The sequence below is a fragment of the Podarcis filfolensis genome (assembly GCF_964270895.1).
Source record: "Podarcis filfolensis genome assembly, chromosome: 12".
Taxonomy (NCBI): Eukaryota; Metazoa; Chordata; class Lepidosauria; order Squamata; family Lacertidae; genus Podarcis; species Podarcis filfolensis.
In genome coordinates this window covers 11,591,623-11,663,711 of record NC_139614.1, presented here as the reverse complement: position 1 = coordinate 11,663,711, position 72,089 = coordinate 11,591,623, and the positions used below count along the sequence as shown (strand labels likewise).

The 72,089-nt window shown below is 43.5% G+C and overlaps 1 protein-coding gene across 2 annotated transcripts; it reads left to right on the top strand.

The window, feature by feature from the left end:
• The first annotated feature begins 22,056 nt into the window (after positions 1-22,056).
• Positions 22,057-67,126, top strand: CDCP1 (CUB domain containing protein 1). Of its 2 annotated transcripts, none has more exons than XM_083577897.1 (9): positions 22,057-22,367; positions 42,637-42,837; positions 45,772-46,125; positions 47,928-48,290; positions 49,508-49,720; positions 53,581-53,967; positions 57,149-57,514; positions 60,190-60,277; positions 64,029-67,126. In XM_083577897.1, exons 1-9 carry the CDS (start codon positions 22,289-22,291, stop codon positions 64,462-64,464), a joined length of 2,487 nt encoding a protein of 828 aa, XP_083434023.1. In that variant the 5' UTR covers positions 22,057-22,288; the 3' UTR covers positions 64,465-67,126. The 2 variants fall into 2 exon arrangements, with proteins under 2 accessions (XP_083434023.1, XP_083434024.1); XM_083577898.1 differs by lacking the exon at positions 22,057-22,367 and adding an exon at positions 41,864-42,229.
• The last annotated feature ends 4,963 nt before the right edge of the window (positions 67,127-72,089 follow it).

Here is a 72,089-nt window from a genome sequence, read left to right as displayed (position 1 = left end):
GGGAGACAGTGGAAGACAAGAGTGCCTGGCATGCTCTGGTCCATGGGGTCACGAAGAGTCGGACATGACTAAATGACTAAACAACAACAACAACCCCAATTTGTCCCCCAAATGCTGCCTCTGTACAAAATATAAAAATACATGTTTCCACTCCCAGTGGCAACTTTTGGGGAGATGGTGTTCCTAGCAATTCATTTAATAACAAAAAAAGAATTGAAACCAATCCTTTAATTAGTGTTACTGGGGATATGGGATGAGCCAAATGAAGATGCTTCCGATAAGGAATTGATTCTATATTTGTTGTTTCCTGAGATTTATAAGTAAAACAAGTATCTAAAAAACTATGACTACCCCCTAACACCAATAATAATCTTCTCATTTTCAGGGACTGTGAAGGAGACAAGCCAAATCTGTAGTTTGTGTGGGGGTGTATGTTACCATTCTGGTCAGTGATCAAAATAAATTGATTCATTAATTCAAATTTAATTCTCATCCAACTGTATTGTTTTTTCATGTTCTTCTTCTTGTATGTCACTGATGTAGATGTTATTGGATTAAAGGAATTTAATGATAGCTGATATGGCTGTATGTACGTCTTCCAAGCTTTCCTCATGGGTTGGCAGGAGTTTTGGCACTCCTTGTAAAAGAAAGATCTATTCAGGGATAAAGATGCCTTCAAGGTATTTGTTTAAAAGAGAGAGAACATTTTGGAATTCCAACATAGTCAGTCAGCAATCAATGTTCCCACTTATGTAATCCTGGAAATGGTGTGTGTGTGTGTGTGTGTGTGTGTGTGTGTGTGTGTGTGAAGGGAACATTTCACAATCATTTCAGAGCAAGCCAATCAACTACTCAAATGTCTGTCAGGAAAGAAAAAAAAAATATTTTTGATAATAATTTTTATTAGTTTTCAGTTACAACATCCAATAAAAGCCTCATTACAACAATGCCAATTAAAATACAATTCCAAATACAAATCATTCCAATACCAAATTATATAATTTAGGTGCTGGTTTGATGATTTACTTTATTTCTGCGTTCCAAAATCTTATTAATTTCAATGACCTTCCCGTCATAATATTAATCCCTTATACACCAGCGGCAATATTTTTGACTTCTATTTGTGTTAACACCTGAAGTAATTTATAAACACTGCAAGTGAAGATCTCATACTGTATCATTATTCTTCCTGTGTGGACATTTATTCTCTTTTTGATATTTCTTCTTGTCCTTGTCAGTTTCTTTCCCCCTGGATTTTTGCTGAAAATCGTCATGCCTTGAGCAGAGCTGATATCCTGATATTGGGGGCGGGGCGGAATCTATACTAACTGCAGACACAATGTAAAGGGGATGTTATGTACTGAATTGAATAGGATCCAAAAGGCAGCAGTCTGGTTGGTCCTAGAACAATAGGATTCAGAATGCAGCAGTCTGATTGGTCCTAGAACAATAGGGTCCAGAATGCAGCAGTCTGATTGGTCCACAGGAGCCACCCAATCCAGCTCCAGGTGGAAGTGAATCCGCAACCTGATTGGCCTACAGGTGAATCCCGGAATTAGCCAATCACGTGGGGCCCATTGTGTAAATAATGTATATAAAGCAGACATTCTGGGGGAACTTCCATTCCTCCTCACCACTATAAGCTGAATAAAGAGCATGAAATCCACTCTCGACTCCAAGTACATTTCAAGGGAGGACTTGACATCCCTCATGCACATGGTGGACAGTTTTTAAAGAAGCCACATGATGTGTTTTATTCTTTTTTAAGAACTGCAGTTCTTTATGCAGGATGGATATACAATATTTGGTTGGGGAAAGAGATGGTCCTTTGGAATGATTAAAGCTTGTTTATTTAGGAATGGATGGCAGGTTGCACCACAGAACAGCTATGGTGGCCTATTTCCACCTGGCTTTTCACTTATGGGGTGCCTCAGGATTCCATCCTCTCCCCCATGCTTTTCAACATCTACATACAGCCGCTGGGAGAGATCATCAGGGGGTTTGGGCTGGGTGTTCATCAGTATGCAAATGACACCCAGCTCTACCTCTCTTTTAAGTCAGAACCAGTGAAGGTGGTAAGGTCCTGTGTGAGTGTCTGGACGCGGATGGAGGATGGATGGCGGCTAACAGATTGAGGTTGAATCCTGACAAGACTGAAGTCCTGTTTCTGGGGGACAGGGGGTGGGCGGGGGTGGAGGACTCCCTGGTTCTGAATGGGGTAACTGTGCCCCTGAAGGACCAGATGCGCAGCCTGGGAGTCCTTCTGGACTCACAGCTGTCCATGGAGGAGCAGGTTAATTCTGTGTCCAGGTCAGCTGTCTACCAGCTCCATCTGGTATGCAGGCTGAGACCCTACCTGCCCGCTGACTGTCTCACCAGAGTGGTGCATGCTCTAGTTATCTCCCACTTGGACTACTGCAATGCGCTCTATGTGGGGCTACCTTTGAGGGTGACCCAGAAACTCCAAGTAATCCAGAATGCGGCAACTAGACTGGTGACTGGGAGTGGCTGCTGGGACCACATAACACTGGTCCTGAAATTGGCTCCCAGTACGTTTCCAAGCACAATTCAAAGTGTTGGTGCTGACCTTTGAAGTCCTAAATGGCCTTGTCCCAGTATACCCGAAGGAGCATTCACCCCCATCATTCAGCCCAGACACTGAGGTCCAGCGCCGAGGGCCTTCTGGCGGTTCCCTCACTGTGAGAAGTGAGGTTACAGGGAACCAGGCAGAGGGCCTTCTCGGTAGTGGCACCCGCCCTGTGGAATGCCCTCCCATCAGATGTCAAAGAAATAAACAAATATCTTACTTTTAGAAGACAGCCTTGTTTAGGGAAGTTTTTAATGTTTGATGTTCTAGTGTGATTTTAATATTCTGTTGGAACCGCCAAGAGGGGCTGGGGAAACCCAGCCAGATGGGCAGGGTATAAATAATAAATTGTTGTTGTTGTTGTTGTCGTCGTCGTCGTCGTCATCATCATCATCATCATCATCAGATATGAGTTTCTGCTTCTTCTTTAAATGCCTTCTGGGTTGAACATTTCTGGAGAAGGTAGCAGAGATAAAACGCTCTTCCTGCGGCAACATGAAGTGGCTGTCTGGTTAGATATTAGATGACATTACTAGCAAATCCAGAGCAAATTACCACCTCCAGAGCTCTGCAACAAATAATGGAGGGAGGATTAGACTTGCATTAGGATAATCCTTGGTGGACTGTAGCTGGGTGTTTCCGTAGCTTTAAAAATGTGTCTGCACTGTTGAAATGGGAATAAACATTTTTAAAGTGTTTTAAAAGGTAAGAAGCACTTGGTGGGTAGGAAGCAACAGTCCTGATTCCAAACCTGTTCGCGTGGTTTGTGTGTTCGTAAGAAGATTGTGGTTGCTGAGGGGGTGGTGGTAGAGGAAGGAAAAGCGGGCATTTGCCCATTCACATGGTTCTTTGTTACCTACCAGTCTCATGCAGCTGGTGGCGGGCATTTGCTTCATTATTGTTGGACTTGTGGTTGCTCAATAAAGTGTCTGTGCACACAACAGACTGAGAGACGGATGTATATACAGTGGTACCTTGGGTTACATATGCTTCAGGTTACATACGCTTCAGGTTACAGACTCTTCTAACCCATAAATAGTGCTTCAGATTAAGAACTTTGCTTCAGGGTAAGAACAGAAATCGTGCTCCAGCGGCGCAGTGGCAGCAGCGGGAGGCCCCATTAGCTAAAGTGGTGCTTCAGGTTAAGAACAGTTTCATGTTAAGAACGGACCTCCAGAATGAATTAAGTACTTAACCCGAGGTACCACTGTATGTGAAAGACTGCAAAAGAGCCAGAGGGTCATATACATCCGTATTGGGGATGGGGAAGAATTTCAGTTCAGTCGGCATTTAAAGCAAAATCTCTCCAATTCTCCAACAAAAGCAGCTCTCTAGCTGAATGCCAGCAACTTCGAGGAGGAATATTTTGAGGTCGAAAACCCCCGCAGTGTTCCGTCGGACTACAACTTCTGCATTTTACATCTGGCAGCTTGCAAAATAAGCAACATGCTTTGTGCTCTGAGCAAACCCTGCATCCGTTCCGGCCTCTTTCATCACATCCTCTCTTTAAGGCTTGCCCCATAACAAGCTTCTTACGTTACAAACGCACAAGACCGCATTGTTGCATGCCATGCAATTAATCCAATATAAATTAAGATCCCATGCTTCTGAATTCACAATTATTATATTCTCAGCTTCCTGTACAAAAGGATGTCTTACAAGGATTGGGGCGGAGTAGAAAAATCAGTGCTCTCACTGTAAATTTAGACTACCAGAGAAGGGTGTGTCTCAGAATATATGCTCCTGGTTTGAAACGGTGGTTGCAGCAGGGTCAGAGATGGGCTAGAAGCCAACACAGCTGCTTAAGGACAGACAAGTTGATGTATAGGACAAGTACACATATCTGCTGGAAATGTAAAGAAAAAGAAGGTACCTTTTATCATACGTGGTGATAAAAGCTTTCTGGGAGATGATACATAACGAAATGAAAAAAATGTTTAAAATAACTTTTGTTAAAAAACCAAAAGCTTTTTTATTAGGAATTACAGGTACCGACATTCCAAAGGACCACAAAAGATGTTTTATGTATAGAACAATAGCCGCCCGGATGTTACTAGCCCAGAGATGGAAAGAAGACAAAGTTCCCTACCAGAGAAGAATGGCAAACCAAGCTGATGGACTATGTCGAGGTGGCAAAGCTGACTGGAAAACTCAGGAACCAAGAGGACAAAAACTTTACAGAAAAATGGGAAAAAATTGTAAGTTATCTAAGGTAGGGCCTTCTCGGTAGTGGTGCCTGCCCTGTGGAACGCCCTCCCATCAGATGTCAAGGAAATAAACATCTATCTGACTTTGAGAAGACATCTGAAGGCAGCCCTGTTTAGGGAAGTTTTTAAAGTTTGAAGTTTTTTTCTGTTTTTAATGTTCTGTTGAAAGCCGCCCAGAGTGGCCACGGAAACCCAGCCAGATGGGTGGGCTAGAAGTAATAAATTATTATTATTATTGTAGCTTAGAATATTCATAATGTGATTTACCTTTGGAGTAAACACAGTCTCTCTCATTGATGGAGGAAATTACAGTCATACCTTGGTTCTCAAACTTAATCCCCTGCTCAGCGCCTGAGGGCCTCAGTCCTGCCACTCACCACCTGGGCCAGGGCGGGGCCTGATGGGTACTATAAAGGGCCGCTGCCGCTGCCGGGCAGAAAGGGCTCTGTTTTGTTTTATTTTTGTTTAAATTGCTGTTATTTTTTACCTATGTCATTCTAAACTGTGATATTAATGCTGTATTCTTAGTTTTAGATTTTGATTTATGTGGAAATTGTTTCCCATTTGGTTGTTTTTTTGTTGTTGTTGTGGTTTATGACTTTTGTAAACCACAGAGCCTAGGACTTGCCGATCAGAAGGTCGGCAGTTCGAATCCCCACGACAGGGTGAGCTCCCGTTGATCGGTCCCTGCTCCTGCCAACCTAGCAGTTCGAAAGCACCTCAAAGTGCAAGTAGATAAATAGGTACCACTCCGGCGGGAAGGTAAACGGCGTTTCCGTGCACTGCTCTGTTTCGCCAGAAGCGGCTTAGTCATACTGGCCACATGACCCGGAAGCTGTACACCGGCTCCCTCAGCCAATAAAGCGAGATGAGCGCCGCAACCCCAGAGTCGGTCCCGACTGGACCTAATGGTCAGGGGTCCCTTTACCTTTTTAAATCTTGTTATGCTGTAAGACGCCTTGAGTGTTGTTTTTTAACTGTGGAAAGGCGGAATACAAAAAAAAGAGAAATGAATGATCTGTTCCAGAAGCCCGTTTGACTCCCAAACATAGCTGTCAACTTTCCCCTTTTCTTGTGAGGAATCCTATTCAGAATAAGGGAATTTCCCTTTAAAAAAGGGAAACCTTGACAGCTATGCTCCCAAAACCGTTCGAAAACCAAGGCGTGGCTTCCAGTTTGGCTGCAGGATCTTCCTGCACTCAAGCGGAAGCCGCGTTGGACGTCCAGCTTCCAAAAAACTTTCGAAAACTGGAAGACTTTTCGGCGTTCGGGAGCTGATTTGTTCGACAACTAAGCTGTTCGAGAACCAAAGTCTGACTGCAGCCACAGTCATTTTCTGTACAGCGGTTTGAAGTGCATATCTCCTTTCTCCTTTACACCTGAACTCTCCTTTTATGCACTGAGCGCAGGAATCTGCTTTATATAAGGTGAGACCTATTAGTTAATCTCCCTCAGTATTGTCTACCTGACAGCCTGGATATGCCAGGGATTAAAACTGGCACCCTTTGCATGCTAAGCATGCGCTCCACACCTGAGCTACAGTCCTTCCACCCTGTGCTGTTGGCTTAGTGTGACAAGACTCCTGTCTCTGGGGAAGAATCAACAATTACATAAGCTAGCAGTGCATGTGTAGACAAGTTGCGCACAAACCAGTTCTACTCAACCTCTGTATATAAGGCTTGAGCCATCTTCCTAAAAACAACACGTGGAATTTTAACAGCAGGTAAAGGTTGCCTCCGAAATAGAAAAGCTTCTAAGAGAAAAAGGTATAAACGATTTCAGTAAATGCGAACGATTCCTGTAATAGCCATAGCGAAGAAGCTTGGGATTTTCAGCTGCATTAGGGAACAATGGGAACAAGTGTTGTTTGTAGCAATTTGTGCAGCTCAGCAGCACTCAAGTCTTGCAGATTTGAAGGTGCCATTCCTCTTATGTAATCCTCTTTAATGATGCCTCGTTCCTTGTCTCAGACATGGGAGTTGGAAAAGAAAACGAGGGAAAAATAAATCTTCTCAGAAAGTTCCAAACCCCAAAACCCAATCTATTATTAATTTAAGACTTTTGCTACTATTGGAGTTATATTTTTAAGTAGAAGCACAGAACAAGGCCTCAATCAAATACACACTTACTTGAGGATAAAACCCCATCAAACCCCTTTAACAACAGCTTGTTGTGCAGGAATTTTGAAATGCTGACAAACATTTTAACAGCAGAGAGTTTAAAAAAAGCACCATTATTATTGTTGTGCAGTGCCAGATCTACCATTCAACAAAGTGCAGCAGGGAGGATAGGGACATGAAGTAAGAAACTGGTGTCTCGCTGTGCTAGTCTGAAGCAGGGGTCCACCATCCCTCGGACCATGTGAGGGGCCGGACTATATTCTTTTTGGGGGGGGGGGGTGGAATGAACAAATTCCTTTGCGCCACATATAACCCAGAGATGCATTTTAAATAAAAACACACATTCTACTCATGTAAAAACACGCTGATTCCTGGACCGTCTGCGGGCCGGATTGCGAAGGTGATTGGGCTGAAGGACCTACCTAGATAGAAGGACCTACCTAGAGGTTACTAGGAGCATCAAGGACGCTGCAAGAGTCAAACGACAGCAGGAAAAAATATTTTTTTATTTTGTGAAGCAATTGCTTGGACACAAAGGCACAGACCAGCTCATGCTCGGAGTCTGGCTCCGAATTCTAAGCGAGCCAGCTTTTTATACATTTGCAGTGGGGGGTGCAGGGGGGCCGGGTGCACCGGGCGCAACATCTGGGGGGGCGCACTCGCAGCTCTCTGCCCCTACCTGGCTCGCTCGCTCACTCTCTCTCACTGCAGTGCTGGCTGTGCGAATCCGATCCGAGCCGCTGGGTCGCCGCCCACTGTGGAGGGGGTGGGTGCCAGGCGTGCGGTGCGGAGAGAGAGCGAGGGACTATCTGGGGGAGGGACAGTGCAGCGGCCGCCCAGCGCAGCGCTGAGCACGGGAGAGAACCACACCAGACCAGCCCAGGCAGCAGCAAGAAGAAGCTGGCAGTGGCGGCAGGTTAGGGGTTAGGGGGCGCAAATTACTTGCCTTGCCCCGGGTTAGGGGGCGCAAATTACTTGCCTTGCCCCGGGTGCTGACAACCCACGCTACGCCGCTGTACATTTGCAGAATACAATACCACCTGAGTTTGCTTATCTCTTTACAACCTTGAATAATAAACATTTGAGCCTGTTCCATCAATGCCAGCCTTGTTCTCCTGACGGACCTCTCCTTTCTAAGAAAGGCCTTTGGGGGGGGTTGCTATGGCCCTACAGGGCCGCATCCGGGCCCCGGGCCTAAGGTTGTCTACCCCTGGTCTAAAGTGTTGGCCCTGGTTGGGAACCATTTGAGCTCCAACCCAGAGAGTAAAATGTGTCTGATCAACAGCAGCGTTGTGGCGAAAGCACAACATACAGACATCACTGCTTCAAGGGGGACTATTTAATGATACAAACACAGAATAGTGCAATACAATAATAAACAATAAAGATGTTTGGCAGATAAAGATGATGGACTTTTTGAAGCTAGCCGACCTGACCGGAAGAGTCTGCGACCAGAATGAGGAGGAGTATCAGGAAGAATGGACGAAATTTAATGACTTTTTGGCTAAATATGTTAAGTTAAATTAATTGGAAAAAGCTTGCCATTACTAGTTAGGCTTAGGATTTAGATAAGTAATGCGATGAATTATTGTTTAATGCTGAATTGGGAAGAAAGAGCGATGTTAAGTGATTAAGTTAAGATTATAAGAACCTTGATTTGGAAAACCGTTAAAATGATTTGCATTGAAATTCAACTAGGGGGATACGAGGAAGTCACTTAACAACGTTAAGAAGTTTAGTTTCCATAAGGCTATGATTTATGTTTGTCTGTTTATTTGTTAGTGTGCTTCTTAATTTTGTGAAAATCAATAATTTTTTTTGGAAAAACAACAACAATAAAGATGTTAGTCTTTGGGCTAAGTGCTGCCTGTATTCTTGAAATGAAAGCAGTGCTGGCCTGAAAGACGGTGCTGCAAAAGTGCTCTGAAGCCTTTTGAACTCTGGAAGTCTGGCATGAAGCCCTCAGACATCAAGCCGGACTTATCAGGCAGCTGCCTCAGGCGGATGATTTTCAGTGTCAGGAAACAGCAGCAAATGACTTGTCATTTAATTTATTAGCATTGTATTTTTATTGCCAGGGATAGCACTTGTGGGATTTTCTGCCTCAGGTACCAAAATAACTTGGTCGGCACAATGCGTCTTAAGGGGCGGGGAATCATTTGTCCGTTCGCCTCAGGCAGCAAAATGTCTTGGGCTTGCTCTGAAAGCCCAGATCAGTTCAACAGTTGCCACCTGTAGCAGCAAGAGCAGCCTATGGCACGGGTGAATAGCCAGGTTTAACCACAATTTGCACCATATAAATGTGTAGTTCAAGTCACCCGGAATATGTTGCAGGGGTCGGCAACTTTTTTCAGCCGTGGGCCGGTCTACCGTCCCTCAGACCTGTGGTGGACCGGACTATATTTTGCGGGGGAAATGAACGAATTCCTAAACCCCACAAATAATCCAGAGATGCATTTTAAATAAAAGGACACATGCTACTCATGTAAAAACACACTGATTCCTGGACCGTCTGTGGGCCGGATTGAGAAGGCAATTGGGCCACGTCCGGCCCCCGGGCCTTGGGTTGCCTACCCCTGCTCTAGTGCAACCAGAAACCATTTTTGCAAACACATTTTATGTTTTCACAGAATCAGAGAGGGGGAACGGCGGGGCATCTGTTCCAAAATAAACAATAAAAATTCAGAACTAGAGTACTGCATCCCTAATAGACTGTTGCTCAGCTTCTGTTGGAAGAACCTCAACAAAGACCCCACCCCACTAGAGATTGGCTTCACTTTTACTATTGAAACTTTTCTCCTAATGTCCAAGCTTCCTTTATTATACCATACCTTTAAAGCATCTCACTTTAAAGACTCACAGTTCCTTCAAAGAATCCTGAGAACTGTAGTTTGTTAAAGATGCCGAGAGTTGAAAGGAGACCCCTATTCCCCTCATACAGGCTTCCTCAACCTCGGTCCTCCAGATGTTTTGAGACTACAATTCCCATCATCCCTGACCACTGGTTCTGCTAGCTAGGGATCATGGGAGTTTTAGGCCAAAAACATCTGGTGGGCCGAGGTTGAGGAAGCCTGCCATCACAGAACTACAATTCTCAGAGTTCCCTGGGAAGAGGGATTACACCACTCTATAAACCAGGGGTCAGAAAACAAATAACTCAGAGATGCATTTTAAAGAAAAGGACACATTCTACTCATGTAAAAACACCAGGCAGGCCCCACAAATAACCCAGAGATGAATGTTAAATAAAAGGACACATTCTACTCATAAAAACATGCTGATTCCTGGACCATCCATGGGCTGGATTTAGAAGGCGATTGGGCTGGATCCGGCCCCCGGGCCTTAGGTTGCCTACCCATGCTATAAACCTTGTTTGTGCTCTTCCCTTCATGGTTTTTAGCTAAATGTAGGAGACGAAAGACACAGATGAAGTAACCCTTACAGCACAATCCTTTATGTGTCTACTCAGAAGCAAATTCCACTGTGTTCACTAAGACTTAAACCAGGTGAATTACTGTAAGATTGCAGCCTTGGACACAATTCTATTAAAACATCAATCCAATTACAAATCTATTTACTGGAAGCAGATGCCATTAATTTCCATTGGGCTTTCTTTCTCAGGAAACAAGCTTAATACTGCAACAGGAACTCAGTCATTCATTGCCGTGGCTGCCACTTCATCAGGCTCTAGTATTTTTGTACAGGAAATTATGCAGGACAATTCAATAAGGTGGTTATTTCTACATCATGGTGCTACCAGCCACACTTAGGGAGGTGGAACAAAGGTCAGACCATTGGTCTATCCAACTCCAGACTGTCAACAATGACACTGCCTACAGCGTCAGTCAAAGACTTTAGAGATGAGTCTTTTCCGGCCCAAATGCAGGACATTTGGAGAGAAAAACACCCAAAGAGATAGAAAATTGACATTTTATTTGAGCGCGAAGAATTATGCAAGCCGAATAGACTCTGTATGGACTTCTAGAGACTTGTACAGTGGTACCTCGGGTCACATACGCTTCAGGTTACATACACTTCAGGTTACAGACTCCGCTAACCCAGAAATAGTGCTTCAGGTTAAGCACTTTGCTTCAGGATGAGAACAGAAATCGTGCGTGGGAGCTAAACAGTACAAACTGAAAGCATTTGCTGATGACTTAGTATTGACTTTACAGGAGCCAGAATCTAGTACTAAAAGGGTATTGGAACTGATGCAAGAATTTGGTCAGGTAGCAGGTTTTAAGTTGAACAAGATGAAAACTAAGGTTTTAGAGAAAAACTTAACTGTGAATGAGAGAGAGAAGTTTCAGGAGGAGACAGGATTAACATTGGTTAAGAAAGTGAAATATTTAGGGGTTAACATGACTGTCAAAAATGTGAATTTATTTAAGGATAATTATGAAAAATGTTGGATTGAGGTGAAAAGGATTTAGAAATATGGACAAATCTGAAGTTATCATTGTTAGGCCGAATTGCTGTGATAAAAATGAATGTGTTGCCAAGGATGTTGTTTTTGTTTCAAACATTGCAAATTTTGGATAAGATGGATTGCTTCAAGAAGTGGCAGAAAGGTATTTCCAGATTTGTTTGGCAGGGCAAGAAGCCTCGAATAAAATTTAAGATATTAACTGACGCCAAAGAAAGAGGTAGATTTGCCCTGCCAGACCTTAAACTTTATTATGAATCAGCTGCTTTTTGCTGTCTGAGAGAATGGCTGCTTCTTGGAAATACTGACATGTTGGATCTAGAAGGCTTCAATAATGCATTTGGCTGGCATGCATATTTGTGGTACGATAAGGTAAAAGTAGATAAAGCGTTTAAAAATCATACTGTTAGAAAAGCATTGTTTAATGTTTGGATAAGATATAAGGATTTATTAGAAAAGAAAACCCCAAGATGGTTGTCACCAATGGAAGCGAAGGCACAGAAAAAACTCAATATGGAGGCCAAATGGCCGAAATATTGGGAAATTTTGGAACAAGATGGAGACAGAGTAAAATTGCAGATCTTTGAAAAATTGAAAAACAAAGTCCGAGATTGGCTCCATTATTACCAAATAATGGAGGCATACAATTTGGACAAAAAAGTTGGTTTCCAGGTGGAAAAATCAAAATTGGAAACAGAATTGTTAGATTCAAAAATCAAGAATTTGTCAAGAATGTATAACTTGCTGTTGAAATGGAACACTCAGGATGAAATGGTGAAATCAGCTATGATTAAATGGGCACAAGACGTTGGACATAACATAATGATGGCTGACTGGGAACAGTTATGGACCACAGGTATGAAATTCACGGCATGTAATGCCCTAAGAGAAAATTTAATGAAAATGATTTATAGGTGGTACATGACACCAGTCAAGCTTGCAAAAATTTACAATTTGCCCGATAATAAATGTTGGAAATGTAATGAGACTGAAGGTACATTCTTTCACCTTTGGTGGACATGCCCAAGGATTAAGACATTCTTGGAGATGATTTATAACGAAATGAAAAAGGTATTTAAATATACCTTCCTGAAGAAACCAGAGGCCTTTCTCCTGGGCATGGTCGGCCAATTGGTACCAAAGAAGGATATAACTTTTTTTATGTATGCAACAACAGCAGCAAGAATACTCATCGCGAAGTATTGGAAGACACAAGATTTACCCACCCGGGAAGAATGGCAGATGAAGTTGATGGACTATATGGAACTGGCGGAAATGACTGGCAGAATCCGAGACCAGGGAGAAGAGTGGAAAAAGTTTAAAGACTATTTACAGAAATACTGTAAAATTAATGAATGTTAGAAAAATGTTGGAATGAAGTTATATGGCTTTAGTAGAAATGTTATAAGGAATTAAGTATAAATAGATTATTAGACTATTAAAGGAAAAAATAAGGTTAGAATATGTTAAGATAATTATAGGATAGAAAACAGGAAGATGGAAAGGAATTGCTGAAACAATTAACAGAAGTGGAATACAAAAAGGGAGGTGTGAGGAGGTCGCTGAAATAAGGGAATGAAAGATAAGATATTGAAATTGTTTTATGTGTTTTAAATTGTTTTTGTTTTGTGTTGTTAGTTTATTGTGTTAGTGTTATGTAGTGTTTTGTATTGTATTGTATTGTTCATTTTTTTTTGTAGTGTTTAATTTGTTGGAAAAGTAATAAATATTATTTTCAAAAAAAAAAAAAAAGAGAGAGAGAGAGAGAACAGAAATCGTGCTCCGGCGGCGCAGCAGGAGGCCCCATTGACTAAAGTGGTGCTTCAGGTTAAGAGCAGTTTCAGGTTAAGAACGGACCTCTGGAACAAATTAAGTACTTAACCCGAGGTACCACTGTATACTAAGGTAAAGAAGGTAGAAATTATACCACAAACATTATCAGACCACAACTCTATAATAGTGGAATTAAGAACAGGAAAAAGTTTCCCGATGAGATGGAGATGAAATCAAAATGTATTAAATGATCAAGAAATTTTAGGAAAGGGAGCAAAAAAATTAAAGGATTATTTTGAAATTAATTTAAACCATGAGACAGATTTAAAGGTGGTTTGGGATGCGAGTAAAGCGGTAGGGCTTTTTTTTTTTAATGCAGCTAAGCGCGAACCATAGAAAGATAAGAGAGCAGGGGGAAAACAAGAAATTTTACAAGAAATAAAAAGAAAAGAAAAATAATTAATATATTCCCCTCGAAAAGAGACAGCGAAACAGGACATTAAGATACTGCAAACGCAACATTCAATGATAATAACCCAGTAAATAGTGTGGAAAATGAGATATATAAGAGAATAGATGAATAAAAGAATAAGTTAAGATCATTTAGAGGATGCAGCAAGGGACCAAAATAAATGTAAAGAACTGCAAAAAGAGGGGAAGGGAGTCAAAGATGTTAAAATTATGGTTGAATAATTGTTGTAATGTATATAGATGAAAATTATAAATAAAATTATAGATAGATAGATAGATAGATAGATAGATAGATAGATATAACAAATGCAGGGCATCCCTTCCCCCATTTAAAGGAAAGCAAGAGGAGAGTAACCATGTCATTAAAATGGCTTAAGTAATCTCTTTTTTTAAAATGATATTTATTAAAGTTTCAAAAAGAGTTACAAAAGTAAAAAAAAGAAATAGAAATAAAAAAAGAAACAAAAAGTACAAAATACAGAAAAAATAAAGACAGTTAAAAGTAAATCCATCTTTCCATATCTTGCCTTTCATTCACTTATTTCCCTGACCTCCTCACACCTCCCTTTTTTGTATTCCAGTTCAAATGGTTACTTCAGCAAATCCTTTCCCTCTTTGTTTTTATCTTAATTCTTTATCTTAATATGTTATAGCTTTACATTTTCACCTATTAACAATCCACTTTTACATACTCCTTTTTAACATTGCTGCTAAAACCACTTAATTTCATTGCAACATCATTTTAACATTCATTAATTTTGCAATGTTTCTGTAAATAGTCTTTGAATTTCTTCCAATCTTCTTCCACCGACTCTTCTCCCTGGTCTCGGATTCTGCCAGCTATTTCCGCCAATTCCATATAGTCTAAAATGGCTTAAGTAATCTCATGTACAAAGCAATTAGCCAAAATGGCATGGAATGGAACCATGGGAAAAGGCAAACATCCCGTCTCATAAACCTTCTAAGGCCATCTTCATATACAGTGGTACCTCAGATTACATACGCTTCAGGTTACAGACTCCGCTAACCCAGAAATAGTGCTTCAGGTTAAGAACTTTGCTTCAGGATAAGAACAGAAATCATGCTCCGGCGGCATGGCAGCAGCAGGAGGCCCCATTAGCTAAAGTGGTGCTTCAGGTTAAGAACAGTTTCAGATTAAGTACGGACCTCCGGAACGAATTAAGTACTTAACCTGAGGTACCATTGTACACATAAACTTCATGGGATCTTCTTCCATACAGTGTGATTCTGTGCCACTGGAAAGTGTGTATGAATGAAACCACTGCTTGTTTTGTGGGACCAGTCAGGCAGCTCTTTCCCACCTGGTCAACATCTTTCCAGCAGAAAGGATGCCAGCCTAGTGTGACTTCTCCAAGTGGTTTCAGCCATGTGATTTAATTCACATAAATGGTCTCAGCAACATGGGGTCATAGAAAATGATGTAGTTCCCATGCCACACATGCACCAGTAGAGGTGGCTCTCCAGACAGCTTAAATCCAAGCACTTTGCAGCTGGAGGAAACTACGACGATTGTGAAGTAAACTGTTTGGACAATATCCTTTATAAAAACCAGGTGTGGGGGACCTACTGCCCTCCAGATGTTGGTAGATTCCAGCTCTCATTGGCCAGGTTGGCTAGAGCTTATGGGTGTTAGGGTATATCAACATCTAGATGGTCAAAGGTTTCTTAGCCCTGATATAAATCTTTATATTCCAAATTGCACTGATATGCTTCTGAGCCCAATTTTAATCAAGTTGCCGCGTTTTGCTTGCTCCCTTGAGAAATCATTACCCAGTCCAATACTTCCTACAATCTGTAATTGTTCCTGCATGTAAAAAGTTACCCTTTGCTCACTGTCGTCCTGCTGCCTGCAATTACAATATATTTCAGCCTCCTGGGTCATTACTTTAGAACGATTTCCCGCATTCTGCTGCTTTAAGTCAAGTTTAATTGTCATTTTCCAGTGTTCATTAAAAGGTGAGAGATTTTATTCATCGACAATTTTCAGAAACGGTAAGCTAAATGAAGTGATATTCTGTACCTCCCTTTAACGCTTGAAGAAGAGCCGGAATTATGTCCAGAGATCAAGAAGATTTGATGTTTCCTCCTATCCAGGGATCGGCAAGGTTTACGTCACCTGGGCCGGTTCACTCCAGCAGAGACCCCTCCGTGGGCTGGATGGCACACGTGGCCGCAATTTCTGGCGCCTGTGCCTGTGCAGATGTGAATTTCAGCATCTGAGCATGTGCAGGCATGATTTCTGGCACTGCAGAAGTAAGTCCCCACGCCGTGCTGCGCCTGTTTAGCGCAGCGCGCGGGGACTCTCTGAGTGGGCGGTTTGGTTCGGGGGTGGCTCATGGGCTGGTTAAACGACCCCCATGGGCCGTTTTTGGCCCATGGGCCTTAGGTTGCCTACCCCTACTCTTATCCCTCCATTATTTGAAAATTTGCATCATCTTATCATCTAAAAACTGAGAGCCAGTGTGGTGTAGTGGTTAAGAGCGGTAGTCTCGTAATCTGGTGAACCGGGTTCGCGTCTCCGCTCCTCCACATGCAGCTGCTGGGCGACCTTGGGCTAGTCACACTTGTTTGAAGTCTCTCAGCCTCATTCACCCCACAGAGTGCTTGTTGTGGGGGAGGAAGGGAAAGGAGATTGTTAGCTGCTTTGAGACTCCTTAAAGGTAAAGGATCCCTGACAGTTACGTCCAGTCACAAACGACTCAGGGGTTGCGGCGCTCATCTCGCTTTACTGGCTGAGGGAGCCAACGTTTGTCCGCAGACAGTTTTTCTGGGTCATGTGGCCAGCATGACTAAGCCACTTCTGGCAAAACCAGAGCAGCGCACGGAAATGCCATTTACCTTCCCGCTATTTATCTACCGGTACTTGCACTTGACGTGCTTTCGAACTGCTAGGTTGGCAGGAGCAGGGACCGAGCAACGGGAGCTCACCCTGTTGCGGGGATTCAAACCACCGACCTTCCGATCGGCAAGCCCTAGGCTCAGTGGTTTAGCCCACAGCGCCACCCGCGTCCCCTAGGGTATTGATAAAGCGGGATATCAAATCCAAACTCCTCTTCTTCCAAAAATACACCTTACAGCCTAGACTTTAATTTTGCGATGCCACTAGCCTCCACTGACTGAGCAGCTCATTTAATAACACTCCGTGCAGAAACCCAAGAGCCACTGTCTCACGCAGAGCTTCATCTTTCACCCGACACCATCTCATACTCAATGCTTTTCCACGGAAACAACTCACAAGTTCAGCTAGGAGTCACCAAATGATGACTTACCCAGTGATTTACATGCAAAAGTTACTCAGTAGCTTCACATGCAGGTAAAATACTTACATTTACAGTAAAAGCAGAGCAAGCGGAAGGCATGTCTTCCTTCATGGCTGGTCAAAGACAAAGGGGGCAGGGAGGAGAGGAACAGGAAATTAGATATGCTCCTTCCCTCCCAGTAGAGGGGAAATGACATCACACAGAGTCCTCTCTACCAATTACATTTCTATGAGCTGAGTCTTTGCCTATCAGCAATATAGCTCTACGGTCATTGGTGCCTAAACTTACCAACTAGCAAGAATATGCATTGTTGGCTTTTGACTACTATCTCCCACAGTATCTTGGGCTTTTTGACTTCCATTTCTCTGTCACTTAGGGAGATGCCTTAGACAGTATCTAAGACATTAGTTCACCTAGCTCAGTATTGATGATACTGACTGGCAATGGCTCTCCAGGGTTCAAGGTTGAGGACATTTCTTTTTTCTAAATATTTTTATAGGTTTTTTCACAATTTTATACATTTTAACTGCACCATTTCAAACATTAAAAGGTTCTTTTGAACCTATTGACCTCCTTCCATGGGTTCCATATTAAAGATTAAATTTACTGCATCTTTTACCACTGTCTATCTGTTATATACCCATAATTAGCATAATTAATTCCACATTACAAGTGTCATTACATCCCTGCCAATGATTTTAACTGTTTACAGTGGTCTTTTAAACAAATTAAGAATTCACTCCAGTCTTTTAAAAATACTTGATCTTCCTGGTTTCAGCTCTTCCCTGTCAGTTTCACCATCTCTGCATACTCCATCAGTTTCGTCTGCCATTCTTTTGTTGGTACTTCTCCTTCCTCCCATCTCTGGGCCAGGAACATTCTCCTGCCATTGTTGCATATATAAGAAGTCTTCTATCTTCTCTTGATACCTCTTCATCTACTATACCTAACAAAAAGGCTTCTGGTTTTTTAACAAATGTGTTTTTAAACATTTTCTTTAATTCATTATATATCATCTCCCAGAAACCCTTTACCAGTGTACACGTCCACCTTGCTTCCAACATAAATTTGAGCTTGTTTTGTACATTTTTGCAATTTCACTCGGTGTTAAGTACCAACAACACATCATTTTCATATAGTTTTCTTTCAACGAGCAGAATGCAGTAAATTTTATTTCCTCATTCCGTAACTTTTCCCAAGATGAAAGCTGAATATTGTACCCAAAATCTCTAGCCCAATGTATCATAAGTGCTTTAGCTTCTTCATCAAGGTTGGCGACATTTTCTATCCAACCAGGAAATGCCAGGGATCGAACCCAAGACCTTACTCATGCAAAACAGATGCTCTGTGGAAGTGAGTTATGCCTTCCCCTAAGGTCGCAGCAGAAGCAGAACTTCTAGAAATAGAACATACCAATTTGCACATGTCTACTTGGGGGCACGCGGGTGGCGCTGTGGGCTAAACCACAGAGCCTATGACTTGCCGATTAGAAGGTTGCCGGTTTGAATCCCTGCGACGGGGTGAGCTCCCATTGCTCGGTCCCTGCTCCTGCCAACCTAGCAGTTCGAAAGCACATCAAAGTGCAAGTAGATAAATAGATACCGCTCTGGCGGGAAGGTAAACGGCGTTTCCGTGTGCTGCTCTGGTTCGCCAGAAGCGGCTTAGTCATGCTGGCCACATGACCCAGAAGTTGTCTGCGGACGGACGCCAGCTCCCTCAGCCAATAAAGTGAGATGAGCGCTGCAACCCCAGAGTCGGTCACGACTGGACCTAACGTTCAGAGGTCCCTTTACCTTTAGTTGGGGGCAAGAGAGGTAGGAAGAGATGGCAAATTTCTGTTTTAGGCCTGTCAGAGAAGCACAGAGGAGGCAGGGCAGCATAAGGAACTTGCATTTTCTGCCTTCCGGCATCCCCGTCACATCTAAAGTCGCCCTCTCTTTCTCACGATATTGATCAGTCAAAACTCAACAAAACCACATACTATTTGTTAGTACATCAGGTCAGGTTGGATAATGACTCACATGATATTCCACACCCCTCCCCCCGTTCCTACTGTAAATCATGGTACAGTGGTACCTTGGGTTACATACGCTTCAGGTTACATACGCTTCAGGTTACAGACTCTGCTAACCCAGAAATATTACCTCGGGTTAAGAACTTTGCTTCAGGGTGAGAACAGAAATTGTGCTCCAGTGGCGCGGCAGCAGCAGGAGGCCCCATTAGCTAAAGTGGTGCTTCAGGTTAAGAACACTTTCAGGTTAAGAACAGACCTCTGGAACAAATTAAGTACTTAACCCGAGGTACCACTGTACATTCCATTTATTTCGGCAGTTTGTGTTTATTATAATGTAAACAACACGCCCCTTATTTTAGAAGCTTATAGGCAGCGAGAGAACTTTGGACTCTCTGCCTGATAAATGAGCATTCTTTGCTCCCATCACAGCAGACCATATTCTTCCAGGATACGAAAGGCTCTGGACATGACAGATGCTGACACCAAGAAGGGCTTTTGAACCAGATGACCGTGGATGTCTTTTCCATACCTCCAAAATCCCCTTTACAACACTTCCATTAATCATGCACTCCGTCACCCAGTCGGTTACTGATGATGACTGTGCATGTTTTTTCATTAGGTCAAAATTGCCTCATGACTTTTTTTTTGTGGCAAGCGGAAGGGGTGAAAGAAGAGCTAAAAACAGCTAGGAAAATGCAGGAGCGACAGAGAGAGAAAGAGAAAAGAGTGAGAAATGAGAAAGAGAGAGAGAGAGAGAGAGAGAGAGAGAGAGAGAGAGAGGAGGAAGAAGGGGAGGGCAAGAAAAGGAGGAAGAGGGGCCAAGTGAAAAGTCGAGCAACTATACTTATAAAATTCACACAGTATCCAGGGGCTTGGGAAGGGAGTAGGGAATAATAATAAAAGAGGTAAAGGTAAAGGACCCCTGGACTAAGTCTAGTCAAAGGCGGTTATGGGGTTGCGGCGCTCATCTCGCTTTCAGGCAAAGGGAACTGGCGTTTGTCCACAGACAACTTTCTGCGTCAAGTGGCCAGCATGACTAAACTGCTTCTGGCGCAACAGAACACCAGGACGGAAACCAGAGCGCACGGAAACGCCGTTTACCTTCCCACCGCAGCGGTATCTATTTATCTACTTGCACTGGTGTGCTTTCGAAACGGCTAGGTTGGCAGGAGCTGGGACAAAGCAACGAGAGCTCACTCCATCGCGGGGATTCGAACCAGCAACCTTCTGATCGACAAGCTCAAGAGGCTCAGAATGCACACTGCAACAAAGTGGGTTGACTTTAACAGTAATGGCAGATGAATTTTTTCATGGCGTGGCAGCTTAACCTGAGTATGTTAAAGGCACAAGCACAAAGGCAGTTTTAGAAAGCTGGCAAACATTAAAAAGCTGGCAAACCTACAGGGCATCTTCCTCACCACTGATCACTGGGAAAGATTCTCTACCACTTTAGCTCAAACAGCAATGCTTCTGGTGTAGTCCTATTAATTTGTACAGGTGTGAATCCCCAACCCTCTAAGACAGATAAACTTCTGCTTAAAGTCAATTGCTGTGAAAATTATTTCAGTTTAAGATGCACACCTTGATCCTAAGGCCATGATTGGAAGAAATAAGCCCAGAACTTTTCTTACATGTTTGTGGGATAGTGGGTTGCAGTTACAGTGCAAGCAGAACCAGGATTCACAGGGACTCCGCCCTGAAAGCTTATTTTCCAAGGTCAGAGCCTGGAAGCAAGGATGTAAAAAAGAATGCCTCTGAGCACACACAAAGTGTCTTCTCACTTCTGAGGACAGCTTTGCATATTACGCAGCAGAACCACACCTTTGCCCCTCTCTCCCCTACATCCAGTGGGGAGATCTGGACAATGCTATCTCTCTAGCAAATACACAAACAACCACACATATGCATACACAACGGGCAACAAATTTGGGGCACCAGTGATGATAGTAGAGCAGAGAATAGGCCTGACCCACTTGCACAACCCCATTGAATTGAACAGGGTTCCTGTTGCATTGTGCTCTATATGAATTAATGGGAAGTTGATGCCATCAGATACTCAAATCTCTCAAGCCACAGGGATGTGGGGCAGGGAGAGTAAGAACTTGGGAATTACAGTTCACCAGGCATGCGCAGATGGAGGCCACACTTCTGAGATCCTCTTGGCTTTTTCACACACCCCATACTACTGCTTTTTTTGGGAAGTGAGTCCCACTTTCTTCAGGGGATCATATTTCCAATAATTGTGTAGCAATCTCTACACAAACAAACCGCATTCTACAAATATCAGTGCAGCCATGCAATCGCCCCACACTTTTCTCTGGCCAGTTGAGCCCACTCCTACTTACGAAGCAAATATTTGGAGTGCTGGACCTTTAACACCCAGATTCATTCATGAAAAGCTCACCAGCAGTCCCCATCTTCACGCCCCCTTCCCATTGATACAAAAGCAGGCAATTTGTTAAGAGCTAAGAAGAGTTAAACCACAGAGCCTAGGGCTTGCCGATCAGGAGGTCAGCGGTTCGAATCCCCGCGACAGGGTGAGCTCCCGTTGCTTGGTCCCTGCTCCTGCCAACCTAGCAGTTCGAAAGCATGCCAGTGCAAGTAGATAAATCAGTACCGCTCTGGCGGGAAGGTAAACGGCGTTTCCGTGCGCTGCTCTGGTTCACCAGAAGCAGCTTTTAGTCATGGTGGGCACATGACCCGGAAGCTGTACGTCCCTCGGCCAATAAAGCGAGATGTGCGCCGCAACCCCAGAGTCGGTCACGACTGGACCTAATGGTCAGGGGTCCCTTTAAGAAGAGCCTGAGATTAGCTCAGCGGGTAAGGTGGGAGTCTGTTAATCTCGGGGTCCTGGGTTCGAGTCAAGAGATTCCTGCATCGCAGGGGGTTGGAACTCGAGGCCCCTCGGGATTCCCCTTCCAACTCGACCATTCCATGATCCCTGCGTAGGATTTTGGGCAGTTAGTTAGATCTCCTGTCTTCCCCAGACAGGGCGCGCCCAGGCACATCAGCAAGAGGAGGCGCATGGGCTGAAAATCCCACGGATCCTCTCCAACTAGGGTGCGCAAAGTGGACACACGCGAGGGGCACCCGACGCGGCAGCTCGTGGGTGGGAGACGCCGTTGAATCGGGACCTTCGACTTCCTCCCCGGGGCAGCCCAGACCTTTTCCTACAAGCGCGCGCACCGGGGAAGAGGAGGAGTCCCTTTTTGCACCTGGGGATGGGCGGCAGGGAAAGGGAGGAGCCGTCGCCTCCCTCCTCCTGACCCGAGGCAGAGCAGGAAGAGGAGGGCGTCGCCACCAGATCAGCCACCCCGGAGGAGTCTCCTCCACGGTCCGGCGACCAGGGAGGAGAGAAACTACCCCCCCCCGCTCCTTGCAGGATCGCAGGGGGCGCAGATGCGCGGAGATGGCTGCGGGTCTCTGGATCGCTTTCCTGCCTCTGGCCCAACTCCTACTGCTGGCGGCTGTGACCCTGCAGCGCGCAGGTAAGCGGCGATCGGGCGCCTGCGCCCCACGCGTGTTTTGGGTGGGGTCCGAGTAAGGTGCGCCCGGCGGATCGGAAGCGGGGAGTTCCTTCCCCCCCCCGGGTGTTAAGGCTTATCCGAATCGCGGAGGGCGGGTTGGAGAGGTAACCGGAGAGTCCCGTGGGTAGCGCGTGGGACTCGGGGTCGTGGGTTCGAACCCCACGTTGGGCGAAAGAGTCCTGCGTCGCGCGGGGTTGGGCTAGATGCCCATCGGGGTCCCTTCCAACTCTGCGAGTCTCCGATTCCACGGAGAATCGACGTCGCGCCAGCCAGCGCGCCTTGGCAACTTCCTGGCGTGCGATGCGCCTTCGCCACCCGTGAGCGCGGGACCCTGGAAAGTTTGAAAGCGAGTTGGTGGGGAGCTCTTTCGTTTCGGAGTTTTCTTTCTTTCTTTCCGTCTGAGGAAAGGGGATCGGGATGGTTTGGAGATGGCATTGAAACTTGAAAGGGGTGCGGAGGAAGTGAACGGGCATCTCTACTTATTCCCTCTGCCAAGGAAAACTTTCATGTCTCCTTTTGGTAGCTGGCGCAGTGGAACTGCGGAACTCGCTGCCACAAGCTTGGGTGGTTTTAAAAGAGAAGGCAGATCCATGGAGGACAGGCTGTATAAGTGGCTATTAGCCTTGATGACTGTGCTTTTGCCTCCATGGTAGGAGACAGTTATGCTTCAGTTGCAGAGGAGAATGCTCTTGTGCTCTGGGCCCGCTTGCCAGTTTCCCATATAGGCTGGTTGGCCCCTTTTGGACATGTTGGTCACTGTGAGTACAGGATGCAGGACTAGATGGGCCCTTGGCCTGATCCTGCAGGGCTGTTCTTAAACTGCATATCCTGAAGCTGAAGTGATTGGTGGCTGCTAGTGCGTTTGTTTGCTTGTTTTAATGAAATACTGCAATATTTTCCCCTTCCACTATCGTTGCTTTTGGTATATCTATGCTGCTTTGGGTTGACTTATTAGTGGTGCAGATGCGATTATACTGTACCACAGTTCATGGCCCAATTGGGTAGAGCATGGTGCTGATAATCCCAAGGTTTGATCCCCGTATGGGACAGCTGCCTGTTTGTGCATTGGACTAGATGATCCTCAGGATCTCTTCCAACTCTACAATTCTATGATTCTATGTATATACTTCCAGTACTATCCACACATGTAGCAGCAAAACTGGATGCCTTTATCTGCCCCGCCTACAGCAAAACATGTCTCTCCCATACCAGTCGCTGTAGCCACAGCAGGCGCCGTAACTCTCCAATGCAGTGTTTGAAACTTCCATTTTTCTAGGTGCATTTTGCGACAGGGAATTTCATTAGCGCAAGCAGTTTCTGAGCTCTGGGCGCCTAAGATTTCAGATTCAAACTGCAGAGTGGAAGGAATGAGGACCTTTTTCTGTCTCCCCACTTCCAGCTACTCTCTGAAGACTGGGGAAGAGACCCTCTTAAGAATATTAGGGGGGTGGGCAGGGGAAGGACTAGACCATGTGAAAAATGAATTTGAGCTGCAGTTCATTCATTTGCAGCTTTGTATTCTTGTTATAAAAAAGCGAACCTAGACATTGTTGCACCCATAACTTAGGTTTAAGGTGCCTGACAGTGCCATTATCTGGAGGTGCATGACTGGGGATCATTAGACCTTGATTGCCTTCACACACTAATACCCCATCTTGTAGAATTCTATCACTTATATTTTATCTGTACAATTGGAATGAATTTCAGGAACCAAAAAGCTTTTTTATGTGCAGAAAAAGAGGTTGGAATAGGCCAATATATATGTGGGCTGTCCCTGGATCAAGTGACTTTTCTTCTTTACTGTCAGGGAATCAGGAGCAGGAGCACTGGGGAGAGAGGAAATGGAGAGCGAAGGGGAAGAATCCGAGGGCAGCGTAGGGGAGTATGACAGTGGCCCGAGAGATTCCATGAGCTTCTCCAGCGAATCAGAAGATTCCCAGAAGGGGGCGCCGATGGTCAGGGCAAGGGGGGTCCCAGGGGGAACGCACCAGAAACAAGGAGCCAGCGGGGAACCCCGAAGCAGCAGCAGGGGATCAGGACCAGTTTCCCCACCAGAGCGTAGTGGGGGGGAAGAGTCACATGTGTCAGGGCCAGCGTCTCCTCCAGCGGGGAGAGAAGGTGAGTCAGGGCTGACCACGCCTCCAACGGAGGGGAGGTCAGTTGCAGCTAGCCTCCCCGAAGGGGGAAGCAGTGACAGCAGCAGTGAAACGGTCAGGAGGAAAGTTGCTGGCTGGGCGCGTGCGCCAAGTTCAAATGTACAGGCGCGGGGGACAGCAGGAGACCCGGATGGGGAACCAGCTCCTAAAGCCCGCCGGAGGGAGGGGGAAGGCTCAGGGGATTCAGCGTCAGAAGAGTCTAGAAAGGGCGAGACCCCAACGGACAGGCGGAACCAGAGGCGGAAAGAACAGAGGAAGAGGTGGAGTAAGGCTAGAGTCTTAAACTGGTGTATGGGGGGAGGAGACTCAGACGGAGCATCAGCGGTCTAAAAGTTGAGACGTAGAGCTGCACGCTGCGGCTCTGGAAGTGAAACTGAACTTCAATAAAGACTTTCGTATTTAACAACGAAGTGGCGTTGGTCCTTTGTGAGCTGGGACCTCGGGCAGCTCTGACATTTACGTTCTCAAAGTTCTTAATGTAGCTCAAGGTTGTCATCGGAACTAGCCAGATGTTTAACTGATAATCAATCACAGTCAGTCCATCATTTGAAAAATAAGGCTTTTGAGCTGTCTTACGCGGGTGGTGCTGTGGTCTAAACCACTGAGCCTAGGGCTTGCCGATCGGAAGGTCAGCAGTTAGAATTCCCGGCAACAGGGTGATCTCCCATTGCTCGGTCCCAGCTCTTGCCCACCTAGCATTTCGAAAGCACGCCAAAAAGTACAAGTAGATAAATAGGTACCACTCCTGCGGGAAGGTAAACGGCGTTTCCGTGCGCTGCTCTGGTTTCGCCAGAAGCGGCTTAGTCATGCTGGCCCCATGACCCGGAAAAACTGTCTGTGGACAAACGTCGGCTTCCTTGGCCAGTAAAGTGAGATGAGTGCTACAACCCCAGAGTTGTTCGCCATTGGACTTAACTGTCAGGGGTCCTTACCCCAAAATGGCAACTTGACTTAGTTTAAGGAGAGTAATCCCTTTTATGAGAGGATGGAGCACAGAGTTCTTAGTTTGTGTGGAGTGACTCCATGCTTCGATGTATCTGCATGATGGTTAAAGGTAAAGGTAAAGGGACCCCTGACCATTAGGTCCAGTCGTGGCCGACTCTGGGGTTGCGGCGCTCTTCTTGCTTTATTGGCCGAGGGAGCCGGCGTTCAGCTTCCGGGTCATGTGGCCAGCATGACTAAGCCGCTTCTGGCGAACCAGAGCAGCGCACGGAAACGACGTTTACCTTCCTGCCGGAGTGGTACCTATTTATCTACTTGCACTTTTGACATGCTTTCGAACTGCAGGAGCAGAGACCGAGCAACGGGAGCTCACCCCGTTGTGGGGATTCGAACCACTGACCTTCTGATCAGCAAGCCCAAGGCTCTGTGGTTCTGGTGTCAGGATATCATTCTGATGTTTTTCTGCTGGCACAGTCAGGTTGTGACTGGGGACACTGTTGGTTGGCCATACTCTTCCAACAGTTTGTCAGAAAGCAGCTTTTTAAGAAGTGTTGCAACACTGACCTAGAAAGTTGTTTGATCCGATCCCAACAATTCTGGTGTTGTCTGTGTAGTAGCTTTGATGCACTCACACTCGATATTTGTGTTGTCAGAGCTTTTCCCCCAAAGCTTTAATTATACACAACTTATGCAAATGTTACCTCATTTGAGCGAGTTAATGATTTGTGAAGTTGTTCCAGACACCAACAGAAAAGTAGTATGTCCAGTTTTTGTCCCGCCACACTTAAGCATTATTTAATTCCCTGCTCCAGAATACAAGTGGTTTTTCCTTCCAAGCTCCTTCCACGTCTTACTTTTTTTTGTTATAAAAAAGAGCAATCTTCTTACAACATGCAGCCGATGTTACTCATTCCACTAGGCCTCCCTGAGACAAGAGAGGCAGGAAATAGCAGTTATTAACTGGCTCCTTCTTAATGCTATATTTGCATCACTGACGGTTCGGATGCTATGCACAAAACATGATTGTTATCCTACGCATTTCAAGTCAATTTTATTAGCTTATTGAGGAAATCCAGATTCTTGGTCCTTTAAGAGAAGTGGAGCTTCAGTAAATCCCCAAAGCCTTTTTACTGATAAGAATGGAATAGGCCCAGTTGGTTTACTGGATTTGGATGGCAACAAATCTAAACAAAGCTACTAAGCTGACCAACAGAAATTCCCTAGAAGTCTTATCTCTGAAGTTCCAATGCATCCTGTCCCTGTACTATGGCTGTAGAATTAGAAACAGGATGGATGGTATGGACAGGCTCTGTTCTAGAAAACAAAAAAGGTGTGAATGAGTGCTATTATTTTGATCTAGGGATGGGCTGCACTGCAGGAAGATTTGTGGCTTGTAGTCAGGCAACGGCATAGCTGAATGTTGACTAAATATCAGCCAGACAGCATTGGAAGATAACTCTTGAATTATTGTGCATAAAAGAAAAAAAAATTCCTAAAGGATGTGACTTATCTTGCTGGAAGGTTTTGGATCTTCTCCCTAATGGTGATTAAATAAGAACATGAAATCTTGACTAGCTTACACCAAAGGTTCCACATCCGGAAGAAATGAAGGCAGAAGAAGAAGAAGAAGAAGAAGAAGAAGAAGAAGAAGAGGAGGAGGAGGACGAGGAGTTTGGATTTGATATCCTGCTTTATCACTACCTGAAGGAGTCTCAAAGCGGCTAACATTCTCCTTTCCCTTCCTCCCCCACAATAAACACTCTGTGAGGTGAGTGGGGCTGAGAGACTTCAAAGAAGTGTGACTGGCCCAAGGTCACCCAACAGCTGCATGTGGAGGAGCGGAGACTCGAAGCCAGCCCCCCAGATTACAAATCTACCGCTCTTAACCACCACACCACACTGGCTCTCAATGTTTCTCTCCCAACAACTGGCATTCAGTGATGTTCCGTTTCCAAACTTGAAGCTTCCACGTAACCCTCGTGGTTGTATAGCCCCAACAAACAAACCTTCCATGGTTTTTGTCTAGTCCCCCTTTGGTGACCATTGTTGTGCCTTGACTTTAAAGTAAAGGCAAAGGGACCCCTGACCATTAGGCCCAGTCGTGACCGACTCTGGGGTTGTGGCGCTCATCTCACTCTATAGGCCGAGGGAGCCAGCGTACAGCTTCCGGGTCATGTGGCCAGCATGACTAAGCCGCTTCTGGCGAACCAGAGCAGCGCATGGAAACGCCGTTTACCTTCCTGCTAGAGCGGTACCTATTTATCTACTTGCACTTGACGTGCTTTTGAACTGCTAGGTTGGCAGGAGCAGGGACCGAACAATGGGAGCTCACCCCGTTGTAGGGATTCGAACCGCCAACCTTCTGATCGGCAAGCCCTAGGCTCTGTAGTTTAGACCACAGCACCACCCACGTCCCTTATGTACTAAGTAAAGTAAAGGTATAGGGACCCCTGACCATTAGGTCCAGTCGTGGCCGACTCTGGGGTTGTGGCGCTCATCTCACTTTATTGGCCGAGGGAGCCGGTGTACAGCTTCTGGGTCATGTGGCCAGCATGACTAAGCCGCTTCTGGCAAACTAGAACAGTGCACGGAAACGCCGTTTACCTTCCCGCCATAGTGGTACCTATTTATCTACTTGCACTTTCGAACTGCTAGGTTGGCAGGAGCAGGGCTATATACCCTGGTTGTACCCTGTCACCATTTTTCTCAGCTAATTATCCCCAAATTTCCTCATAGGGTTAATTTTAGTTGCCCTTTCTCCCACCTTTTCCATATCCTTTTTGAAATGGGGTGACCAAAACAACACATGGATTTGGTTTCTATAATGGCATGATGATATTAGCACTTTTATTATTATTGGGCCTTTTTCTTCTTTTCCCACAAACAGAATTCATTTTTTTCCACAACTGACACACGCAGAGTTGCCATTTTCACACATGGGCCCACAGACTCCATTAGTGTAGATGTGAAGTTGGGGTTGTTGTTGTTGTTTTGTCCCCATGTGCTTGTGTTGAACTGCACTTACTATTTTAATGCCAGTTCAGCCAGTTTGGAGAGGTCGTTTTGGAGCTCCTTTTAATACCTTGTTTTGTTTACCACCCTGAACAATATGGTATCATCGCCACACTTGAAATACCTTGAATGAAGGTGCCTCACCCTTTTGATCGCTTTCTTCTGCACCTTTTCCCAGCCCTACAATATCTTTTCTGAAAATTGGAAAACCTATTTGTGGCTTTGCTATTTATTTACAAACTCAAGTCTAGAGAAATACATTATGAATCTCTTGGAGACAACAGCAAGATTTTAGAAAACAGCATTATGCATATATATATGGATCCAGATTTGCACAGAGGGGGAAAAAAGGTAATTCAAAATCCTGTTGACCAACCAGGGTGGATAAAAATCAATGATTTAAAAAAATCTGATTATTTTATTTAAATTGGATTTTTAAAATAAAATCTTTCTAAAGATAGTTTTCTATTTAAGTTACATTATAGTCCAAAAGCTATTCATCAGGAAATAAGGATTTGTTTTAAGTTTTTCATGTGTGCTAAAACTCAGTCTGTTTTTGTTTTTTTTAAAAGAATTGTTTAACCACATCAGTTAACAAACATGGATACTTATGCTATAATGTTATTGTTTTAGTTAAAAATAAATTGTTTAAATTGTTATTAAGAAAATGATTATTTTTCTCCTTCTGATAAAGTACAGCAGAAAAGTTGTCCAAATATAAGCAGCTAACTTATTAAACCTCACAATAATTTCATAATTATCTGTCTATGCATTTCTAATACTATAACCAAAACAGTAATTTTTGATAGAACTGTAAAAACTACTTTGAAAATTTATTATTCCAAAGATGAAACCTTCATCTAGTTGTAAATATTACAATTATACCAGGAAGAACGAGTCTTTCTGTAAATACCGTGTTTTTTGCTCTATAAGACTCACTTTTTCCCTCCTAAAAAGTAAGGGGAAATGTGTGTGCGTCTTATGGAGCGAATGCAGGCTGCACAGCAATCCCTCTTGCTGTTCTGGTTTCTGAGATTCAGAATATATTTTTTCTTGTTTTCCTCCTCCAAAAACTAGGTGCGTCTTGTGGTCTGGTGCGTCTTATAGAGCGAAAAATACGGTAATAATAATAATAATAAGTCTTACTGACTAGTGATTTAAATCAATTTGATTTAAATAAAATCCACCCTGGTGCATAGCAGCCACCATTCATGTACGGTATTTGTAAACTCAGAGCAAGACCACTGTAAAGCTCTCTACACGGAACTGACCTTTATAATGCTTAAACAACAACAGGAAGTTCAGATCGCCATGCCCTTACTCCAGATGTTAGATCTGTCATTGGGAGTACATCCCTATGGTATCTACAGTGGTACCTCTGGTTACAGACGCTTCAGGTTACAGACTCCGCTAACCCATAAATAGTACCTCGGGTTAAGAACTTTGCTTCAGGATGAGAACAGAAATCGCGTGGCGGCAGCGGGAGGCCCCATTAGCTAAAGTGGTACCTCAGGTTAAGAACAGTTTCAGGTTAAGAACAGACCTCCAGAACGAATTAAGTTCTTAACCCGAGGTACCACTGTATTATTCTTGTTCCCTGTTGTTTTTCTGTGTGCTTGTTTATATAGCTTCGACCCAGCATTTCTTGCCATTCCTAAGACAGGAGAAGAGTTCTCTCTCTTAAGTGTACTTAGCTATGTGCCAAGTTAGGGATGAGAAGGTCGGTGTGGAGAGGCGTTCTTGATAATGCCTCTTTAATTGCAGAATATTACATCTAGGAGGCTTCATAAAGTCTGGCGGCAAGCGTCTTCTTCAAGACGTGTCATCTTCAACTAGATTTTGATGACTGGTGTGAATGGTAAGGTGTACCATGCGCAATTAATAAGGTTTAGTGTATTTTGTTTCAACTAGTTTGTTTTCGTTATCCACTGCAAACATTTGAGATGGGCTGAATTACAAATCAAATGAATACAGTCATACCTCGGGTTGAATGTGCTTTGGGTTGATCGCGTTCGAGTTGTGCTCCGTTATTTCCGGGTTTCGCCACTTGCACGTGCGCAGACGCTCAAAATGACATCACGCGTATGCGCAGAAGCAGCATAAAGCGCCGCATGCGTGCGCAGACGTGCCGTCGCTAGTTACGTTTGCTTCTAGATGCGAACGGGGCTTCGGAACGGATCCTGTTCGTATCTAGAGGTACCACTGTAAAAGCATTCCTTAAACCCTTGCAGAACTGGACAGCAGCTCTGTGCATTTCAGAGAACTTCCCTGGACTTACCAGCCAGCTGCTCCAAAACCAAAATCATTGACATCACAAAGCTGGCTCCGAGCAGTTTATGTTTGGTGGAATCATAGATGTGGACTGACCTGGTGATACTTGAAAGTGCCCAGAGTACTTCCATCCTATGTAGCATATTTCATAGAATCACCGAATTGTGGAGTTGGAAGAGACCCAAGTGTCATCTGGTCCAACCATTAGCTAAAGATGGAGATGGAGATTCCACAGACGTTTCTCTTGTGGCTTTGTCACTTTACACCTGCTCTGCGGAACCTTCTTCAGAAGCACGCTGCCTTTGAACGTGAACTGTTTAATAACTAGCACAATGGAGGCGACACCAGAAAAACTGAAACTGCCCTAAGATGTGATTAAGCGTTTCAGGTGACCACCTTTAGGAAGCTCCACAGAGCTCTTTGGCTAACAGTATATTAGAAATATTCAGCTCCTTCATTCTTTCTTTCCAAGGAGTTTTAGCAATGTAGAGGCAGTAATTGCTGTTGAATTGTTGGGTTTTACAATGGGAACATAAGAATCTGCCTTGTAATGAGACCAAGTAGCCCTGCCTTGACTTGCAGCTGCTCTCCAGGGTTTCAGAAAGAGTCTCTCTTAGCCCTGTTTGGAGATGCCAGGGCCTTTCCCCGATTTGCAACTACCCCAATAAATATTTTCCAAGTAAAACCGATGAAACAGAACCTTGGCTATTGGGAATACATGAGATACTTATATCATAGCACCCAAAATTAACACGACACACTCCTTTGGGTGTTGTTTACTGAATGCAAAGTCAAACATGTGAAATCGGATCCTAAAATATTTAGAACATCAGAACATTTTCTGGAAATACAGTGGACGCTTGGGTAGCGAACGTGATCTGTGCGGGATGCATGTTTGCAACCTGCAGCGTTCACAACCCGCAGCTGCGCTTCTGCGCACACGCAGGTTGCGATTCGTTGCTTCTGTGCATGTGCAAAGTGTGATTTAGTGCTTCTGTGCATGCGTGACCGCCAAAACCCGGAAGTAACCCGTTCCGGTACTTCTGGGTTTTGGCGGTCCGTAACCCGAAAAACCGCAACCTGAAGCATCTGTAACCTGAGGTATGACTGTACATCTGATTCAAAATTGTCTGGAGCACCAGTATTACTAATAAACTGACTGATAACAATTTCCTGGACAAGCCACATCAATGGCTACAACTTGGTGGTAATGGCAATTTAATGTTTTATTATGTAGCATTAGTCATCTGCTGATAAATATGCCCAGTGTTTTGTTTGAAAGGATCTACTATTGATTACTAGCCAGGATAGAGGGACATAGAAGCATATTCAAAGTATTCAGGAAGGGACAGCTGTAGCCTGTAGCTCTGTACCCATTTACTTGCGAGGAAGCCATACTGAACTCAGCGGGACTTGCTTTTGGGTGGATTTGTGTAGGACTACACCATAAACGAAGTATAAAAAGTATGACATCTTGTTTCTTCGTGTGCAATGCTCCATGTTTCTCTTGTTCCTCACCATCACCGCCCCCCCCCCATTGCCATTGGCTTTCGTCTGTCTGGAGAAACAATGGAGTGCCACTCCGGGGGTGAAATCCAGCCACTGTGTTAGTGTGATGGAAAAGTTTGTTTTGCTGGGCAGGTTGGGTCAACAAGTGTTTTATTTTTCCTTTTTCACCTGCTAGCAAACAATGAATGGCAGCCCCTGATTGGCCAGGGTTCCAGGAGGGGGAGTTGAAAAGGAGAGGATTTGGAGAGACAGTTGAGGAGATAGGGAGTGAGAGGAGAGAGAGTTGGTTCTGGGTAGAAACATCCACTCTGAGGAATATATCGCAAGCTAGAGAAAGGCGTCTCTGAGCTTAGCATGAAGGACAGTGTGTGGTGTCCTGTGAGAGTAATAGGCCAGGAATTAACTGGGAGGCTGAGACTCAGCCAGGAGAAGTAGAAGCTGTAAAGAGACAGTCTACTTAGGACTCATTCCAGTCAGGAGGGGAGAGATTCTTCTACAAAAAGGGAAGACTCCCAAACCAGTCAAGAATGGTGTGGAGACCCCTTGGGTCTGTTACTTGGAGTACCTCAGGAGTAGGGTTGCCAAAGGGGTGTGTAACTGACAGAAAATACCACCTTGTTTAAGAACCAAAGTATCAGGCGGCAACAGCTGTGCAACAACTGAGAAAGAATTGTGAAATAACTGGAAATAAGATGAGCATTTACCGTCGAGTCTAAAAACCTGTAACATCTACCTGAAGCGAAGTAACTGAACATAAACTGAAGTTTAAAAGAAGCTGTGCTTGATTAGAAGTCCATAACATCAGTTAGATTTAGTACAAATATTATTAAGTGAATGGTTACCTGAAATAGCATTATAATCTGAAGTATCCTATGTTTTACCCACTTTGTGTCATAAACCTCCTTTGTTAAATAAAATCATTCTTGTTTATATGATCAAACCCTGCCTGAGACTCCAAATCATTAAGTTTTCCCTCACACAAGTCCCCCACAAGATAGTCTGGGGTAGTTGTGGGAATTTGTGGAAGTGGTGTTCTGTGAGGGGGGTGCACTATATTTACGTGAGGGTCGGCCCAACGCCGTCAGGGAAAAAGTGCCGTTGCGCCATTGCAGTTAGCAGCAGCAAAGTGACCTCCATGGGGCACAAGCCCGAGGAGCGTATATGGAGAAGGTCCTGGGCTGCCTAGAAGACAAGATTCCCCTCTCGGCCAGACTGATGTCACATTTGGCACCAGCTTGGCTGAAGAAGTTGCCAGAAGGAAGTGTACAAGGCGCCATCCAACCATCTTAGGGACTCCACTCTGCATGTGTTTACTCCTTAGCCCTTTCACCTCCAGAAGACAGCCTGCAAGGCTGCTGAGGTTTAAGATCAGAGTGATTTCAGAGGCACCATTTACCCGTGTGGTCTTGCCTTGCCGATATCCAGGCATGCCGGCCACTAAAATCAGACCTGTTCACTGGTACTGTGGGGTCGCAGGAAGAGCCACAGAGGCCTGTTCTTGTCCTGTTTTTTTTTGGTTAGCCTAACTGATGCCATTTTGCTTCTGTAGAAAACTGCCTGCTTTAGAATTTAGGAGGGTGAGCCACAAATATGTGAAGACCAGATAACGTTGCTAGGCGATTTTCAGGAAAACCTCCCTCTGCCAGGCAATTCTCCCCTTCAAGGTCTCCAGGCAGGGTGTCCTGTTTAGATCAGCGCAAGGAACCTCAAAAGAGGGAAAGGGAGGGGGAATACCTATAAAAAGTACGAATAAAGGCTATGTGGGGCGGCTTCACCATCACACTGGTTAGTGTGGCTTGCCCGCTCTGTTTTACTCAGCTGAATAAAGGAGCGATTCTGGGAATCTCCTCTGCCTTTGGCATTTATTGGCTTTTCAGTGACCGAGGCGGCTTGGGCCTGATTAGCAGACCCCAACAGTACCATGGACCTTACAGGAAGACCATGGGAAGACTTCACAGCAAAGTGCCTCCCTCAGCACTCTTGCAAGGCCTAAAGGGCGCCTAAGCAATCTGGTCCAAGGTACACAATCTAGGAGAAATGCATGCTTAGTTAGTCCCTTTGAAAGACAGGCTTAGCTTTGTAGCTCAATGTTTGCAAAAGCTTCATTTACCAGTGTAAACATGCGTCTTTGGACTGACTGGTTCTGCGTCCAGCTGACAACTTCCTTGTTCTTTTGTCGTGCCCTCGCTTTTGAGTGTTACGTGCTGGGTGTTGCGCAGCACCAAGCAGTGCCTTGCGGAAAATATTGGAATGGTGTGTGTGTGTGTGTGTGTGTGTGTGTGTTTCATGTCTGTTATCTTGCCTCACTCTCTTGCCCTTGTTTCACTTCTCATTTCAGCCCGAGGTGTGTGTATATCTCTTTGGGACAAGTTAGACACGGTGTTAATTGTATCTTTGCATCTAGCCTGCTGATTTTTCAAAATGCAAATTGTACCAGCAGGTGTGGTTGGAAGGGTGAGAGCAGAGAGAGGGAATTTAATCCTTACTCTCCCCTGCTGTAGTCTGGAGGAAAATCCGCCTTGGGAAGGTGCTATTTGCCTTAAGGGGAAATGTCTCTTTGTGGCAAATTCTTCCCTCCCCCCCACATCAAAGGCAAATACCAGGTTCAGAAGAAGGATTTCCCCCAGGAGCACAGCAGGGAAGGGCAATTGTTTTGAAACAGAGTATTTGTAAGCTTTGTGTATTTTACAGATTTGTAAGTCACTTTGGGGGGGGGGCGCTGTGGGTTAAACCAAAGAGCCTAGGGCTTGCTGATCTCCGCGACGGGGTGAGCTCCTGTTGCTCAGTCCCTGCTCCTGCCAACCTAGCAGTTTGAGAGCACGTCAAAGTGCAAGTAGATAAATAGGTACCGCTCTGGTGGGAAGGTAAACAGCATTTCCGTGCGCTGCTCTGGTTCGCCAGAAGCGGCTTAGTCATGTTGGCCACATGACCCGGAAGCCGTACGCCGGCTCCCTCGGCCAATAAAGCGAAATGAGCGCTGCAACCCCTAATGGTCAGGGGTCCCTTTACGTTTACCTTTAAGTCACTTTGAGACAGTTCTTGCACAAGAAGCAATTTTTTTTAAAAGGGAGTATTAATAATAATTAAATCCCCTTCCCGTGCGTGCTCTGATTCCATCAAATATCACACACACATATCCCAAATGCACAGGCAATACATTTTGAAAAACTTGCAGCTTAGCTGCAAAGACGTAGTTTGTCCCTTTTAATGCTGATTTGTGCATACTTTCTGTTTGCGCTGGTTTCCTTGTCACAATCCCTCCCCCCCATCTAAGTATCTCTATTCTTGCTGGCCTGGAGATTCTGAGCTGCTGGGAATTAGGACACACATGTCCTCATGAAGTTCTCCGGACAAGGAGATAGGGAATGTAGAGGAGAGAATGTTGTTGGTTGCTATGTTTATGTCTACATAATTCCCCCTACTTCTTAACTCCTCCTCCATGTTCATTAATTCCCAGTTGGCTTGGGGCTTTTTAGCCCTTTCTGACTGTCATGAGCACTACTGAGCGCTAGAAATCCTCAATGTAGACAGCAGCCAATGGGGTTCAGATTTGGTCAACAGGCTGCCTGTTACTTCTTAGTACCTATTGCTTCCATCATTGAGGACCGGCTACAGTTTGTAGCTCTTATTGGCAATTTGTGTATTCCTTCTCAGACACACACCTCCGGACTAGTCCTATCTGTACCTGGCTCATACCGGAATGATAATTCCAAGAGCATTTGCAGTTGTTCTGAAAACCTGCTACATATCCCCAAATAAGAGTTCCTCTGTTGTGTTGAATGCGGAATGAAAACGAGGTTTGTTTAATACTAGTTCATGAAAACCAAATCTCATTAGCGAGTGTGCACATACACAAGATTTCACAATATTCTTCCCACATTTGGTATTGTGGAATAAACCGTGAAAGTGATTTTGGAGTGTGGCAACCACTTCCTTTGCATTTGAAAGAAGAGCTAGACTTATTTCCAAGAACAGGGCATTACCATATTTTTCGCTCTGTAAGATGCACCAGACCACAAGACAACACCTAGTTTTTGGAGGAGGAAAACAAGAAAAAAAATATTCTGAATCTCAGAAGCCAGAACAGCAAGACGGAACGCTGCGCAGCGATCCTTCTTGCTGTTCTGGCTTCTGGGATAGCTGCGCAGCCTGCATTCGCTCCATAAGACGCACACAAATTTCCCCTTACATTTTAGGAGGGAAAAAGTGAGTCTTATAGAGCAAAAAATACGGTAATTTGCCTGCCTTCCTCTCATGTTTAGCAGTGTTCACAATCCACTGCTTTTGCTGGGCTTAATGTTATGCTGATACCCAAAAACTGGGGTGCACGTTTTAAGATTATCGTGCACCAAAGGCTATTCACGTTACTCTCTTCCATTCCTTTTATACTTGGCAGCAGTGGTAGAGCTTGTTTTACAAAAGTCGTGTTGTATCGCCTTGATCTCTCAATGTAAAAGCAAATTAAAAAATTTATATAAAATGGATGAACACTGGAGGAAGGGGTTAGGTGGAAGGTGACCTCTACAATGCTAAATCCTGTGGATCCAAAAAGTCCAGCCATCCAAAAGCTTCTCCTGAAGGTTAGAGGGCTTTCTCCTGAATTGGGTGAGCTCTTGTGTGAAATATGGAGGAAATATGGAGAGAAATATCTCTCAAAATCAGGCAAAGGCACATCATGTGCAGAACTTCAGTGAATATTGACTATATTGATTTTCCCAATTTTCTTAATTTCATGGTTGGCGTGCCTGATTGTACAGTGGTACCTTGGTTCTCAAACTTAATCCATTCCGGAACTCTGTTCCAAAACCAAAGCGTTCCAAAACCAAGACACGCTTTCCTATAGAAAGTAATGCAAAATGGATTAATCCGTTCCAGACTTTTAAAAACAACCCCTAAAACAGCAATTTAACATGAATTTTACTATCTAGCGAGACCATTGATCCATAAAATGAAAGCAACAATCAATGTATTGTACTATAAAATAAATAAGACAGTATTGTAGATGATGAAAATTAAAATTATTTTTTTTCTTATCTGCACTGATGATAGTCATTGTTTGCATGGGGGGCTTTTATCCATTTCCACAGAAACAATAGCCGACAGCCACATCGGATGTTCGGCTTCCGAAAAACGTTCGAAAACCGGAACACTTGCTTCTGGGTTTTTGGCGTTTGAGAACCAAGGTGCCACTGTACTAAAAAGGGATTTTGTGCAACAGCCAGTTACCACCAGTATTCCCTTTTTATGAACCCAAGAGAAGAGAGACACAAAATGCCTCTTTTGATGCTTTATTCACACATATGTTGATTACGATTCTACAATGCACTGCAGCTCTTATAAGCAATACTTCACATCAGTGCACACATCCCATTCTAATAATCTAACACCTTGGGCAAAGAGTTGATGTAATTTTTGAATGCAACATATACAGTATCCTACTAATTGGTTGGTCAGGCCAATTAGTAAGGGAGAATCTTGCCAAGCCAGAAGTTATTGTGGCCAGTTTAAATGTAGTCCCTGTTCAAGTGTGTGCATGTGTTTAACACTGGACTTCTTATATGATTTTTCTCAAAATTCGTCGCCTGGGTGGGTCCTACCTTATATATACTAGGCATGGGTAGGCAAACTTAGGCCCGGGGGCCGGATCTGGCCCAATCGCCTTCTAAATCCGGCCTGTGGATGGTCAGGAATCAGCGTGTTTTTACATTAGCAGAATGTGTCCTTTTATTTAAAATGCATCTCTGGGTTATTTGTGGGGCATAGTAATTTGTTCATTCCCCCCCTCCATATAGTCTGGCCCCCCACAAGGTCTGAGGGACAGTGGACCGGCCCCTTGCTGAAAAAGTTTGCTGACCCCTGTATTAGAGACCCAAGAGATCGCTTTCTGAAACCCTTGTTCTCGGAAGCATGCAGGCACACCCCGCAGAAATGGTTCAGTTTCTTTTGAGCGACAATCATAGCTTCATAACACAGAGAGTGGCTCTCTTCTCCGGCTGGAAAAAAAATCATTAAAAAGGAGTTAAGATAAAATCGCTATAAGTTGTTTGGCTGATTTGGAGATTTAATCTGAAATTGAGCTAGATTTAAGCTTTCTGCTTGCCTCTGGTACCTTATTTCTTTCACATCATGGATGTGGTATATGGATATTATGGGTATATGTTCTGTATTATTTTATTAATACTGTGGCTAGAACATATCAGGGGGTTGGACTAGATGACCCTTGGGTCCCTTCCAGCGCTACATTTCTTTGATTCCAGTGAATTTACGAACAACTTCAAAGGAACTTTATATATACCCTGTGGCGTGTTAGAGGCTTGTGATCAACTTGTGCCTGCCTAGTAAACCATGTCTTCTTGCATAACTGAACTGTTGTGTTGTTTTTGCTGTATTGTTTGCTTTCTCCCTATCATTTCATCACAAGTCATTAACATGCCTGCTATTTCTACTGCCTCTTTTTAAGACTTGTAATTCAGCCTATTAATTCTACCATCAGCTGTTCAAAACGTTATGATTTAGCTTTTGCATCATTTAAGTACCCCTCTTGTATATTAATATAATTCTCTATTCCGTTAAGCTATCTACCTTTCTGTCACGTATTAAAGCTCTTTCCCATAGCTGGTTTTCTTATCCAGTATTATTTATTCAGAGGCTCTATCAAAGAGCATATTTCTGGAGTTCTTTCTTTCAAGTTTTGCCCGAAGGTATAAGCCTGGGAGAAACTCCTTTGTTTTTAATGTACTATTGCTGCTCTGGGTTGGCATTATAGTTGTCGTTTGTTACTGCTTTGCGATACTTTGCTAGTTGAATATTGCTGTTAAGCTGCTGGAACTGTTTTATTCATTGGTTTGCCATTATGGATTTAGTATGGTATTGAACTATTTATTTTTTGCGTGTGTTTATACAGCTTGTCTGTTGATTCGTGTTTTATTTATTGTCAGCCGCTTTGGGCTTCTTTTCAGAAGGAAAAACAAGGTAAAAAATGAATTGAAGCAAGAGAAATGACGTGAAATTCTGCTTTTTAAAACAAAATTTACATATGGTGCTGGCAGAGAGAAAATGTTGTCTTTAATTCCTCCAAGTTGTTTGGCAGTAGCACTAGGGCAGACAAAACAATTCTTTGCGCAGCACATTGTGAACTTACAAAATATGTTACCTGAAAATTCAGTGATGACTCTCTTTCCTCTGCCATTCCTCTAATTAAATTCACAGCCTCCAGCATCTTCTTAAAAACTGTATCGGTTGTATGATTCTCCTGTGTAATGTCTAAATTTGTTTGGCCCATACACTACAAGGAATATTAAATAAGAGAATTCTCACGGTACTTAATAGCCTCTGCAAATAGCTCCAGTTTGGAGGCAATCTTTAAATTTCCTTGCATGTGATGTTAGCAACAGCCTGGAAGTAATTCATAGTGAGAACACGGAATATGATAAGAGAGAAAGGAGACTGGCTGAGCAAAGCCTATTAAGGCAAGAACTGCCTGAATCTGGGCAAGGGGGGGTCTTAAATCAAAAGCAGCCGCGTCTGTCAACACCAGTTATTGCTAATGCAGGCCTGAACAAGAAGTAATGAACTCGCTGTTGCAGCAAGTTGAAATGAGTTGGGAATCTTGTACGGGGAACAATGAAGAATAAAATGAGCATCTTTGCCTAGAACCAGAATGCTTCTTGGCCATCCCTAAGGAGATGTGAATAAGTGAATATGAGCCCTTCCCTGTTCCACATTTGAAGCACATAAACATCCCTCAAGGAATCCTTGGAACTGTGGTTTGTTAAGGGTGCTGGGGACTGTAGCCCCGGGGAGGGTAAACCACAGAGGTTGAATCCTGACAAGTACAGTGGTACCTCAGGTTAAGTACTTAATTCGTTCTGGAGGTCTGTTCTTAACCTGAAACTGTTCTTAACCTGAAGCACCACTTTAGCTAATGGGGCCTCCTGCTGCTGCAGTGCCGCCGGAGCACGATTTCTGTTCTCATCCTGAAGCAAAGTTCTTAACCCGAGGTACTATTTCTGGGTTAGCGGAGTCTGTAACCTGAAGCGTATGTAACCTGAAGTGTATGTAACCTGAGGTACCACTGTATTGTACTCCCACTTGGACTACTGCAATGTGCTCTATGTGGGGCTACCTTTGAAGGTGACACGGAAACTGCAGTTAATCCAGAATGTGGCAGCTAGACGGAGTGGCTGCCGAGACCACATAACTCCGGTCCTGAAAGACCTACATCGGCTCCCAGTACGTTTCTGAGCACAAGTGTTGGTGTTGACCTTTAAAGCCCTAAATGGCCTCAGCCAGGTATACCTGAAGGAGCGTCTCCACCCCCATTGTTCAGCCCGGACACTGAGGTCCAGCTCTGAGGGCCTTCTGGTGGTTCCCTCATTGCGAGAAGTGAAGTTACAGGGAACCAGGCAGAGGGCCTTCTCGACAGTGGCGCCCGCCCTGCAGAATGCCCTCTCATCAGAGGTCAAGGAAATAAACAACTATCTGACTTTTAGAAGACATCTGAAGGCAGCCCTGTTTAGGGAAGTTTTTAATGTTTGATGTTTTATTGCTTTATTATTGTTGTTGTTATTCTGTTGGGAGCAGCCCACAGTGGCTGGGCAAACCCAGCCAGATGGGTGGGGTATATATTATTATTATTATTATTAATAATAATAATTCCCAGCATTCTTTGGGGGAGGTGATGTGCTTTCAGTGTACACTCAGCCTGCATAGTGTGTGTGTGTGTGTGTGTGTGTGTGTGTGTGTGTGTGTGTGTACCTCGATGGAGCAAGAAAGCACAGTGGGAGTTGGGAGATTTTAGCTTGCCCTGCTTCACTTCATCGTCCGATGTGTCATCATACTAAGACGAGGTTTTTACACGCAAAGAATTCCCCTCCTTATGAGCAAGTTTTGCATTTCTTGTAATCCTAACAAGGATACATGCAGAGAGACGCATAGGCTTAAGAAAGGAAAAAAGCAAGACATGAATCATTCCTATCACCGTGCTTGCGAACAGCACTGATAAATGAAATGTTATATATATATTTCTTTCACCATATCCTTCCTAAGCCATTTGACCCTCCTGAATGTTGAGTAAGTAATTATCTTTGCTTATGCAATGAGCCGTAATGTTTAGTGAGCGGAGATCTTTGCTTACCGTTTTCAACTGTGTTTGCCTTACTTTGGGTAGATCTTTTGGCTTTTAAAGAGGTTTTGCTCATGCGACAGTGGAACTTTTTATTCCTTTTGCCTAAACAAAAAGCAATTGCTTACTGTGCTATTTCCTGACAGAATGGTTGGCCCAAATTTATTTTGAAATCTTGCCCCCGCCTTGGACTCCACGAAGCAGTTCAGTGCGACTCCTCTGTCCAACATTAGGGTCTTCTCATAGTCTGGTGTGCCAGTACACATGTGGTTCCTTTTTGACTCTTTAAGCAACAAATGAGCAATAGTTAAAGCGGCTACAAATATGTAGTAGTAGTAATAATAATAATAATAATAATTTATGATTGTGGCGTTCGTACGGAGCAATAGTCCCACGGACTATTGACCCGTACACCACTAATCCGCTGCCACCAACCAGGTCCTCCTTGGTAAAATCACTTCAGCCTCAGTCAGCTGCTCAATTAATAAAGAAGAGTGTATTTTATTTCAGACACAAACAAACTTTTCCGGCATTCCAAACATTGTTACTCTTTACTTTCTTAGTCTTATTTTCCTCTCTCTATCTCTTCTACCTCCCCTCACTCAAGAACCCACTGCTCTAACCGTTTCTCTATTTCCAACTGCCTGGCAACTGCTTCTCCAACTGCCTTTCCCAACCAGCCAACCCACTAAAACCAACCAACTACCCACCAACAACTCTGGACCATCTCCCACCATTTTCTTAATTTGGAGTCCCCAGAAATAGGGGACATCTTATACACGGAGGCGTGTTATACATGGAAAAATACGGTATTTAAATAGTCCAAAAAAGGCCATACTTTTATTTTTTGAAGGCTTAAGACTAAAGTATTAAATAGTTAAAACACCCAGCAGGAAAATTGTATTTCCTTAGATTGGGGGAGGGTGGAATATGTACATGTATAGCTGACTATCCTTTTATCAAAGGCGTAATAGCAAAAGAATCCATTGCTCCCTAATGTATTACGGCATAAGTTTTCATAACCAATTGTCTGGTTCTTTGGATAAAGTGAACATTAATCCAGGAAAAGTTTATTCCAGTATAAATCTGCTTGTCTTGAAGTGTGTGTGGGGGGGACGACGACGACATGCATCTTCGTTTGTTTTGCTGCAGCAGCCTAATATGGCTACCACTCTGGAACCAAAAACATAACCTGCATTTTTAACAATCGTTTCAGGTGCCTATGAACTCTCCCTTGAACGTCTTCACAACATATCAGTTAGGATTAAACCTGCAGCGCAAGGAAAGTGTGCCCTGGTTGTAGGAGGAAACAAGTCTTATTCTGAAAGGAAAATAACCTCTGGCCAGTGGCTTCGTTTTGATTTTGATTGTGAAACGCCGCAGAATTATTGGGAATTGGTGATTGAGAGGGACATTGGTAAGTTGCACTATGCTATCCAGTTTTTATGAGCTTCTAAAAGTAATTTGGATATTTGTCAACCTGAGCTGCATGCTGAAAGCCTAAATGACAAGGGTAAATATTATTTATCTTCTACTTGTTACAGTACCATCCTCTTTGTTGCTAAATAAGGGCTTGGGGCTGTCAACTGAACTGAAATAACTTAACTGTATAAATCACCTTCCTTTTAACTGATTATTTAGCTGTTTTTATACAGGGGTAGGGACGCGGGTGGCGCTGTGGGTTAAACCACAGAGCCTAGGACTTGCTGATCAGAAGGTTGGCCTCGGGGGGAAACCGAATTACCACACGAGAATGTGACTGTTCAGCGCTGTTCCTCTGCTTCTAATTCTGAGAGTGTGCTTCTGACCATGTGTTCCTCCTGAGGAGCACAATGCTCTCTAAAAAATGCCCCATTAAGATCTAAGCAACTGTGGGCTTTTATCTCCGACAAGCAAAAAGGCCTGGCCAGTAAAATTCATACATTGTCAGAGAATCAGAATTGTAGGGCTGGAAGGGACCCGGTGGCTATCTAGTCCAACCCCTGAAATGCAAGAATCACAGGTAAATCACCCTAGCAGGTGGGTGTCCAAGCTCTGTTTAAAAACCTCTAGTGAAGGAGAGCCCACCAACTTCTGAGGTAGTCCATTCCAGTGTCAAACAGCTCTTGCCATAATAATATAATATAATATAATATAATATAATATAATATAATATAATATAATATAATATAATAATATAGAGATTTGATTGATTGATATGAAGCCCATTTCAAACAAGCTGCACTTACAGCTGGAGGTTCTAATCAATTTAATTGACAGATCAATCAACTAAAAACATAGTTGATTAAACCATGGGCCAAGAGTTCTTAAGTGGACACGATGGTTTATATCAGGGGTCAGCAACCCGTGGCTCTGGAGCCGCATGTGGCTCTTTTACACCTTTGCTGCTGCTCCGGGGCGGATACTAGCGAGGGGAGGAGGCGCATTGTGTGCCCCGACACTCCCCACTGTTTTAAATGTCGCAATGGTTTTGCGGCTCCCAGTTTTTTTTTTCTTTGGTCCAAGTGGCTCTTTTTGTCTTAAAGGTTGCAGACCCCTGGTTTATATGAACCATTCTTGTTTTGGTTTTCTCCTGTGAAAAGCAACGGTCTGTAATTCTGCTTGCCACCCCTGGCCATGATCCATCACTCTCCGTCAAGGGTGGGTAGAGAAGCTTTAGCCTTTTCCAGCTTGGAGTTGGGGGGGAAGAGGGGGTCATCCCTGTGGCTGCATCACACTCAGAAGTTGAGCTCAAATGCAGGCGAAAATAGCCAACCTGAGGCTGCCAGATGGAGGCCAGGGCAAGCTGCGATGGCGCTTAGAGCATCTTGCATCCCAGCACCAAAGCAAGACCAAGCCTTCTCCTTCGGCTCCAAGAGAGAGGAGCTGAGATGCATAGCACCAAGCAAACCCATTTCTCCTCTTCCTCTTCCCCAGCTGACAAATCTTGGAGAGGAGCAGTGGTGGGGGTGATTGTTACTGAACCCTATAGCAGTGCAGCAGAAAACCAGCAGAAAAAGGAAAGGGTGGGATTCTGACTTGGCAAACAGGGCCAAACAAAAACAAAAAAGGAAGCAGCGTTTATTTTTTAATTTACAAGTTCTTTTACATTTCCCACAGTAGCTCAAAAAGCCCCTTGGTATGCGTACATTTTGGCTCCCGGACAATGGAGAACCGGAAGTGATTGTTCCGGTTTTCGAACATTCTTTGGAACCCGAACATCTGACGCAACTTCATTGGCTTCTGATTGGCCTCAGGAGCTTCCTGCAGCCACTCGGAAGCTGCGCCTTGGTTTCCAAATGTTTTGGAAGTCGAACAGACTTCCAGAACGGATTCCGTTTGACTTCTGAGGTACCCCTGTATAAAGGTAAAGGGACCCCTGACCATTAGGTCCAGTCGTGACTGACTCTGGGGTTGCGGCGCTCATCTCGCTTTATGGGCCGAGGGAGCCAGCGTACAGCTTCCGGGTCATGTGGCCAGCATGACTAAGCCGCTTCTGGTGAAACCAGAGCAGCACACGGAAACGCCGTTTTTACTTTCCCAGCGGAGCAGTACCTATTTATCTACTTGCACTTTGACGTGCTTTCGAACTGCTAGGTGGGCAGGAGCAGGGACCGAGCAACGGGAGCTCACCCCATCGCGGGGATTCGAACCGCCAACCTTCTGATCAGCAAGCCCTAGGCTCTGTTGTTTAACCCACAGCACCACCCGCGTCCCTCCACAGTGCCACTATAGATAGCTACTATGCATTATTTAAGCCTCCCCTCTGTCAAAGTCCAACTGATTTGAGACTGTGACATTTATTTTCCTATATGATGTGAGCTCACAGTAAAATATAATAGCACCTACTTCTCAGGTCAGAATGAGAGTGAGTTCCCATCAATGAACCCTCTGCGTTATTGCAGCATCAATGCCGTGCTAATAAAATATCATTTTTCATCGCATCACATTCAAAGCCTTCAACTGTCACACATTTCCCAGAAGTTCTGAACAGCACAATAGTGATTTTGGTAAAGACACAACCATGGATTTCAGTCTTCAAATAATAAATTAGGCTGGGTGGTTGTTAAATAAAAAGTAAAAAACATGAGTGCCTTGTTTGCTTAGAACAGGGTTTCCCAAACTTGGGTCTCCAGCTGTTTTTGTAATACAACTCCCATCACCCCTAGCTAACAGTACCAGTGGTCCGAGGTGATAGGAATTGTAGTCCAAAAACAGCTGGAGACCCAAGTTTGGGAAACCCTGGCTTAGAATGTGCATAGAGAATTACTAAATGCTCTTAATATAAATGAAAGAGTAAAGGGATTCTGATTTAACTGGATGGTCTTGTGTGATGATCATTCTTACATTATGTGTGTCTGTGTGTTTCTAGATTGTATGAGAGGACCATGTCCCTTCGGAGATGTTCTGCTTCTGCCTTCTGGGTTCCTGCCCTTTAACAAGACCTTCATATGGGATGTTAAAGCCAGAAGGTTAGATGGGCTTGAACTGAAGTTCTCTCCGTTCTTAAGACAAATTCTGCCTGGAGAGACTTGCCCTGACCAAGTTCTTTACAACATCGGCACCCTTCTTAATACGAACAGAGTCAACATCGGAAACTTCTGTGGAAATGGTACTGTGTCACGAATCAAGGTGCAGGGGGGAGTTATTATGACCCTGAAGCTTCCATGGGACTCTAATGTCCGTGTCTCTGGCTTTAAGCTCGAAGGGAGGTCTTCCATCCAAAGTGAGTATGATTTGCTTCTGTTGTCAGCAAAAAAATTAATGGTATTTTAAGACACTATCTTTAAATGTGGTTCTGTAGGCTTGCTTTCTTCTAAGTGGGTTGGAGGGGGAACTTCCTGGAGTAGGTTTCTCTCAAAGACATTTCCGGTTTTGCAGTGGGTGAGGGAGATCAGAGAAGGTGCTGAAGGACGGGGTTGGAAGTAGAAAGTTTTGAAGGAAAGGAGGGAGAATCCTGACCTTCATTTAGCATCCTAAGCCTACTTGTGAGCAATATGGAAGGGGCTAAATTAATGCACTGGGCTGTTTCTTAAACACAAGTGTGCATTTGTATATTAAATAATGTGCCAACATAACACAAGAATGGTATTACATGTATCTAGGGAAGATGTAGACTAGGTAAAATCCTAAAGGCCTGTCCAGTAGAATGGATGTGGGATGGGATGAAGGCACATGTTACTTCTCACACTTTTAAAGAGGTGTGTGTGTGACCTATGTGCTCAAAAAGTAACGTGAGGAGCGGCCCTGGTATATACTTATTCTTTTTGTCATAACGGAAATTACCTGTTTCTTTCATGTTGCATGTTGCAGTTCTCTTTCACAACTATATAACCTAAGGACGAGGGTTGTTTGAAAGGGCCCTGTGACAAAATTGCTCTTCATAAAAAAACAACAACTTTACCTGTGTAATGTGAGTGTGCTTTCAAACAACCTCCCTTGAACCAACTGAAAATCGTTTTAGCCAAATTGATAGTGGACCAATTTGCCCCCCCCCCCACTTTCATCTGTATTGCTTGTTGACTGTGTATTGACCTATAATACTTCTGCCAAACTACCATGGTTCAATCTGACCACCAGACCGTACAGAATGGGTTTTTCTTATAAGCCAAAGCTGCTTATTAAGAATAAAGAGTAAGTTAGCTTATACCAGTCCACATACACATAGAGGGACCCCAGGGGCCAGGTTTAGGTTTGATGAGGCCCTGAGCTACTGACGGTAATGGGGCCCTTTATATGTCCAGCTGTCCTTTGTCAACAACAAATTGTTCTGTTTTTGTGTGTGTTGAATATATGCTATACAGTATGGTAATCTATGGACCTGCACAACACAAGACACTGTTGCTGTATGTGGGTTTTATTTTATTTGTTTTTTATCTTACATTTTGGAAATGTACATCCAGTTTTTTCCCCTTTAATTTTTTGGAGGGCCCCCAAGAGAGTGGGGCCTATAGCTTGTTTAGCTTATATGTAAATCCAACAATGAGGGACCCCCAAAAAACCACAATGTCACTGTCTTCACTTGAGCCAGAACTTGCAAGCTAAGCCCATGAGAGAATACAACACACATATCACCTTAGAAACTAAACCAGGCATTGGCAAACTCAGCCCTCCAGATGTTTTGGAACTACAATTCCCATCATCCCTGACCACTGGTCCTGTTAGCTAGGGATCATGGGAGTTGTAGTTCCAAAACATCTGGAGGGCCGAGTTTGCCTGTGCCTGAACTAAACGCATAAGCTCTCTTTTATGCTCATAGTGGTCATGTCTGTCTGTCTGTCTGGGTATACTTCTCAGTCAAAGGTAATTGAAACTCTTTTTCTTGGGGGCCGAATTCTGGCACCAGCTTGGCGTTGAGAGTAGTTCTAACAAGGCAAGGGTCACTATCCTGAGGTTTCTGGTGACTGCTGGGTTGGGAAGAACGACTGCAATGCAGCCACTCTCTAGTTCAAACAAGTTTATAATTTTGAGGTTCGCCGGTGATTGTATGTGTTCACAAATGCTTGTCTCCCTTTGTGTTTAAAATAGGGTTGTGCATTGTTGAATCCACATTTCAAACAGAAGGAGAAGCAACCTTGATATCTGCCAACTACCCGGTGGGGTTACCAGAAAACGAACTGGTGGCCTGGCAATTTGTCATTCCGTTCAACTTAAGAGCACGTATCTCTATCCTCAACTACACCATCGCAAAATGTGAACGGAACTTTCAGACAGTCGAGTACCAGTTACCCGGGCAGCACCCTCAAGAGCTGACACCCAAAGAGGGGCAGTCGGTCGTTCTTGCTGGTAATTTCAACCTTTCCATGCAAGGCTGTAAGCAATATCAACAGAACGCTGGGGCCCACAATTTGCATTTTAAAGTTTTTGTTCAGCGCCCTGAAAATGAAGAGAGTAAGTAACCAATTCCCTCTTTTCCTTTTCCTTTTCTCTTTTCTTTGGTTAATGGGTCTGTGTGTGTGTGTGTGTGTGTGTGTGTGTGTGTGTATATAAAAGAGAGAGAGAGACCACACACCTCTGTGCACCGCAAAACTTAATGGGGCAAAATATGCACTATGGGTTAATAATACATTTTTTCTTTTGGAAAAACACCACACCATACAGTCGTACCTTGGATCTTGAACGCCTTGGCTCCCAAACAAATCGGCTCCCAAACGATCGATACCCGGAAGTGAGTGTTCGGGTTTTCAAATGATTTTCGGAAGCCGAATGTCTGGTCTGGCTTCTGATAGGCTGGAGGAACTTCCTGTAGCCAATCAGGAGCCGCACTTTGGTTTCCGAACATTTTGGAAGTCGAACGGACTTCCAGAACGGATTCCGTTTGACTTCCAAGGTACAACTGTACTGGAAAAGATGGCCTCAATAAATAAAAAAATAAATAAAAGTAAAGCATTGCTTTCTGGTAATTTTCATGCCCGTAAGTAGGAATGGAGTCGGAGCTGTACCTTATATTGGTTACGATTGGAAATTGGATTTAATAATAAATTCAGTTCCTGAATTTAGAAGGCCATTGTCAACATGACTTCCCTGTCAGAGATTAAGTTTAGACAGGGGCGTTGGACATCCATTCAGTATTTTGGGCTAACTGAAGTTTACTACGTTTGTCAGGTAATACCATTATGAAGAATAGCATGTTAAAGCAAACCTTGGGGCCGTCTCCTCTTCGGAGGTTACAATGGGATTGTTGCAAAGGAGATGGTTGCCAATGTCAGGAAACTGCTGTTGGAAGAAGGGGGAGAGAGTGAGTGGACATTTTTGTGCCTGTTGGTGGATTGAAGTCACTTAACTTTACAAAAGCACAAACTTAAAAGGAGGACCCACAATCGATAACACACTGATTGATAAAGTATTCCATTGATATGCCATGACAGTTGCTTATATGGAGAATTCAGGTAGTTCATAGTTCTATTCAAGAGAGGGGGTAACTTTCTTGTAAATTAGAAAGAAGTGAACAGCTTAACGGTTTCAAAACATAATGCCCCTAAGTAATTTAGATTCTTCTTTAGATCTTGCAAATCATGGAACAACAGCTGCACTATTTTCTTATTTTTAAGGAACGGGCTAGGTGTTGCAGTTCTTCTAAATGATCTCCTCTGTTTTCTTGTTTTCAGATGTAACCTACAGAGTTGACCTCATGAGAGAGAGGGACTTAAATCTTACAATATTTTCGAAGCCAACACAGCCTGGAAGTTTATGCTTGATCTGTATTAATCGTAGTAAAAAATGTGAGACCAACGTGACTTTAGTATCCGGTTCCAGTTACACTATCGCCTTACTGTGTAAAAATACAGAGAATGTGAGGGTAACGGCTGTGCAGTCTAAAGGTATTTGGCGGGGAGACATCTGACAAGAATGTATTCCTATTTTTACTCGCCCTTCCAAATGCTGTTTGTTTTCGTCATCTGTCCTTTTGTTGCTCATTAGGCTTGACTAATTAGAAATAACATTTGAGTTTTTAGATGGGCAGATGGAGCTGACATAAATTGTCAGTTGATGGGACCACCATCGTACGTTCTGCGAATGCAAGTTCCCATTTTTTATCAGATTGCAGAAAGTCCCACTTTCTGTTCAGGAAAACAAAAGTGTAGCTCAGTCTCCACAGATGCCATTGCTTTTAAACTTACTCTTCTGTCTTCATTATTATTATTTTTTTACAATAATCTTTATTACTTTTAAGACTTACAAAAAAAGGAAAAAGAAGAAAAAAAAGAGAAAAAGACAAAATAGAGCAGAAAAGAAAAAAAGAAACAATACAATACAATATATAAACAATACAAAACACAACCTTAACACACTAAACTAAACTAAACAAAACAACAACAATTTAAAAACATATACCATACCATTTCATTACTCTATCTTTCATTCCCTTATTTCATCGACCTCCTCTCACCTCCCTTTTTGTATTCCACTTCTGTTACTTGTTTCAGCAATTCCTTTCCATCTTTCTCTATTTTTATCATTATGAATATCTTAACATATTTTTAGCCTTATTTTCCATTAATACTAAAGTACTTATTTATACTTAACTCCTTATAACATTTCTGCTAAAGCCATAAAGTTTCATTCCAACAATTTTCTAACACTCATTAATTTTACAATATTTCTATATATAAACTTTAAACTTTCCCAATCTTCTTCCACCATCTCTTCTCTCTGGTCTCGGATTTTGCCAGTCATTTCCGTCCATTCCATATAGTTCATCAACCTGGAGATCTTCTGTCCGAGGCTCTTAAATCTTTTCCAAGTCCCTTCTGCAGTTTTTCTTCATATTCTTTGATGCTGAAGAGCAGGTCTCGGGGGGGCCCCGACCCAACATTGCCCCCATTCCCTCTCGACAGGCCAGCCAACTCTCCACAGCTAGAACCAAGGTCCATACAATATCTCAAATCATGTTTCAAGGCTCCTCCAAATCCAAAGGCCTCCACAACTCCAATCACCTCCTGACCCAGATTCAGGACCCAAAGGTCAGCAAATCCCTGCATGAAAGAGTCTATCCAACCTTCCTTCTCCAGTCCAAGCAGGGCTCCAATCTTCAAATTCTGGCTTTTTCTATATTCATTCATAAAAGGCCTCCACTTATAGTCCTCAATTTGCCTCTGTAAGGCTGGGGCTCCCACTTGTATTACTTTAGGTTCAACAAGAACAACTTTCTCCTTCGTCTTCTCCCCAGTTTGTCCTGTCAAAGTAGGTTCCTGTGTCAAATCCTGAACAGTTTCTGTATTGGTGATCACTTTTTGTCCCAAATTAATCACTTTTTGTCCCAAGTTCTCAAGTTTAGTATTCATAACATCCGTCTTCTTGTGGAGCTGTTCCAACGAATAGCTTATCTTACATAATACAGTCACTAAGGCTCCTTCTGTTGACATTCTTAAGATCCAAGGTCAATCTCTGATTCTCACAGTTCTTATCTTGCAGCTGGAAAAACCCCAGCTCCACTCTTGTAACAGTTTCAAAAGCTCCCTCTAGAGGGAAACAGTCTCCACTTGTATCAATCCTTTTAAACACAATTTAAACTATAAAGCTAGTTTCAATTTTCAGTTACTTTTCCTCCTTTTTAAACGCAGAAGGGGACAATGGAAACAATATATTTCTCTTATTTATCCATCTGTCAACATACTTTCTGTTCACAGTTAATGAACTCTACCAAGACGTCAATCTTACTGGCAGCCCGTTTCCAGGTTCAGAGCAGTGGTAATTTGATTTTTCACTCTCTCCTGCAGGCTCACTAGGTCCAAAATTTCCCCCCTCTTCTCCTGCTTCCAAGGGGGGTTTAATAGGTTTAACCGATGGAGATTTAATCCTTTACAAAATACTTTCCAAGGCTTTAACTTGCGACGTCTTTGCTTCAATCTGTTTACAAAAGAGGAAGGCGGACTTCTTGTTTAAAACCTTCCCGTTTCAATGCCAAATTAATAAATTTAAAGATCCAATTTTCCGTTCTACTCACGGGTAGTTGTTTAAAGTCAAATTGTCCACAGGAAAAAGTCAGCGGTCTCCGGCAACAGCGATGCGGCTTCACTCCATGAAAGAAGCAGTCAATTCGAAGCACCGCGCCGCTCACCCCACTTCGCTCCAGATCCCCAAATCAGGGTTTCCCCGCGAGTAGGGGAGGCGCAAAAGGTGCTAGCCGAATCCCAGGTTCACAAGCTTCTCCCGCCTGTGATTTCAGTGGGTCTCCGCCTTCGCCGTGGCGGTCAGACCCTGATTTCCACGGAGCAAATTCCTCCCGATCGGAGGAGCTCCGCCATTACCTGGAGGCGCCAACCCGGAAGTCCTGTCTTCATTATTTTTAAAAGCGTGGGGTTTTGACAAGGGCAGTGCTGTTGTAATTCGGGTGCCTATATAACCTTTGCAGTGGGCCTTATTTTATCACGCTGTTTCTTTTGTTTTATCTATCTCTTAATGAGAGCTAAAGTGCTTTTCTTTAATTTTTTAAATAAAGTGAAATGCTCCTTAAACAAAACAGTCTTACAGCCCTGTTATTAACTATAACCACTATCATTTTAGTTAGATACTGCTCTTGCTCTCAATGAGTGCAGGGCAGGGGGGCACCATAATAAAACACAATAAATATATTCAGCAGTTGTTTTTTAAAAAAAGATAACATAGTAGTGTGACAACATAATAGCAACCTGTTCAGTAAAGGAAACTCATAACCTCAAAGCCTGGGGGAACAAATATATATTTATTATATGTATTTAATTTGTATCTCACTCTCCCTTGCTGATCACAGATCCATGACATTTTAATACTAAATAATAACAACAACAACAACAACAACAACAACAACAACAACAACAATAATAATAATAATAATTTTATTATACACCACCCATCTGGCTGGGTCTCCTCAGCCACTCTGGTCGGCTCCCAACAGAATACTAAAAACACAACAAAACATCAAACATTAAAAACTTCCCTAAACAGGGATGTCTTCAGATGTCTTCTAAAAGTTAGGTAGTTGTTTGTTTCCTTGACATCTAATGGAAGGGCGTTCCACAGAGCGGGCACCACCACCGAGAAGGCCCTCTGCCTGGTTAAAAAATGACTTAACCCTTTATTTGTGTTATAAAATGAATAAAAAATTTGGGGGGAAAAAGACTTAACCCTTTTTGCTGGGTTCCATTTTTTTTAAAAAAATATTCTTATAACGCTATAACTATTTCACTGTTTTAATTCCCCCCCTTAAATTAGTGGAGTTGACTATTAAAAAAATAAATAAACTGAGATGACTCCAACCACAAATGTTAATGTGTGTTTGGCATCAGATGGTTGATCATGTGAAATGGACGTTCTCCATATTTTTCTTCTTCTTACCCATGTTTAGAGACCACAATCACCTCCATGGGCCACTTATCTGTCTCCTGTGTAGGTGGTGATGACCACATTCCTAGGTACCTGACCTCCTAGGGAAGGGAGACTTGTCCACAACAACTTACACCCCTCTTTTGTATGCCCCCTGCCATCCTCTAGCCCTAGTCTACAACAGCCCCATGGTTGACCTGACTCTTAGCAAAATTCCTTGCTCCCCAGTAGGCCTTTTTCCTTGACTCCTCTCTCCCAGACTCATCAAATTTCTGCATAACTCTTTGAATACCCCATATGTCTTCTATGGGTAGCCACCTGCCTGTTTCTCTGGCTCAGAGCCTATGGCTATAACCATGTGTCTTTCTCATTGCAGTCTGTTGGAATTCCAAAGCCTGCCAGATGAGACCCTTCCATCTGGCTGTACCGCCGTTTCTTACTGGGCTGCCAATCCTGCTTGACACGTTTACGTGGAAACTCCAGGCCCCGGCAGACACCCTCATAGAAATCAGGTCTCCAGCCTCGAAACTTAAGCAACATATCCCAAACCGGAATCAAGTATGCTCTGGGGGTTATAGTTACTCCATTAATGGCAGCGCCCCAGAAAAGGCGTTGCGACTGGGTGTCTTCTGCCCTGGTGGAGCCATTGAGAAAATTCAGATGAAAGACAACATCACTGTAATGCTTAAGACGTATGGCAGAAGGTGGATTAGTGAGTCTCTGAAACCGAACCTCACGTTGTTTTTTATGCCCGTTATTCAAGGTGAGTTTATTCTGTTTCGCTCCTTCTCTGCATTCAAAAAGTAAAGAAAGTTAAAATCTTGTATCAGCCCAGTGAAAGGTCCTATCCAGAACTGATGGCAAATATCCCAAGGTTGAAATGTGATTATTCTTTTTTTGGGGGGGGGGTGTAATATCTGAGATCTACAGTGGTGCCCCACAAGACGAATGCCTCGCTAAACGAAAAACCCGCAAGACGAAAGGGTTTTCCGATTTTTTAGCGGCTTCGCAAGACGAATTTCCCTATGGGCTTGCTTCGCAAGACGAAAGCCCATAGGGAAATCTCCGGGGACAGCGGGGAAGCGCAGCGCGCCTTCTCCTCTGTTCCCGGACCTGTCCTGAAGGCTTGCGGTGGGAGGTCCGGGAACAGAGGAGAAGGCGCGCAGCGCTTCTCCTCTGTTCCCGGACCTGTCTTGAAGACTTGCGGTGGGAGGAAGGTTTTCCTCCCCACCGCCAACATTCAGAAGGCTGTTCTGAAGGCTGGCGGTGGGGAGAAAAGTCCTTCTCCCCATGCCAGCCTTCAGAAGAGGTCCGGGGACAGACTGTCCCCGGACCTGGTCTGAAGGCGGTCTCCATAGGAACGCATTAATTGATTTTCAATGCATTCCTATGGGAAACCGTGCTTCGCAAGACGAAAAACTCGCAAGAAGAAAAAACTTGCGGAACGAATTAATTTCGTCTTGCGAGGCACCACTGTAGTAAAATTTGGATTATGGTAAGGAAGCCTTGGTGGTTGTCATCTGAAAGGGTTATATGGTTAAGGATCCATGAGCAAGAGAGGGAGCTTTTGTGGGGTCAAAGTCATCCCTGTGAAAATGTTTAAAACCCCACCAAAATTCATTTCAGTTTGAGATTTCGGCAGACGTTGCCAGCATGGATTTTGAAGCGTTGTCTGCAATGATTGTGCCTAGACATTTTGGAAAATTAAAAAAAAAAAATCAGATTGCCATTAAACAAAGAGGTGTGATTTGGTAAAGAAAGAAGAAAAAATACAGACAAATAATTACTATATGCAGCAGCAAGGATAAAGATCTTCACCTGTGGACTAATAAATTATTGAATGTATTAATACGAATAGAAGTCATAAATATTGCAGCTGTTGAATAAGGGACTATTATTATGATTGGAATACAATTGGATTAAATAAGACTTTGGAAGCAGAAATGTTTTTTTTTTTATTAAGCCTGTAATCCTAGCATGTGGGGGGCCACCAAAATTATACAATTGGATATTTGATTACCGTATTTATCGCCCTATAGGGTGCACCGGCCCATAGGGCACACCTAGTTTTTTTTGGGGGGGAATAAAGAAAAAAATTTTATTTCCCCCCCAGGCGCGGGGCTGGGGCGGGGGAAGCTCTCCAGGCTTCAGCGAAAGCCTGCATTTGCCCCATGGGACGCACACACATTTCCCCTTAATTTTTGGAGGGGGAAAAGTGTGTCCTATAGGGCGAAAAATACGGTAATTTATATTTGATTTCGTATTGTGATTTGATATGGATATAATGAGGCATATTTTGGATTTTTGTAATTGAAAACTAATAAAAATTAATTGGGGGGGGGCACGTGGAGAGAAACGAATGGTCTGGGAAAGGGGCCATGGGTTTATTTATCAAAGGAGAGTTTAGCATGTCTGCTTGCAGACAGGTTTTGTGGCAGGGCGAGTTTAGATCTTCCACAGCATGTTTCGCCGCAGCTCTAGGATGGCTGAAATAGAGAATCAGGGAGAAGGGAACATGGAAGAGAGAACAAGTTTATTTTCTCCTGGTCTGGAGGGCAGGACTCGAACCGGTTGCTTCGAGTTACAGGAAAGGAGATTCCGACTAAACATTGGGGGAAACTTTCTGACATTAAGAGCTGTTCAACAGTAGATGGTCTCCCTCAGAAGGTAGTGGATTCTCTTACCTTGGAAGTTTTTAAGAAGAGGTTGGATGGTCATTTGTCATGGATGCTTCAGCTGAGATTCCTGTATTTCAAGGGTGTTCTGTACATAGTATGCTTAGTGCTAAGGTTTAGTCATTTCCAGGGTGGATGAAAATCAATGATTTTTTAAAAAATAAAAATAAAAAACCGGATTCTTAAAAAATTTAAATCTGATTTCTTTTATTTAAATTGGATTTTTAAAAATTTAAATCGGATTTTAAAAATAAAATGCTTTTGGAGGAAAAACCTTTCTAAAGATAGTTTTCTATTTAAGTTACATTATAGCCCAAAGGCTGTTCATCAGGAAATAAGGATTTGTTTTAAGTTTTTCATGTGAGCTAAAACTCAGCCTGTTTTTGTTTTTTTTAAAGAATTGTTTAACCACATCACTTAACAAACCGATGCTATAATGTTATTCTATGCTATAATGTTACTGTTTTAGTTAACTAATGTTATTGTATAATGTTATTGTTTTAGTTAAATAAATTGTTTAAATTGTTATTAAGGGAATGATTATTTTCTCCTTCCAACAAAGTACAGCAGAAAAGTTGTCCGAATAATTTCATAATCACCTGTCTTTGTATTTCTACTAGTATAACCAAATCAGTAATTTTTTGATAAAACTGTAAAATCTACTCAGAAAATTTATTATTCCAAAAATGAAACCTTCATCTGGTTGTAAATATTAAGATTATACCAGCAAGAATGAGTCTTTCCGTTAAAAAGTGATTTAAATCAAGTCTTACTGACAAGTGATTTAAATCTATTCGATTTAAATCAAATCCACCTTTGTCTTATCATAAGTTAAGTAATTGTAAGTTAGTTAAGTCTGCTGCAACTGGATTTTCTTACGGACTGTGCCAGTCCTGAATGTATTGGATTTTTTACCATTATGCTCAGTTGCCTTCAGTAGCAGTAAAGCTTTGCTGGATGAAGTACAATTGCCTCTGGTCTACTTTTTGGGAAACTGCTATGTGTTTAAGCTTTTCCTCCACACGTATGACATAGGTGACCAACTCTACAATTCTATGACTCTATGAGAAGTGATTCAGTGGGATGTGAAACCAGGCAGATTCTTTTGTGCGGGGTATACACAGTTTTTTTTAGCACAGCTTAAATTGCAGGATCTGCATGTCTTTGAGATGGCTAAGCTTTCTTTCACAAAGGGTTTATTTTGTTTTGCCATGGGGGAAGTAAAGGGCAGCAATGACTTCGCACATTTGTTTTTTTGTGCCCCCGCAGAAGAGTGTGTATTCAGCGTTACTCCAGATCCAAAAACTGAAGTTTACCTGCAGACCCCAAACTGGCTGGAAGGTCTGCCTCCTTTCACATCTGTGTATTGGAACATCACCGTCCCGGCAAAACAAGTTGCGCAGCTGTCGTTCCTGAAGGACCGTATGGGTGTTACTTGTGTACAGAGCCGGGCGAACATCTATATTCAGGAACAGAGACCGAATGCGGAAGAAACCGTGCGCCGCGAAGATCAGAAACTACCTCAATCTCTCGATCTGAAGCATCATTTCTGGGTAAACATCACTAACTGTAAGCCGGCGACCAATCAACAACTGAGCATGCAGTTCAGGGTGAAGTTCGTTCAGAAAAAAGCAGGTGAGGTACCACATGTTGTGCGTTGTTTCACAATAACCAAAGGGAGGTTCTGTCCTGACAATTGTTCATCTTTCAGTTCTGTGTTCTTTTCCCATGAACCTACAGAGTTGGGAAAGAACTTTCTACCTGGTTTCAGTCGCACAGGGGTTAATTTCCTGGGCTACAATGGTACCTTGGTTCTCAAACTTAATCCGTTCCAGAAGTCCGTTCCAAAACCAAAGCGTTCCAAAACCAAGGCACACTTTCCTGTAGAAAGTAATGCAAAATGGATTAATCCGTTCCAGACTTTTAAAAACAACCCCTAAAACAGCAATTTAACATGAATTTTACTATCTAACGAGACCATTGATCCATAAAATGAAAGCAATAATCAGTGTACTGTACCATAAAATAAATAAGACAGTGTTGTAGATGATAAAAATTAAAATTCTTTTTTTTTTCTTACTTGCACTGACGATAGTCATTGTTTGGATGGGGGGCTTTTATCCATTTCCGCAGTCACACAATCAATCAATCAATCAATCAATCAGTAGCTGAACTGGGTTCCACACAGTCCCAAAAACAAATGAACCGAAAAAGCCTCAAAAACAAAAATGCGAAATAAATAGCAAAACGAAAGCGCCAAACTTAATCTGTTCCGGAAGTCTGTTTGACTTCCGAAATGTTTGAAATCCAAGACGCAGCTTCTGATTGGTGCAGGCACCCTGGAAACAATAGCCAACAACCACATTGGACACTCGGCTTCTGAAAAATGTTCGGAAACCGGAACACTTACTTCCTGGTTTTTGCCGTTTCGGAACCAAGGCGTTTGAGAACCAAGGTACCACTGTAGTTCCTAGCTGTCAACATGGACTTCCTTCTCTTACACACTTCTTCTACCTATGTTGAGCATCTTTTCAGCTGCTTTCAGCAAGCTTGTATCCCCCAAACCACTGGACCACTTCCCCTGCCAGCCTGCAAGGTGGGGGGGGGGTTGCTTACAAGGATTTCGGAAGGAGGTGTATGTGGGACTCTGTCAGCTCCCAGGGCCCTCGCACAACCTTCCCAGAGCCTGGTAAGCAAGGAAAACCTGTTGGGTGTAAGGTGTAAGGTGCAAGTTTGCCTGTGCTTCATTTGTTACCATAAACTGTTAACTTTGTGTAAAATGGGATGGCGCTATCGGAAGACTCTGCTGCATTAGTAAAGAAACAGCGAATGGAACGCGCTATAAACATGCAACACCAGGTGGCACCCAAGAGCAGGAAATTTTAGAACGCCGTTTTCCATAGAGATTTTTTTCTTTTGTTGACACGATCTCATTTCTGTCTTATTTATGGCACACACACACACCCCTTGTGTTTATATCCATCCAAACAAAGACACACATGGTTCATATTTTAATGGCGTAACCATGGCAGAAATGTTCAGGGGTGCTTTTAGTGAAACTCCCTGTTGAAACATAGAAACTACCTAACAACATTGCATATAGAAGGGAATAACTCTTCGCTTTTTTAGTGTATAAATATTCATGGTGCTGAAGAGCAAATCTGGAACATATTTCCTGTCACAGCTGAACTTTTAAATGAGGCTAGATAGTCATAGCAGTTGAGAGATTATTTTATCTAAACTTCTTTTTCTATTCTATTCGGGATGTCATACGTGGGAACATTTTTTAAAAGAGAGAACATCTTGTGCATGACTCTTTTGCAGTTGCGTAACTTCTTGTGATTTCCCACCGCTTCTATTTCTCTCTTCCCCTTCCCACCATCCAGCTGTTAACTACTGGACAGACCGTCTTGCATTTGTTGAAATTCTCCTGATTTACAAGTTGCTGTGTATTTCCTCCCACCGCCTTCCCCCAGTGTGTGTACTAAATTGCAATATATGGATTTTCAATTGTAAATCTCTCCCAAGTGTTAAATGCATGGCATGAAAGTTAGTCAGGAGAGAACCCCACAGCTTAATTCCTTCCCTTCCAGACCCCCTTCTATCTCTTTTCTTCTGTTCTTTGGATTGTGTGTCTATGTGCACACGCTCATAAAAATCTGAAATGTTTCAGAAGCGAGCAAATGCAGCGACTGTGAAACAGGACAAGATGAGCCACCTCTTCGACTCATAGCTGTCAAGCGTCCCTTATTTGGTGGGACAGTCCCTTCTCCCAGTGCCATGTCCCGCTGCTGTCCCTTATTGATGATGTCCCTTAAATTTCCCGGGTTTCAAAGGAAGCAGCTCCTCTCCCTCCCTCCCTGCCGGCCAGGGACGAGGGAGGCTCCAACTGTGTTGCTTGGCTGAGTTGCTCACCCAATAAAGGAGTCTTAAGAACGACTGGGGGGTGGAACTTGCATGCCTTGTGCTGATCAAATCGGCCGCGTTGCCTGGGGACTCGCATTTGCTCAGCGCTTCCCAGCGGAGAGGTGACGGTGGTTTTCCTTGCTGCATCCCCTTTGCTGGGTTGCTGCGCTGTGGGAACCACCACTTGAGGCTTCGTTTGGCTGCTGGCTGGGCTTTCTGCCTTTGGCTCGGAGGGGCTCAGAAGTTGAAAGTTGAAGTTGAAAGAAGTTGTGCTTGGAAAATCCCTTATTTTGGCTGCTGATCCCTTATTTTCAAGGCTGCTGGTCCCTTATTTTCAAATCTGTAAGTTGACAGCTATGCTCCGACTGTATATCACTGAATGTTTCACTTTTAACTTTTTGCAGGTTTGGCAGTCATAATCGGCGTGGTGGTTGGCGGACTCGCACTGCTATCAACGATCGGGCTTGCCATATTCTGCACTAAGAGGAAGAAGTAGGTTTCTCTTGTTCTCAGAGGTTTTCGGTGCAGATTAAAACATCCCCTTTTTGCCTGAGGCAGACCCAGGTTTTAACAGAGTATTGCAGGCGCCAAACCAGGGAACCCTGAACGTTATTCCTTTGTGAACTGGAGCCTTGAACGTGCTTCGATCTCTTCCTACTTAAGATGTGACCTGAGCTGTTAGAACTTGCTGTGCCGGTGGCATCGGGGCAGAAATCGCAGCAGGAAATTTGTCGTCCTGGCACACACACTGGCTGCATGTTAACTGGCGCAAGAGCTCTATTTGCACACCTTAAGGCAAGAATGGGCCATCTGTGGCCTAACATAAAGTGCCCTCTGTAAGTAATCAGTTCAGACCCCTGGCAGCCTCCCCCAGAAGTCCGTTTTGTAGCAGGAGATGACTAGCAATGAATTCTAACTGGTCCTCTTGAAGGACAAGTTTCCCCCCTGAGATTTATTTCTTAGTGCTTGAAAACTTGCCAAAACTGTTCCAACTTCTCTCTCCCAGTAATGCCTGCTTGTTATGAATCATTTCTTCTAAAAGTAATTTTTTTCCTCATTCCCTGGTTTAAGGCAACTACAATTTAATATAGACAGTTGGTTGAACTTGGTAGTTTCCACCACAGACTTCTTGACCTCTCTTCAGCACCAACAAATGCCATCCCCCCAAAGCAACCCCCTTGGCTGTCTCGGTCAGAATACAGTCAGGAAGGGAGAGACCCAAGTTTCCCAATTCTCTTCTGCTTGTGGAAGTCACATTGTGATGAAGCAGTGATTCATGTCTGTAGTTTGCCCCCATTCAGAGGCACTTGGGCCAGTGTCACGAAGACTTTAGCCTGTATGAACTCTTAAGAGTTCTGAGTCACGTTTATTTTTGAGATGTGTGTATCTTCCCATACTATGTGAACGGGGAGACATATAAAATGAAGTTACACCAGAGGAAATGCTAAAATTAGGGTGTTATCTGACAGCAGCGTTTTTGCAGGGTGGCTATTTCACATGGTTCCCTGTGTGAAAATAAAGTGGGAAATTCAACGCTCCATCTTGAGATATAATAATAATAATAATAATAATAATAATAATAATAATAATAATAATAATAGTTGTTGTTGTTGTTGTTGTTGTTGTTGTTGTTGTTGTTGTTGTTGTTGTTGTTGTTATTTATACCCCGCCCATCTAGCTGGGCTTCCCCAGCCACTTTGGGCGGCTTCCAAAAGAATATTAAAATACTGTGATACATGTTAGGCTGAGATATGTTAGGCTGGCGGCCATGCAGCCCAAGGCCTTTTTAGCACAGTCCCCATAGCTGTAAAACTCCTTATCTGTTAAGTTCGATTCCTTTCCTTATAGTTGTTTTTATTCCACGAAGCTTCAGATCAGAAGAATCTTTATTTGCATCAGTCACTAGCCATAGCCATAGCAATAAAATAAAATAAAATGCACTAAAGATAAGGGTAAAAGCTTAGCTATGCAAAATGCATTCTAGAGGTTTACATCAATAATCAAATAACAGATCTTATCCTAATTGCACCTGCTAAACAATTTGTAGTTTTTGCTGTCACCTGGTTATCTTCAAGTTCAATTCCTCTCCCTTTAGCTATTTTTATTCCATGAAGCTTCTGGGCCAAATTGAGTGTTTTATACTTGCTGTTGTCTTGGTTAATATAGTCATACCTTGGATCCCGAACGCCTTGGTACTCAGAAATTTTGGCTCCTGAATGCTGCAAACCCGGAAGTGAGTGTTCTGGTTTGCGAATGTTCTTTGGAACCCGAACGTCCAGCGGGGCTTCCGATTGGCTGCAGGAGCTTCCTGCAGCCAATCGGAAGCTGTGCCTTGGTTCCCGAACGTTTTGGAAGTCGAACGGACTTCCAGAATGGATTCCGTTCGACATCTGAGGTACCACTGTATAAAAACTGCTAATTTTTAAGTTAAAAGGAAGATGATTTATACAGTTAAGTTATTTCAGTTCAGTTGATGATTTATACAGTTAAGTTATTTCAGTTCAGTTGACGATTGTAATTTCCTGTGCAACTTCAGACTCATCAAACCAGACTCAGCCTGCCAGCCTTTCCCAGTGGCCAGTGTTAGAAACTCAGATATATAAGCTAATTGCCAAATGACAACTTAAACCTTGACTACAGTCACCACAACAGAATGTCTGGGCACTGTTGCTATTAATAATAATAATAATTTAATTTCTATATCACTTTCTATTAAAAATAAAAACTCAAGGAGGTTTATAACACATTAAACCATCAAATAAAACAATCCAGAATAAACCAAACTCAAGTTTCAAGGAAAATATTTCAGATCCTTCTCTAAGTGCCTTTTTGCTATCGCCATATATTTATATCGCCATATACCCACCTAATTTACATAGCAGAAGTACTCTAGGAAGCCAGTGTGGTGTAGTGGTTAGAGTGTTGGACTGGGACCTGGGAGATCAGGGTTCAAGTCCCCACTCAGTCATGAAGTTCACAGAGTGACCTTGGGCCAGTCACAGCCTCTCAACCTACCTTGCAGGGTTGTTGTAGAGATTAACTGGTGAGGGGCTTGAACCATGTACTTCTTGGAGAAAAAGGTGGGATATAAATGCAGTAAATAAGTTCTTCTGCTTAACCGTGTTTAAGAAAGCTGGAGGGGCCGGCCGTTTGCAAAACGCCCCTGGCGCCTGGCTAATTTCAAGCACTGCCAGTGGCTCCCTGGGGCTAGAGTAAACTTCTTTCTGGACCTGCAAAACAACCAGTGAAACTATCAGGCCACTGGCAGGCTGCAATATGTACATATGAAAGGCAGAATAAAGGATGTTCTAAACAAACTGGATGGGCTAATTGGCCAAACTAAATGCGGGTGGCACTGTGGGTTAAACCACAGAGCCTAGGACTTGCTGATCAGAAGGTCGGTGGTTTGAATCCCCGCGACGGGGTGAGCTCCTGTTGCTCGGTCCCTGCTCCTGCCAACCTAGTAGTTTGAAAGCACGTCAAAGTGCAAGTAGATAAATAGGTACCACTCTGGTGGGAAGGTAAACAGCGTTTCTGTGCACTGCTCTGGTTCGCCAGAAGTGGCTTAGTTATGCTGGCCACAAGACCCAGAATCTGTACGCCGGCTTCCTTGGTCAGTAAAGCGAGATGAGTGCCGTAATCCCAGAGTCAATCAGGACTGGACCTAATAGTCAGGTGTCTCTTTACCTTTACCTAAAGTGGATATTACAGGGAGTATTTAGATCTAAATGCCTACCTGGGAGTGGAGGTTGGAGAAGCAGGATTTGGGGTTAGGGTCTAGCATTTGTCTAAGGTAACAATTGATCACTCTGGCAAATGTCTGTAGATGTAGACCTAGCTCTTTTTGGGTAGCCGGGCAGAGAATGCAAGTTTATAATTAAATATGACCCTTTTTTATAACTGGGCAAACTAGCACATGCTTCCTAAGCTTTGCAAATCGAAATGATTAAAGAGAAAGTGTGTGTATGTGCAGTACCGTTGTACCTTGGTTTTTGAACAGCTTAGTTCCCAAATGTTTTGGCTCCCGAACGCCGCAAACCCAGAAGTGACCATTCCGGTTTGTGAACTATTTTTGGAAGCCGAATGTCCGATGGGGCTTCTGATTGGCTGCAGGAGCTTTCTGCAGCCAATCAGAAGCCGCCCTTTGGTTTCTGAACATTTGGAAGTCGAACGGAGATACAGCTGTAAATGCAATAGCGGCGTTATTTTTAACATTTCTTGCTTTGTTTCTTTTTTCCACCAGAAAAAAACAGGAAAACCAGACTCCAGCCATAGGAGTGTATAACGGTAACGTCAACACCCAGTTGCCTGGAAAGCAGGGAATATTCAAAAAGAGGAAAAAGAACGAGTCTCATATCTATGCAGTTATTGATGACACCATGGTTTATGGGCACTTGCTAGACGACTCTATGAAACCGGAAAATGCCGAAATAGGCGTGTACCAGCCTTTTACTGGGCCAGTGAGTACGGCCCCTTCGCCGCCTCCGATCAGGAAAATATCCAAAGCGCCCAGCATGGAGGAATCCTCTTTCACGATACTGACTGACAGTGAGATCTATACCTTTGCACAACGCAAACCGGAAGAACTCCAGGCCAATGGTGACGTGACTTCGAGTGGTAATGGAAATGTCGGCAAGTCCTTGCTTGAGGAAAACGAACAGGAAAATTCAGAGCTCTAATGTTTATTTGACGGTTCAGATAAGAAACGAAATCTTGCACCCATTTTTCCGTGATTTACCTTTTTCCAAAAAAATGAAAACAAAATACTTTGGTTGCTGCAGCTCTGTTCCGGTTTTCGAATGAACGTGCTCAGACAATGTATTTCCGCAGCATGTTTTGCAGGGATACAAGTAACTTTGAACATGGAAAAGGACAGCGAAGCTGTATTTTCAGTCGTCGTAATAGCAGACCTGTGTTTTTTAAAAGGCAATAAGAGGTGGCACACTGGAGCTTAAACGAAGCTGGAGAACTAGGTTGCCAAAAATACCTTCCTTCCTGTGTTTCTTGTGCAGATTTCAGCCATACTACAGAATAAAAAATGTGGGTGTGCAGAATGGCATAGTCTGAAGATGGTTTTTTCACACCGTAGCCTTGTCATAGGAATATGACTTTTATTATTCATGTGGATTCACTTCCTAGGATGTGACGAGGATTACACCAGTCCTTGAACGGACAATGCCTACAACAACTGAACAGCAAAGTTATTGTGCTATTTGTGAAAAAGAATTCTACTTCTCTTTTCAATCAGTTGTATGGTGTATGTATATATAGTTCAGGACATTTCATTTTCTTTCTTTTTTCATCTATAATTTTGTTGTGATTGTCCTGCAGTGATGTTTTTAAAACTAAGACCAGTGTGTCGTCCAGGTTCTTTTTTTATTTTTATTTAAATAAAAACAATTATTTAATTTTTATTCATGCATATAACATAGCAGTTTCCACTTCGCCAGCAAATATGCAAATGATATAATATTGCCAAGGTTCCTGTGCAAAGAAATGATTAGTTCAGCATGAATGAGGCTGCTAATCTGCGCAACCCTTATAGTGCAAAAAGGATAGACGTCAGTATAAAAAATTCAAAATTATTTATGGGCTTGACCTCGATGGATGTTTGAACAATGTTATGCTCTGAAGACGCGTGAAAATATGCAGCTTTTGTGCATATGTGCAACCAATGGCCAAGTCCTTGCCTTCAAATATATAAGAACGAGGAAGACAACAATGCCATTTTCATGGCCTGTACAACTCTGGATTTTGGCAGCATAAATTGCCCCAAACCTATGTATTCAAGTGCCTGGTTTTGTGGGTAGGTGAGCCACTTTGTGGAACATAAATAATTTTGCATCCTGTGCTAGACTTCCAGAGAGGCGCCAGCTGGCTTAGTGTGAATTAACTCTTGCAAAGTGATGATTAAACAGAATGCAAGTTAGGAAAGGCAAAGTTTGCATTTTTAAAAAATGACATAACACTATGTCACTTGACTGAATACGATTGCCGTACACAGGCTCCACTCAGAAATATTCAGCAGTTAATACAATGTGGGGAAACATTTCCACTGGGCTTTGTGGCAGCTACTTGACATTAGCATTTCATCTTTGTACATAAGTGTTTGACTGTTGCGCAAGGCCTCTTGCGCAACTCCCATTTACCTCAGCAGTTCTTGAGCAAGGGCTGCGTCTGGCAGCATGTGTCTGTGGGCGTGCGCGTGCATCATACGCAGAGTTTTAACTAGTCACAGAAAACGGATAATAGTTAAAATCCAGAAGGCGGTTTGGTGATGTTGTGCGAGAGCAATGGGGCTTCCTGGGGCATTCTTCCCCAAAGACGCTGCGCTGCCTTAAGTTTAAGTTGCTTCTGGAACTCAGGTGAAATATCAGCTGTGACTTCTGAGCTGGCAAAAACGAGCAGCGCCTTGTAGTTTTACAAAGAACTTTTCTGGATTCCTTCGAAGTAACGCATTCAGTAAATTTTGTGCAGCCATGTAAATTTGTACCACCCAGATCTTTTCACTCTAAATGTGTATAAGTTGAAGCCAGTAACTCCAGTTCCATCATTAGCATTTAATTTTCACATTAATAGTACTTCTAGTCTGTGTATTGGCTCTCGTCACTTAAATTACATACAGTAGTCAGGATGTCTTTTTGCAGTTCATTCTGTGGTCTGTGTGAAATATCTTGGCTTCGTGTTCACTGTTGGGCATCTCCCATTGCACGATTGTGAAATGGATGAGGCTTGGGTCTCCGTAAACATCATTTTTGTATGCATATATCATATGAATTTGTCCTGGAAGGTTGGGCCTTTTTATAAATGGGAAAGTATGTTATGACACTGGGCATTGTCTTGCTAAAGTTGTGTAAAGCCTTGTTTCCTGGCAGTATGACTGTTTCTAAAATAATCCCCCCCCCCGCCCTCAGAGTTGTATTTCTTGTAGCCTCTGTGAATGCAGAACACTATGCAATAAAACCTTCATGAGAATTGCAGGCACAGACTGGGGTTGCATAATTATCCCCCAAGTTATTTGTTTTGATGCCACTATTTCTATATGCCGCTCAATAACTTATTCACTGTATAGTCCTCTTTTTTTATGCTGCATTTGAAGTGTTGTCTTACAAGATGCTGTCATTGTAAATATTTGTGACACTTTTGTACCTGACTGAAATCCACAGTGTTCCTGTTCCACAGTCTTAAAATGCTGTAATTTCTTAAATCCCAGGCTGTTTTTTTTAATAATAAAAAAATGCATTTTCTGTGTTTAACAGAGAGGGACATGTTGATGCAATGGGTCTTTTTTTTACATGTGTGAGTTCTTCAAAACTGAAATAAAATGGTGTTTACAGTTAACTGCTGCTTACCTGCATCTTAAGTAACTACTGTACTTAACAGAAGGGCTTTTTTTGAACTCCCTTTTTTTGGTTTGCTGGTGGCCCCAGATTGGCAGGAATTTTGCTCAAAATGGCATCATTCTGGTGCTGCTTGATGTGCATGTATCGTATTTTTTGCACCATAACACTCACTTCTTTCCTCCTAGAAAGTAAGGGGAAATGTCTGTGCGTGTTATGGAGGGAATGCCTACGGGTGGCATGCCTACGGATTTTCCTCCTCTAAAAACTACGTGCGTGTTATGGTCGGGTGCGTGCTATAGAGCGAAAAATACGGCAATTGGTTATGGATCATTGGTGAAAAATCAGGAATGACAGTGTACTGTACTGTTAATCCGTATCCTCCCTTCTGACAGAACCATTTCTGCTTAGGGGCCAGCAGTGTTTGAAACTCCCATTGTTCTAGGCGCATTTTGCGACAAGGAATTTCATTAGCGTGAGCAGTTTCTGAGCTCTGGGCGCCTAAGATTTCAGATTAAACCTCAGAGTGGAAGGAAAGGAGGACCTTTTTCTGCCTCCCCACTTCCAGCTACTCTCTGAAGCCTGGAGAAGAGACCCTCTTAGAAATATTAGTGGGGTGGGCAAGGGAAAGCTAGACCATGCGAAAAATAAACACAATGTTTTAGCTGCAGTTAATTCATTTCCAGCACTGTATTGTTCTAAAAAAGCACACCTAGGCATTCCGTTGTTGCGCCCATAACCTCGGTTTCAGGTGCCATTTAGCTCCTATCTTTCATAGCTCAGTTTCTAACAGTGGGAGCCAGATAGCTATACTTCCATCCCTCCCAGAATTCTGTTTTTATTTTCCAACTGACCACCCCATGGCTTCTAAGCAACCTCAGGCCTCATTCAATTTCCCCCCCTAGGATGTGTGTTCATGTTACCACCTTAGATTTGCATTCAAGACCCTTTTCCTAGTTCTGCTGATTCCTCTCTTGTTTCACAGTGGCCCTGTTATGTTTTCATCTGCTTGCTTATTCAATGTCGAATTCTTACCTGTACAGCAAACTGAAAAGTATCTATGAATATATTGGTCTTTCCTGAACAGACGACTGTTCTTCTCCTTGACATCTGAGAGGATACTAGTCAGTAAAGGTGAAGAAAACCTCATTGTTAGTAATTCAGGTCAGTGGCGTAGCATGGGTTGTCAGAACCCGGGGCAAGGCAAGTAATTTGCACCCCTAACCCGTGGATTTGTGCCCCCTAACCCTAACCCCCAGATGTTGTGCCCGGTGCGGCCGGCCCCCCCTGCACCCCCCACGCTACGCCACTGATTCAGGTGAGCAAGGATCCACCTTCAATTGCAGGTGCTCCAGAATCTAGCAGTCATCCAGTGGGTGATAGTCAACTAGGTTTTACTCAAAAGTAGGCCCGCTGAAATTAATAAACATGACTGAGGCCAGGGTGTACCAACTCAGAGGCACCATCTTGCGCCCAGGATTTGGGTGGCAGTGGCACATGTTTTGTGCGCATATCGCATCATTGGGCAATGCGCCCTCCTGATGATGTGACATCATGCGTATGACATCATACACACATGGCTTGCATCGCCGGGAAGAGGCTTCCTCAGGACAAAACAGTCATTGAACTGCACTGTGCTCTGGCCCTTCTGCCCTTTCAACATCAAGGGGGCCCAGTAAATATTGAGGGGTCTGAAGACCTCTCCACCCCTAGGAGTTCACTGGTGTTCAAAGCCCAAGTGCGCATGTCATTCCATACCCAAACTCCATAGGTATTCTGTACCATCTTGAGAAATACTCCTGTTTGATGCATTTCCCCCACAAAGCAGGTTCCATATGATTTGAAAATGGAAGCCTCGGCCCAGTATACCTGAAGGAGCATCTCCACCCCCATCATTCTGCCCGGACGCTGAGGTCCAGTGCCGAGGGCCTTCTGACGGTTCCCTCACTGCAAGAAGCAAAGCTACAGGGCCTTCTCGGTAGTGGCGCCCGCCCTGTGGAATGCCTTCCCATCGGATTTCAAAGAGATAAACAACTACCTGACTTTTAGAAAACATCTGAAGGCAGCCCTGTTCAGGGAAGTTTTTAATGTGTGACATTTTGATGTATTTTTAATCTTTGTTGGAAGCCGCCCAGAGTGGCTGGGGGGGGGGGGCTAGCCTGGTGGGCGGGGTACAAATAATAAATTATTATTATTATTAGTAGTAGTAGTAGTAGTAGTAGTAGTAGTAGTAGTAGAATTTTAGAGTTGGACGGGACCCGAGGGACATCCCTGGGCAGCCTCAAACCACCAACCTTCTTGTTAGCAGTCAAGACACACTGAGCCTTAAAATGAGATGCGTACATTTCAGGCTACCGTTGTCCATGTGCAGACACAGGTTAGGTCTGGGGAAGAAAGACAATCCCGCCTCTTCTCTGGTCTGTACAGCCAGTGATTTTTTTCCTTAAAAAGAAATGTTTAGGGGTACTCTCATTTTCCTACTCATATTGAAATACTGCCCCTCAATGAGGCCAAACTTAGATTCACAAAATGTTTAGGGGTATGCGTACCTGAGTCCCCTCCCAGAAAAAAAGCACCATGTGCAGCAATGTACCCCTGGGGGTGAAAGAGGAGAGCGCAAAATATGGTCTGAAGCTCAACATCAAAAAAACGAAGATCATGGCCACTGGTCCCATCACCTCCTGGCAAATAGTAGGGGAAGAAATGGAGGCTGTGAGAGATTTTACTTTCTTGGGCTCCATGATCACTGGAGATGGTGACAGCAGCTACGAAATTAAAAGACGTCTGCTTCTTGGGAGAAAAGCAATGACAAACCTAGACAGCATCTTAAAAAGCAGAGACATCACCTTGCCGACGAAGGTCCGTATAATTAAAGCTATGGTTTTCCCAATCGTGATGTATGGAAGTGAGAGCTGGACCATAAAGAAGACTGATTGCCAAAGAATTGATTCTTTTGAATTAAGGTGCTGCAGGAGACTCTTGAGAGTCCCATGGACTGCAAGAAGATCAAACCTCTCCATTCTTAAGGAAATCAGCCCTGAGTGCTCACTGGAAGGACAGATCCTGAAGCTGAGACTCCAATACTTTGGCCACCTCATGAGAAGAGAAGACTCCCTGGAAAAGACCCTGATGTTGGGAAAGATGGAGGGCACAACAGAGGACGAGATGGCTGGACAGTGTTCTCGAAGCTACCAGCATGAGTTTGACCAACCTGTGGGAGGCAGTGGAAGACAGGAGTGCCTGCCGTGCTCTGGTCCATGGGGTCACAAAGAGTCGGACACGACTAAACAACTAAACGACTAAACAACAACAACAACAGCAATGTAAGAATGTGACTTGTAACGCAGCAGAGGATAGTGACCTTGCTGTGTTTCAAGCTGCCCATGTGAATTTCAGTAGATCTACTCAAAGTAAAAGTTAGCTGACTACCACCGTAGGTAACCTGGAAACGCCTAGTGTGTTCTTTAAAAATCCAGGCACATTCCTTTGACTTCTGTGACACATTCTTCCTCATACTGCTCTGTCTGCACCTGCTTGCTTGTGATTTAAATAACCTTGATGAATCAGACCCCATTCAACATCAACAAAGATTCTGATGAACGCAAGGAATCACATTCCTTACCAGAGATTTGATGTATGCTTGTTAAGGCAAGCTGCGTGGTCCACCGTGACAATCCTAAAAGGAAAGCTGATTTTACAGTTACTGCTGGCTGCTTTTTCTTTTTTTAAAAAAAGAGGTTCCAGTTCTTTTTTCCATCATATGTATCCTCTTTTGGCTACTAACTCCCAGAATTACATGATTAATGCCCAATTAAGGACTTGAGGCCAGACATAGGATAGCTCATCTTCATTAATAGCTGTGTGAATAATGGCATTAATCATACATTTTTGTACACTTGTGGAAAACGAGCCCGTCTCTCCTCATACTCATGCTTGAAATTCAGACACTGGAAATCACCACAAAGATTAACTCTGTCGGTGAAGGTGAGGATCAAGGTATTTACGTATTTTTATAAAAAAAAGTAATTAAATTTTTGTTTTACAATTTAAAATACTCGTTTTTACATCCTTGAAATATCAACGACTTCCCTTCTTCTCTTTCCAGGTTTCCTCATAAATCCCTACATATTTTACAAAAAATATACCATTCAGTAATCCATAATTGCATCCATCAAAGACTATTTACACTGTTGAATTTATCTTTATGCTGCCAACGTTTTCAACTGTACACAATTATTTCCCATGTATTCAATAAACGCTTTCCAATTTTCTCTACCAAGGCAGTGATAGACATGGCTGAGTTAAGACCCAGATTACTAGATTTGGTAAATATCTGATTGCACAGAATATGTCTGGTATTGATTGATTTGTTTTAAAACAGCAGATACAATTGATGGGCTTCAGGACACAAGACAGGAAGTTAGTCATCTTTCATTGAAAATATTTCCCCCACCTGCTATTTTGACAGAAAAAGTGAAGGTGTTTTGGGGCCGTTTTCCTCCTGCAACAGACAGTAACTTTAGGAGGCAAGAATTATGGCAAGAGAGAAATAATTGCTACCCCTCACTAGATGCCATGACTCTCACCCTCAGCTGGTTTTCTTTTTTAAGACCTCTTAAATGCAACCACTCGTGTGCAGTTTGGCCCTTGCAGCTTGATGCATGTTGTTGTTGTTTAGTCGTTTAGTCATGCCCGACCCTTCGTGACCCCCTGGACCAGAGCACGCCAGGCATTCCTGTCTTCCGCTGCCTCCTGTAGACTCATGCTGGTAGCTTCAAGAACACTATACAACCATCTCGTCCTCTGTCGTCCCTTTCTTCTTGTGCCCTCAATCTTTTCCAACTTCAGGGTCTTCTCCAGGGAGTCTTCTCTTCTCATGAAGTGGCCAAAGTATTGGAGCCTCAGCTTCAGGATCTGTCCTTCCAGTGAGCACTCAGGGCTGATTTCCTTCAGAATGGATAGGT

What these genes read in the sequence shown, in the direction of transcription:
- CDCP1 (XM_083577897.1), top strand. Translation starts at nt 22,289, where the DNA reads ATGGCTGCGGGTCTCTGGATCGCTTTCCTGCCTCTGGCCCAACTCCTA. An exon ending in AGGGAGGTCTTCCATCCAAA is followed by an intron (nt 46,126 to 47,927) that starts GTGAGTATGATT and finishes TGTTTAAAATAG; the next exon opens with GGTTGTGCATTGTTGAATCC. An exon ending in TTCTGCACTAAGAGGAAGAA is followed by an intron (nt 60,278 to 64,028) that starts GTAGGTTTCTCT and finishes TTTTTCCACCAG; the next exon opens with AAAAAAACAGGAAAACCAGA.